A 72,089-nucleotide genomic window follows, 5' to 3' on the forward strand; every position below is an offset into this window, starting at 1 on the left:
TCAGGCACCAGGGTATGTCTTCATCACATTTTAGGCTTCACTTCTATTTATCCTAGCTGCTGGGGTGCTTGCATACAGCACTGCATGTTCAGAGAGTGCATGCTTGAGGTTTTCCAGTCTATCCTAATCCATAATAACAAACATTGTTTAGGTAGTACCTTTAATGATTAATTGTGCAAGATTTCCTTGCAGGCTTTCAAAACTTCAGGCATGATACAAAGCTGGACAAAGCTGATCCAACTCTATATATATCATTCCTGAAGAAAAAACTTGAACATTCCAAAGCTTGCAAGGAAATCGTGTACAGTTACTCATTAATGGTAGGACCTAGACATCTTTTGTTGTTATGTCTTTGGATCCTCTCCATGACTAATACCAGCCCACACACAACAGTCCTATGATGTTAAATAAAGATGATAGCTTGCATCAACTGTATTTTGGAAATTCATCTTGATGACTTAAGAGCATGAAATGTACATTGCTTGCCTTGCTTGTAATTTTTTGTAATGAAGATCTGCACTTGGGTTGGGGTATGTTTAATGTGATCCTAAACTAAAAAAATAACTTAGTACATATCAATAATGGGGAAGTAATAGAAGTTGTTACACAGATTTTTTTTTTCATTTTGTTACTTATTGTGCAAAAAAAAAACCACAAAAAAACCCCCCCCAAAAAAACCACATCTCTGAGCTGCTGATCTTGTGATTGATGACAAGCAAGATGCATTCTGGAAGATTAACCTCAGTAGAGGCTGCAGGTTGCCCCACCCAGTTTCTGCTTCTGAATATAGCAATATTTTTTAATAAATCTTTACTGAATAAGGTGAACATATCAATGCTGGTATTGATTCTACAAAGAATTCTAAATTCAGTTTTGGTAAGAAATCGAATATACTGTATTTTGAAACATATCACTAACTTACCTGACTGGCAATCAAAAATGAGCCCTAAAGGTGTGTACACATGCAGAATCACTGTCACCCCCGTGGATTGGGACTCGTCCCTTTGGTGACAGTATGAAGGCTAAGTGCAAGGGCAGAGTCTCCAGCCTACAGTCTACCTGCACATTTGGTTGTGATGGAGTGGGGAGGAGGGGCGATGGTCTGGCATTTAATGGAACACACATGGTAAGTATAACAACAATGGGCTTGGCCTGTGCTAAGCTAAGTTGATCTGGCATTCTCAGAGCTATGTAATGGGGCAGCCATACCTACACTAGACCGACTGGCTAACTTGATCGAGAACCACCTGTCATGTGTACGAAGCTTTAGATAAAAATATGTATGTGTGCTGCAGTCCACTCTTAGTAGGTAGGTTTACTTTAAATGACTAAATTAGTTTCATTAAGTGAAATGATTTCAATTAATCTTATCTCTAGAAATTAGAATGACGTACTCGTGAAACAAGCTTGTGAAAAATTCAGCTAATTCGCTGATTGGTAACTGAAATATACAAAGCAGGGATTATTTGCGTCTTTGCAGCACGGCTGCAAAAATACGTGCTATATCAGGCTTAAAAATATCAGTAAGTGATTTGCTATGTCTAATTATATAATGGGTTCTTTGTATAGCATCTGTGTCTTGACAGATCTGTCTTAAACTTCACAGACATCTGTGCTGGTGCTGGTAGGAATTTGTATGTGTCTCTAGACCAAAGGAAAACATGCTTCTCAGATGAAAGAAAGAAAGGATTTATTGACTGAGCCAAAAAGCATATAGATCATCATCAGCAATTGTACAATGGTGGCTTAGTGTGTTTCTAGATATGTATCGACAGTGAGATGTGCGCTCCTTGATGTATGATGGGAAATGAGAAGTATAAGCAGTTCTGTTCAGAATGAATGTTTTAGCAGTGAAGTGGAATCTTCTTCTCTGGCACATGTCTGTGAATTTTTTGTTTCATTACAAATAATGTCATAGCAGTTATAGCCACAAATCCAACTTCATGTGCAGGCTGGTTTTACAGAGGTGCAGGTTTTGTGTAAACATTATAGTAAAGCAGAGCACTGATCTCTTAAAGTGTACCAGAGATCTGTAAAACTAAACATTTGATACTTACCCAGGGCTTCCTCCCACCCCATAAACAAGGTATTGGGGCTGATTGCGGCTTAACGGCAGACTGTAGGAGGACGGCTTGGGACTTAGACGTGTTCATGTGGCAGGAGGAGGCCCCGAGTATCAAATCTTTAGTTTTCAAGATCTCTGGTTTACTTTAAAGCAAACATAAAGCGTATATAAACTTATGAGATAATGGGCCTGATGCTATTCAAGGTGATAAGTAGCTTGCAAGATGCGTGCTACTTATCAACCTTGCCATTGCGCGAGGATTACCGGCAAATCCTATTGCCAGTTTCACTTCATCCTATTGCGATGGCCGATCGTCAGGGAGCATTACTCAGGTAAAAGTATGAGCGATGCTCCCATGTTACAGGCAATGGGGAATGAGGTTTTACCCTAAGGTGCTGTCCATCAGCACCACGGCCTCGCTCCACACTCATGCGCACACCCGCCGACATCTTCCGCCGCTGCATCTGGAGGTCTCCTTTAATAAGGAGACCCCCAGAGCTTCCCACCAGGCTGCCGCTCATCTCTGAAGCTCCCCAGTAGCTGCTCAGGTACTGTGAATCAATTTCTGTCCCGCAGCTGAACACCCTCCACATCTTGCTGCAAGTCCCCGACATGTAATTACAGTGTATGAGTCACAGTAATTACTCTCTCTATCCTATAGTCCCGGCAAAGCATCTTTGAATCTGCCGCCGGGGCTCCCCTTTGATTCACTGTCTGAGCCATTTTCATTGGCCCAGACAGTGAACAAATTATAGAATTTTAAAGTATAGATGACTCCATGTATAATAGGAATGCCTGTCTCAATAAAATGTCCTCAAGCTTCAGGTGGTTGTGCAGATTTCCATCCAAGTTAATTTGCGAATTCCATTAAAGGTGATGGGTTGACTTTAAAGGTTAATAGCACAGCCCTATACATGTTTGAAACACCAAATTTGCTAGATATAACAAATAAGTGGCAATGAGGGGCTGGGGGTGGGACATTAGTTTTAAAAGACCTTGTGGTTTTTCAGAAAATTGCAGTTAAAATGACAGCAGGAAGTTACAGCAGACAATATTTTTTTCAACGCCCGTCAGAGGTGTAAAGTTTGGGGTGCTAATCTGCTTTCGTAATATGTTGTGTGCCATACAGAGGACAAACTGGATCTAGTCTTCTGACAGCCTCTGCCTAAAACTGTGTTTGCCTGAACAAGATAACAGGAGGACATGGCATGGCACGGCACGGCACGGCACTTATACAGAAGGTCAGCTGCATAGCGTACTGGTAAGGCTGTTGCCTTTGATGTGGGATTTGAGCCTTTGACCTGGGTTTGAATCCTGGCTCAAGCTAGTATTTACAAACAGCAAGGATTCTTTGGGCAAGGCTCCCTAATGATCTTGGTCACCATGAGAAAAGGGCAATAGAGATGTCCTGTGTCTTGTCTTGTGTGTCTAATTTTTGCTAAACATTGCAATTTGTTACCCTGCGTGAATACTGCAAAATGGCTAAATGAAATGAAGCTGTGGCTTGCTATGCATCTTGGGAGCAAATTACTTACTCAGCAGACACACATTCTGTGGTTCCCACAATTTTTTGCAGCGTGTCACCCCCAAGTTTTGCTCGCAAACAATTCAGGGAGAAAGTGACCACATGGTAAATCATTGGGCCTGCCTTGCGGACAATTTGGTAAGTGAGAAAGGCCCGATTTGCTGCAAGATTGGACCCTTCACTCATCCCTAATGAAAAAGGATGACTATACTAATAATAACCAATATCCCCTTTTTTTTGGCTATCCCACTTTACCTTTGACCCTACACCGTATTTCACACCTTTAGTAGGCTTTCTCCTGAATCTAACATGGGCTGATTTTTGAATTGTGTCAAAAAGTCAAATTTCGCAAAAGTATGATTTTTTTAGACAAAATTTAATTTCAAATAATTTAACCTGAAGCAGCAGATTTACTGTTATTTTGTTGAGTTTTAATGCTCTTCACTTGCTGTAACCTCATAGTGTCTATATATCACCATATTTCCCCTGTTTCTCTGTATATCCTAACACAGTAGCGGCGTGCATTGATTGACACAGCCTAATGAGCCCCATTCACCTTACTAACACCACCTAGCATGGTAAATACTGTCATAAAAACATGAGATCAGGTTATTGAATGCCCGAACACTACAAAGATTAAGTAATTTACATTTTCTCCACATTTGACTTATGCATGCATGCATTACCAAGAGACAGATAAAACAAAGCCTTAAAGGACACTTGAAGTGAGAGGTATCTGGTGACTGACATATTTAATCAATTTTAAAAATGCAAATTGCCTGGCTGTTTTGTTGATCCTCTATAATTATTATGTTTGGCCATTGACCCTAAACAAGCATGCAGACCAGATGTTCCTGACAAAAATCTGACAAGATTAGCTGCATGCTTGTTTCAGATGTCTGAGTCAGACATTACTGATGTCTGAATGATCAGCAGGGCTGCTAGGCAACTGGTATTGTTTGAAAGGAAACAAATATGGTAGCCTCCATATACTTCTCGCTTCATGTTTCCTTTAATTTCTCACTAATTTTATCCATTTTATTAGCTGGGATTATTTCAAAATAGGATACATGAGGCTGGGTAAGCACCTGTATGGTTAAAGTATAAAATGTCCTCCTAGTGAAGAAAGCAGTAAAGACTACATGCTGGAGTGTCTTCTAATTAATTGTATTAACAATTATGATTGCTGATGAATGGCTGTAAAGATCTTACTTCCTCAACCAATGTGATTGACTTTCTAGGATAGGAAGAAATGTCAATGTCATTCCCTCCTGAGATAAAATGGACAACCGATTCTCAGGGAGATTTGTTTTTGCTTCCTGTAGATGAAAACAGCTAGAGCTGTGACAGGATGAGCTTGACAGACGTATGAAACTAGTTATCATCGGCTTGTGAGCTTTGTATACAGAAATGTAAGACGTAACTATAAGGGTTTACTATGCCTGATCCCTGGCTTTGGGCAGGCTGAGGTCTTCTTAAACTTGGAGATATAAGAGAAGAGATTAACATTTGGAAATTCAGTGATCTTAAAAACTTTAATTCCTTTACCAAGTTATATGTAGTACTGTATCTGTTTTATGTACTGTATCTGTTATATGTACTGTATCTGCAACTGTCAACATGTGATTCTTGTCGTATCCTCTCACCCCATTGAACAACTACTGAAAATCGAAGAACTGTCAAGAATTATATCCCAAATATAAACACTGATAATAGAGGAAAATGTATTTCTTTATTGTATAATTTAAAGAATAGATAAATAAAGGTTGACATCAATTGGCAAACACTCAGACTCAGTCACCGCAAAAAAAAAAAAAACAGTCTTTATATCACCCTGTTGGGACAATGTCATATGTTTAGGGCCGCCCCCGGCTCCTGGGCAGGAAGTACGTCACTAGGATTCCCATCAGTCCACGAATGCGCACCGCTTTGCACCGCACTCTCATCGTGCATACTTGCTGTGTCGCCCATTGACTTGGATTGCTGCATAATCCGTGCAGAAGGCATGGATCATGCAATAATGCGCTGCAGAATTTGCGTCAACATTACAGCAATTTGGAAACTTATGGAGCACCGCATCATGTGAACTGCGCAATTATCCATAGACTTGCATGGCTATTGTGGCAGGGGAGTGGTGCGGAAGAGTAATGCCTGGCGACGCAGCGTGCAAGTGTGCAATGGACCTCACTGAAAAGCGAGAGATACAGGTATTGTATAGAGCACGTAGCATGTAGACCTTCATCAGGACCAAGGTCCTGAGAATGCGCACCATAGAGAAGGAGTGCGTAGGAGGATGAAGACAGATCCTGGAGAAATGAGTTCTTTACCTCTCTGCTGTGCACATCCTGCATAAGGACCCACCCATTGCTATGCCCCTTTGCCCCGGGATGTAACTCCGCTCCATCTGCCCTCTCCATGCAGGTGCACTCTCCCAACCACTGCTGTCACATGCACTCAAATCGGACAGAGCATGTTCTATAGCTTCAACCCAGATGGGTCCGAACACGTCAAGGTGGCAGCAGAAGGAAAGCAACTGAGGAGCTACTTACATTATGCAGAAGTAGAAGAAATGCCAGGTATGCCTATATTTTTAGGGGTGGTTTAGTTCAAGTGGGCTTTTAATATGAACATTTTTGCTTTAAACAACACTCCCTGTCACAACTTAGGGTCCAGGTGATTGAGGGAATACCAATTCCACGAAGGGGGGGGGACAGACATAAACTTTTAGCTGTAAGGGAGAACTATTGGATTAATAAACTGGATACTCTTGCGCCTAAGGGTCTTAATAGAGACTACGACCTGGCTACACTTATTTAAAATTTACATGTTTTACTGTATTGATGAATCATGGTTTCACTGGGGTTACGGTCCTTCTCTTGCAGATTATGGTTGGTGTGGTGTGGGTGGCTGGAGCCTGGCAGATTTTGTGGTCTTTATTTGATTATATTATATACTATTTGTGTTTGGGCATGTTGCCCTGCCCTGGCTCTCTTGGCTCTCGCTTCCCACTTCCTCACCATGACCATAGGGGTGGCAATCTCAGGTGGCGCGGACGTACAGGCATACCCATGTGTGCATATAGGGGTTGGTTTTACAGAGCGGCTGGTAGGCGGTCACGGGGCGTTTTTATCGCCTCGGTGACCACACCAGGCCTCTGTTTCCTACGTTTTAGATGCGGACTTTCATCGGCGTATTTTTGATTGGTCGGTGAGTGATCACGTGGTGCTCTACACCACGTGGGGTGCTAGGTATGGAGTCCTCAAGCGGACGCTTTCGGCGGCGACAGGATTGGCGGCTGCATTTATTCATATGCACGCCATTGGCCCTTTTTTGTAGCAGGTGGGTTGTGATAGTGCGTACATACGCTCCACCCTTGTACCTGCTTTATAGGCGGACGCCGTCGGCGGGGACATGATTGGTTCCCACATGAGTGACTCCTTCTTCCCCGCCCTGCCTGCACATTGGGTTTGCGTGGGTCTGCGCGTCTGGGGATTGGATACCGTCTTGTGGACTACATAAGCGGACGTTGTAGGCTCTTCTTTGATTGGCTGTTAACGCCTGCATTGAGATTCCGTACAGGGACGCGATGATCCGTATTTACATGCTTTCCCTAGTGTTTTACACAAAAGGGGAGCGTTGGGTGAGTGTCCTTTGATGCTATCATATGTATTTATTATGCTGCGAGATCATGACTATATAATTCCAGTGTATATGGCCATATTGTTGTTATCTATCATGCGATTGTTGTTTTTTTCTTACTGATGAATATGTATATATGCTAATGAGTAGTTCTCTATGTGGTCCTCTTGGGGGCCTTATAAATAGGTCGTAAGCAATCTTATTGTCAGTGTGGGCCTGCCATGATTTGAGAAAGGACTGGAAGTGGCCCGAAACGCCTGTGCGTCATCTGAGGCATACCCACATGTGGCTTTTAAAGTGATGTAACATTTTTAACTGAAGATTGTTCAATAAAACCGCTTTTAGATGGTGCTAATCTGACGGAGTATATCCTCTTGAAGATGAAAGACATAAAATAAACAAATTTCATGCAGTGGTAAAACTGCTCCTGTTTCAATCCCTGTACCTGAAAAAGAGCTTAGCGGTTTGACATGGAAAATCCTGGCAAAATTAACAAATATGTCCTGCTAGACCAGCCTTTCTCAACCTTTCTACCCTGGAGGAACCCTGCAAATAACTTTTGGATCTCAAGGAACCCCTGCAAACAATTTTTTTTTATCTCGAGGAACCCCTGCATTTATTTTTCAGGAGACGTGGTCTTTAAAAGTATGTGTGGCTGTTTATTTCACTACCCCCTATTACACTGTCACTCATTATACTGTCTCCTGACCCCCCCAATTTAGTGCTTCTTGTTACAATACCACCTATTATAATGTGCTCTTTATACTTCCTCCACAATGGGGGAAAATGCCAAGGAACCCCTGCAGAGTACTCAAGGAACCCTGGGGTTCCAGGGAACCCTGGTTGAGAAAGCTAGACTAATCTAATTTTATCTTCTTGCATGTGGCAGACAGAGTCAATTTAATAAAGTGAATAGTTTAAGCTTAAAATGCAATAACCCACAACAGCATTATTTGAGCATGTCCACTTTTATGAGTTATAGTGTTTGCTAAGTACCCCCTGTGCCGTGTATTATCATCACAAGTAGCGTCTTAGGATGACAGACTTATTTGCTAAAGGACCACTCCAGCAAAAACATAATCAGTTAAAATCTGACAGAACCGACTGGACTTGTCCATCTCCTCATGTCTAAGGACTTTCTTTGTTTGCAAAAGCATTTCCTAAATGGCAATTTAACTACCAAAATAGTAAGATACCAGCTAGCCTCCCTACTCACTGGCACACTATTTTGTCAGTTATACTTAGCAACTGCCATTCAGGAAATGCTTTTGAAAACAAAGAAAACCCTGAGAATCCCCCATGAGGAGATGGACTAGTTGGTTCTGACATATTTTATCTGCTTACTTATTTCGCTGGAGTCGTCCTTCAAGAGTACTCCATAATCCCGCATGACAGCTTTCCAAACCTTCACTTATACATCGATTATATAAAAATTGCTAATATTTATTTATTTTTAAACTCAAAACTTACTATATTGAATTGGCAGTGACAGCGGGTTCAAGTAGCCTCAGAGCCCAGCATAAGTACCCCCCTGGGGTAAGCGTACCATAGGTTGAGATTAGTTATACTTGAACTAATTTTTTTCTGATCTGACTTCAGTAAAGTGGTTGGTTGTTATGTACAAAGGATAAACTACAGGTACTGCACATAACTTATTAGAGGCTTGGGAGAAATCTTGCAAGTATATTGCTTATGTGGCAGGGCCTCTGAGAAACAGGTGGAGTTATGGGAAGTAATTATTTCAGGGTGAAGCAACAGAGACTCCACACACTACTAAACTGAGACTACAGTCAGTGGACTGTAAAACTTGCTCATATTTTGTACACAGACTGCATGAATTATTGTTTTTTACCAAGCTCTACTTTATCCTATGCTGATAGAGAGAAAGCAGCAGCCTTGCCATTTAAATAAGAAAATGATTGATAGTCAGGAATGTGCATGCAGTCTCCTATTTGCCTTTTAAATCATGCTATTCTAGCACAGTCTGGGTTTGTCTGCTTTTGTGTTTGCACTGTGGTTTATTGAAATGTCCTACCTCCCCGGATCTAAAGGGTTTTAAGCTTCTGTTTATTCAAAGTGTACATAACACTGTGTTAGTGTGGGCACCTGACTAGACTATTCCAGCCCTGATAATTATCTGCCATCACCACAGGGATCAACTGCTCTGATTTCAGGGAGAAATACAAGCCTGTCTGTGGCAAAAGAGCAGGAAGACTGGTTTATTCCTGTGCACTAATTAACAAGGGATTTGGGAAAAACAGTGGTACTGTTCCTGATCGTGGCTGACAATCTTAAATAGGATTTAAATCATAATTAAATAGCCTAATATATTAAAACGTTCTTCTGGTGCGCCAAGAGTTAAAAAAAATGTGACCTGTAAGTCTTGTGGTTTTTTATGCCACACAATCCCAGCCAGAAGTTTCTCATTTATCAAGCTCTAACCTGGGCAAAGCAAACAGCCTCTGTTTGTAATGTTGAGTACTTTTTATGGCTGGTGAGATTTCCGTTCATAAACATGTAACATATTATGCATATGTACACATCCAGTCATGAAAAAAAAAAACTGCTGCACGAACTTAAAGAGCACCTGTACCGACACATAGCAGAACATAAAAGATTAGGCAGAATCCATTTTTATGTTAATTATTTGGGTTTCAGCATCAGAAATTATTCTAAATGTGTATTTCTGTATATCGGTATGTAGCCCCACCCTCCCAGTGATGTTTGGCTTAGGATATGATGTCACGCAGCCTTCTGTCCCAGAGCACTCTGGGAGATCAGGTGACATTACTGCTCACTACACAGATGGGGGGGAAAATCCCACAATGTTTCACATTGTCAGCGCTAAATTTCAAAATGTAAATGTGGGTGAGGTGAGACTTTACAATGGGCAAACATTCACTAAAGTATTTATTATTAAATACTGAAAAAAATAGGCAAGTGTTCTGATTCTGCAATCCAACAAGACTATTACAGCAGAGAAGCAGAAGAGGAATATTGGTGTTGGAATGTAATAAAATACCTTAAAAACCAGGCACTGATGATTTATTCCATTCAAAATATTTTTAGATGGTGTTTTTTTCAAGCTATTAACTCATGTTGCATGCTGTTAATTAGTTAAAGGGAAAATCCGCGCTGGAAATATAAAACAAACTGCAATTACCTGGGGCTTCTTCCAGCTCCTGGCAGTCGATCTGTGCCCTCATAGCAGCTCCTGCATCTCCCGGTGTCCAGCGGTGAAGAAGAAGAGTATCTTCCTGTGATACAATGACAGCAGCCATGTTGTTTATAAACATTACACAGCGGCAGGCTTATCTGTATCTTGAGCACTCAGCCTGTAAAAAAAAAAACTAATCCCCCCTCCTCCCTCCTCCCCTCTGCCTCTGAAATCAATGGTTAGTAACACTTTGCTCTCCTCCTGCCCAGACTGAGCTCCCATGAGCCCTTGCTACTGCCAAGGCTCTCTGAAAACCTGTGGGCGTGGCTTTTTTAGTTTATAGGGAATTAGAGTATTAAAACAAAAAAGTATTTGGCTTGAGGAATGCCCTATAAACAATAGGAAAAGAACACAAATATGCAATGAATAAAAGTTCACCTCGGATCCACTTTAAGAGGTCAGAAAATGACTCATTTTATTTACTCACATCTGTGAAAGTGGATGTTTGCCTGCCTCCTTATCAAGATGATTGCCTGAGCTTCTTGGTTTGGCTGACTAGATTAGATGTTCAGCCCTGCTGGACTGGCTGTCTGATTTTGCTGACTGGCCTTGTTGGACTGACTGGCTTTCTGACTTTACTGACTGGCCCTGCTGGACTGGCTGTCTGACTTTGCTGACTGGCCTTGCTGGACTGACTGCCTGACTTTGCTGACTGGCCTTGCTGGACTGACTGTCTGACTTTGCTGACTGGCCCTGCTGGACTGGCTGGTTCCCTGACTTTGCTGACTGGCCGTGCTGGACTGGCTGTCTGACTTTGCTGACTGGCCCTGCTGGACTGGCTGTCTGACATTGCTGACTGGCATTGCTAGGCTGGCTGTTTGGCATTGCCTTTTAGTTAGTACCTTCCTGATACTGGTCTATTGGCTTGACTGATTGACTGATTTACCATTGCTGTTCTGGTACTGGCCTGATGGTGACTGCTGGTACTATTATGGTTTTACTGGTTTGGTGCTAGTGTTCCTGAGCTGGCCTGCTGCTAGCTACATTTACTAGCTACGCCCAGGGCTGGTAACCCGCACTCTGAATTAGGCTGGTGACTCTTGTACAGTCAAATATACTGATCAAGAAGAGTAATAAAGATAAAGGAAATATGACCAAAGCTGCTGATTGTGAGGATTTCAGTGGGTCTGGGGAGGATGCCTATGAGAGCAGATTTTTGCAGTTCTACAGCTACAGCTGTGTTTATTATTGCTTTAGCTGTGTTTGTCAGGCAACTTAAGACTCTGGAGTGAAGAAGTCTAGGAGGGAATCAGGAAATTGAACGATTTGGAAGCCACCATAGGTGCAAATGCAAAAATTCCGCTAAAAAAAGCAGAAAAACCCTAGATAGCCTGTAGGTTGACATTTTTCTTTTATGACTTTATTGCAGCTAGTGGTTGGTAAGACTATGTTTGTTTAGATCAAAATAGACTATCTTGCATTAGGGTTAAAAATGTGCAAGTTTCCATGCTCTAATACTGGAAATCAATATCTATTTTTATGTATATGATTACTGACATGTAATCTCCAAAGTAGATATTTGTGGCCCTTGTTAAAAATAATGCATGCCCAATCCTGCATAGTTCAGCACTCTGTTTCTTTGTCTGCTTGAAAGAACTGCTGTTTCAATAGAATGATGCATAATGGAAATCATTTCTAAATACCAGATGATTTTGTAAATTACAGAAACTAGCTAAAGCTTCAAATGCATGACTGAATTGCTCTTCACCTACAAAGTAGTTAGCGACATCCTGTTAAAGCTTTGTGCACTTTATGGGTGTAGTAATAGCCTTAGCATCCTTAGCGGCTTTCATGAAGTCCTAGGGAAAGTCCATAAGGCACCCCTTTTTCCAGTCATGTTTTTTTTTTTTAAAAGCTGTGTAGTGGAGATACTTAACCAATCCCAAAGCATCCCAGCTTTAAACTCTCAAGTATACTTTGATGAGGTGATACCAAATCACACAGGACAAAGAACACTGAGTTCAGTGAGAGAAGTTTATTTTTTTACATCTAATGGAATGTTCCCAGGTACCCTTCCAAATGAATAAGGGCTCATTTCCACTATAGCGAATTTGCATGCGTTTTTCGCATGAAAATTCGCATAGCAATACAAGTGAATGGGACTGTTTCCACTTGTCAGGATTCCTTTGCGTTTTTCTGTGCAGAAAAAATTTGCATGGCAGAGCCATCAGAATTCGCATACCGCATACCGCTATGCGAATTGCATACAATGTATTTAATAGGAAATTCGCATGAGGTTTGGGCATGTGAATTTTCATGCGAATTCGCATGAAAATTCGTATAGACCCGCATGCGAAATTCGCATCCGCATGCAAATTTTTACCGCGTCGATTCGCACCGCACAAGTGGAAATGCAGCCTGAGACCATACAGAGCCTTCCTTTAACAACCAATTGGAATAAAGACATCGTCACCCCTTTATAGGACAGCATTCACTAAGCATTACCACATTCAGTAATGCTGAAAACAGCTGATTTTACCAATCACCTTCCCAAATTCCAATTCACTAAACCTGTTATCACACAATAAATTAGAATTGCCTACTAGTTAGGTAAATTACCAACTTGTGCCGTAATTGCCTCAAGAAATTGCAATTCACAAAGGCTACAGCAGTCGGTAAAGCGGGCAGAAGTGTTCAGTATTTTTCGCCAGCTCTTACCAGCCGATAACTTAATCTCTCCATGCTCTCTCTGTGAGGTAACTTTGACAGACAGCCTTTAGGGAAAGCCAGGCAGCCAATAGGGAGAGCCACACAGCCCTGCTTCTCACGTTGATTTGATGCGACAGGGTATCGGGTGTGTCTTCATTCTCACAGAGCAGAAAAAGGTGGCATTTTTGGAGGCTTTTCTGCATCCCTTTAGATCTGAAAATATGTATACTGTTATACAGAAGAGCTCTCCTTGGTGGATCCTTGGTGGATGCAACACATCTAAAGGTATGTCAGAGATGCACTGGACAGCAAACCCCGACTCATACACGCAGCTCCCTGCCTCAGCGCTGACCTGCTCCACAGCTGGTAAGTGACACTTACCGAGCAGGGCTTAGTGAATTGAGGCATGTTTGTTCAGTATATTACCGAACTTCTGCCTCATGCGGAAAATCTTTAGTGAATTTTGAAAAAAAAGTGTAAAATACCGAATGCGGTATTTTATCAAACAGGAGGATTTTATGGAACTGCCTTTAGTGAATGCTGCCCATAAAGAGGGAAAGTGGGAGAGTTTTCTTATTCTGTCTCCTGTTTTCACTACAGGGAGAGAGATACAGGGGGAGCGGTTTTAGATTGATAGGGACAGTGAGAATATAGGGGCAGCAGAAGTGAATAGTTTTTTGGTTGTACACACACTACAAAGGCGAAATGAATTGGGTCAATCACTGTCATTGCTGATATGTATCACAGTGTGGATTTCAATTTTTATGGGGGGGGGGTGTTAATATACATAAAAGGTTAATATTATGCACATTTGCACATAACTATGCATCACTACTGTTGCCATTACAGTTAATATTGTGCACGTGTGTTCATAATTGTGCATTACTGTTATCACAAATGTTCAGATAGTTATCCTAAAGGTTAATATTATGCACATTTCCACTTATTTCTATGTTACTACCGTTATTGTATGTAGGTTAATATTATGCTCATTTTTACATAATTGTGCATTACTATTGTTACCATAAAGAATAAAGATTAATACAGTGCACATTTCCACTAAATTTAGTGTCACGCGCACATATTTTTGCAAAAAAAAAAAAAAAAAAGCTGTTAACTGTAGCTTCCAAAACATGTAGTAGTTTTGTGAAAAGTTTCACAAATCTATTTTCAGCAGATTTGCTCATTCCTGGTTATTCAGTCCTTGTAGCTCGGGCCTGTGGTCTGTTTATATAGCATGTCCCTAGTGTATGTAACATGGCTGTTTGGTAACTCAGTCTCTGTAGCATGGCTGTTTGGAAACTTAGTCTCTGTTACATAGCTCTTTGCTCACTCAGTTTATGTAGCATAGCCTTGTTTTCACCCAGTATCTGTTACATGTTCCTGCGGGCACTTAGTCTTTGTAACATATCTCTGTGGCAACTCATTCTCTGTAATTTTGTTCTGTGGTCACTCAGTCTCTATATTACAGCTCTTCATTTACTGGGTCTCTGTAATATAATTTATACTTACCTGGGACTTACTACAGCCCCCTGTAGGCTGAGGCCTACCTCGCTGTTACAAGCCTTAATTAACTGCATAGGCACAGAACGCTCCTGGCTACGGGAGCATGGCTAGGGCCATGCAGCTGCAGTAGTCCTTAATGAGTGGGGTGGACAATGGAGAAATGGAAAGAGGATGGCGAAGGAGCCCATGGCCTACAGGCCCAGGAGGGGTTTATTATATCTTAGGTTTCCTGAAGAAAATTTAACTTTGCTAAATAAAAAAGAGAAATACCTACTGTACCAGTTAATTTCTTCTCACTAACCTACAGCTATCTGTTTACTCCCAGTAAGTCTGAAACTCTCATGCCCTATGGGCATGCAAGAGGCCCAAAGCTTGCGTGCACATTCACCAAAGCCTGCCCACCGCACGAGCGCAGCACTCAGTGGTTGTGGTGTTCATGAGCAGCAGTGTTCATGCCATGCATAATTGCAACTGTCGTTTAGCATTATGGTTGCATTGCTCTAAATCTAGACATTTCATTTTCCAATTGTTGTCCATAATTTATTTTTATAGATATCTTTATACTATAAGTTGAGAAAATTAGCTATTATTTGCATAGATTGTTTGGAACGTCACCGCACTATATTGATGTAGCAAAAATTGTACAAAAACTGTATAAACAGATTACATAGTGTTTGACCGGGATAACAAACTTTAGCTAGCAGACGGGCACCCTAATGATTGTGCTATGACAAGTTTCTCTCACAGACAGCGAGCAGAAAGGATGTTTACAAGCTTAACTAAGAAGTGCATTATTCATACAGGAACAGTCATTATTCATACAGAAGCACATACATAATAACTCCAAGTAGAGACAACACACTATGAAGTAACAGAGAAAAATAACAGGAAATCAAAATATACATATTACAAAGAAAAACTAGAGGGAGGTCATCTGTGGTACCTCTATTTTTAAAGGAAGCTTCCAGATTTCCTCACAACGCCCGGGCCTACAGCTACACTTATGGGCTACTTAACCCACCTCCCAGGCACTAAGGTAGGGATGAGCCCCTTGCCAATAACACTGGACAAGTTGGACAATGGGAGGGGGCTTTTCAGAGGACCCTACATGTAATGGATAGGCTTGGTGTTCAGCATTGGATCATTTATAAGTTCAATTCAAACATCAACCATTCGGGCCAAAGTGAGCTGAGGCGAACATTGCTAATGTTCAGCCGCATGTGTTGAAAGGGAAGAGAGGAAGTAAGACAGAAGTCTCCATAATACCGTGACTCTACCATACTACCACACTGGTCCATAAATCAGGGCCCTGAAAACACAAGGGTATCCCTTCTACATCTTGGTGGTGGCAAGTATTTCATTGTATGTCTGCCTATCACCTGGTCAGATGTAACTGTATAAAAAGCAGGTGGAGGCTGAGCTAGCATTCATGTTGGAATCTTATTTCAAATGGGTGTAGTGGTGCTGCAGACTGCACCGTGTGTTACATTAGATAATGCTAAGAAGAGTAACACTCTCTGCTGTGAGTTTGTGTGTTAAGTGAATGCTAATTCTTCTACCAAAAAAAGTTTGTGTTCAAATATATACAATATTTTAGCATTGCAACTAATGGAGTGTGCTTACCAAACATTCACTCTTCTACCGAAAAAAAAATCAGCGGTTTACAAAATATCTACAATATTTTTTTGCCCATAACATAATATTGTTACTAGTATTATCCCTTAAGTCGACACATACAGGATTTGTGTGCATGTTTAGGCAACATTATTTCTTTTACCAAAAAATACCTGTACTTTGACAATATCCGCAATACTTTTTTGTTAGTAACATTGTGTTGTGAGTACTGCAGACACAGCATAAGTGTGTTTAGCAAACTTTTAATCTTCTACCATTATTTGTAATGTTCACTTCAATGTTATAAAAAGTCTAAAGACTAAAAAAAGTTAAAGGAAAAACATTTTCTAATCTGATTAATATATAGTATATATACCGTAATCTAATTTTGTGCAGGATAGCTCCCTTTATTTCACTAGTGGGGTGAGGGAGGGGGTGGGGGAGGTAACCATGAAAGAGTGTCCACGGAACAAGAGGAGGAGGTAAAGAAGTAGGATGAGGAGGAGGGGGTCAAGGACTGGGTGACAGATTTGGCTGAAACTCTATGTCTTGGTGACACAATTCTTGTCAGGTTCCAATGCAGCTTTGCACCCAGGTGCCAGTAAAGTTATCCAGTGACCTGTAGAGTGCTGCAGTGACAGGAATACATGCTTTGTCACCTGTTCATGCAAGATAGGGACAGCTTTTTTTTCTAAAAAATACTGTCCCCTAGGCATTCTGTATTGGGGGTTAGTGCAGACTTACATACTGTATCATGGTAAGCAGGTGTGTCTACCAAGCTATAGGGGAAAAGCTGCAGAACCCGCAGCTATGCAATACTTAAGGTATGTTGTTGGACTTGCAGCTACTGTGAGATAAGAGCCCAGAAATGCAGAAGATATAGGAATGGTTGGTAACGTTGATGAAGAGGGTGGCTCCACTTGAACCATAATCTTTCTATCTCTGATATTAATTCTCTGGCTCAGTCCTTCATTAATGCTAGAGGTAAAAATTCTAAAACTGTTCCCCTAGACTATCTTGAGTCTCTTATGTTCGAGTCTTTAGAGCATAATATATAATAAAGGCAGGAAATACATGTAAGGGATAAGACTAGACAGAAGGTCATCCCACTGCCACCTTTACTGCTCAGGGGCATGATGCTGTATCTCGCAATAGTAATAACGTGCTATAAACATCATTGAAACTGCTGACCAGAAACGGGAAGAGAGCGCAGAATACAGCGGCCACATTTTTCAATATATTATTGTGTAATTTACTCCCTACATGGAGTCTGTTTCACCCTGCTCCAATTAGCATCCTGTTTGCAGTGTATTATTTTCCGCACTACTCTGATTGTCAAAGGACCTTGAAATATTAAAGATACTCCTAACTGAATGAAGTGTTGCCATTTATCCAATGTCTAAGTTTTCACTGGTTTGGGTAAAACCCCATTTAATGACATGATCAGCATGAGCCTGTGCTGAGAGTGATGTTGCTGTCCCAAAGCTAATTAAGCTTCAGTGTGACTATGCTAATTATCAGGTCCAGAATGAGGTTTCACACCAGGTCTAAATTACACTGATCTCAGCGGGCCACAGCATTTTTTTTTCTTATCTCCTTGCCCTTGATGGACAACCAATAACCTCTTATTTTCTTCCAGCAAATTTCCCCAGATGTGCTGTACTTTCTGAATGTTTGGAAGGGAAAATATGTATTTCTGTACGGCAAATGAAGCAGTTTTTCCATTCCGTTATTTAGCCCATCATCATTTGTTTTGACGCAAGACCACAAACGCTATGTGATATGGTAGTATAATTACAATTTCATTACGCTTCATTAGCAGTAATAAATAAAAGTGTGCTGCTTTTGATTGCAAGAAATAGTAAAGTATAGACTAGAAGAATACAAAACATACGGTAATTGAAAGCACAACACCAAACAATTCTTCTAAAAGTTCTTTTGTGTACTTCAGCATAACATACATAATTTTTATGTTTTATAGCCAATTCAAAAAGTATGCATGCATACAGTAATTTGATGATTGCTGGGTGCAAGGGGAAACAATTCACTGCAGCAGGTGCCTTCTCCCTTGATTCTGTTTGAACTTAAAGAGAAACTCCGACCAAGCATTGAACTTTATGCCAATCAGTAGCTGATACCCCCTTTTACATGAGAAATCTATTCCTTTTCACAAACAGACCATCAGGGGGCACTGTAGGGCTGATATTGTGGTGAAACCCCTCCCACAAAGAAATTCTGAGTACGTACTCTTGGCAGTTTCCTGTCTGTGAACCCTGATGCATTGTGGGAAATAGCTGTTTACAGCTGTTTCCAACTGCCAAAACAGCGAGCAGCAGCTACATCACTTGCCAGCAGTAAAAATGTCACCATGTGATAAATGTCAGAATATAAATCAGGGATTTAAAATATTTTACAATGGGCAAACACTGACTAAATAATTTATACATAATTATTGTAAAAATTAAGCACTTTTTTATTACATTATTTTCACTGGAGTTCCTCTTTAAGGTTAAAAATAAACTCTACATACTGTGGCTTAGTTACAATTAATGAGGCCCCCAGCAAAAAAATTGATTGGTCCCCCCAATGTCCATACCCCTTCCCTTGCCTCTTCTTGATGCCCTTCATGGCCTGGGGGCCCATTTCACAAGGGTCATAAAATAGGCATGGCCATCATGATCTTCACACCTATAGCAAGTATAGCCACAAAAACACCTGATCTGAAGTTAAGTCCCCTGTATCGGAGGAAGGGAAGGTTATTAGTTGGGGTCCCAAAACAGCTCTGGGCCCCCGCTTTCACAGGTGCTGCTCCTGTCTAGTTACACCCCTGTCTACATACCTTAAAATCTATATATATAAAATCGGATTTATGTGTGTGTGTGTGTGTGTGTGTGTGTGTGCGTGGGTGCGTGCGTGCGTGCGTGCGTGCGTGCTTGTGTGTGTGTGTGTGTGTGTGTGTGTGTGTGTGTGTGTGTGTGTGTGTGTGTGTGTGTGTGTGTGTGTGTATGTGCCGCGATCACGAGAAAACACCTTGACAGATTTGAACGAAACTTGGTATACAGATCCCTTACTACCTGGGATGATATGTTCTGGGGGTCTCACATCCCCCCTGCACACGTGGGCGGAGCTACAAACAGCCAATCAGATTTCACCCATTCAAGTAAATGGAAAAAATGTAAAAGGATGCCATTCTCACAGTAATCAAGCCAGAGTCCCCACACTTGGCACAGTTGGTCACTTGGTGACCAAGGTTAAAAATCCAAGAAAAGTGGGCGGAGCATAAAACAGCCAATCAAATTTCAGCCATTCATTTTAAATAGGAAAATGTAAACTGCAGCCATTCTTAGACTGTTATCTGCAGGGTTCTCAAACTTGCCACAGTTGGTCACTGGGTGAATCCGATTAAGATTCAAGAAAGTGGGTGGAGCCTACAACAGCCAATCAAAATTGACCTATTTATTTTCAAGAGGAATATTTAAACTGCTGCCATTCTTACACTGTTAATGGCAGAGGCTTCAAACTTGCTACAGTCTGTCTTTGGGTTACTGGGGTCCAAATTCACTAAAGGGGTGGGGCCACAAACAGCCAATCAGATTTCCTTGGTGGATAAACTGCTTTCATTCACACATTTTTGATGCCAGGAACCTGAAAGCTCACAAACTTGGTCTTTGAGTGACTGGGTGTCCAGGTTACAAAAAGTGGGCGGATCCAAAAACAAATTTAACTAGGAAAATATAAACTGTAGCCATTCTTACACCATTAATGGCAGGGTTCCCAAACTTTGCACAATTGGTCACTGGGTGAATGAGATTAAGAATTTGGAAGGTAGGTGGAGCCTACAACAGCCAATAAAAGTTCACCTTTCGATATTCAAAGGGAATACTTAAGCTGCTACCATTCTTATACTGTTAATAGCAGATGCCTCAAACCTGGTACAGTTGGTCACTGGGTGATTATGGTTCAAAATCAGAAAGAGGGCGGAGCCACAAACAGCCAATCAGATTTGTTTATTTTTCAATGAGAATATACAAAGTATTGATACCAAGGACCCCAAAGCTGAAAAACTTGATAGAGTGACTGTATGTCAAGGTTAGAAAAAGTGTGCGGCGCCAACAACTTAATTTTTTACATGGCAGGGTTCCCAAACTTGACACAATTGGCCACTGGGGGACTGGGATTAATATTCAGAAATGTGGGTGGAGCCTAAAAACAGCCAATCAAAATTTACCTATTGATTTTCAAGGGGGAACATTTACATTGCTACCATTCTTACACTGTTAATGGCAGAGGTTTCAAACCTGATACAGTCAGTTATTGGGTGACTGGGGTCCAAATTCACTAAAGTGGGTGGAGCCAAAAACAGCCAATCAGATTTTTTAGATTGATTTCAGCCATTCTGTTATTGACAGGGTTCTCAAACTTGACACAGTTGGCCACTGGGTGACTGGGACTAATATTCAGGAAAGTGGGTGGAGCCTACAGCAGCCAATCAAAATTCACCTTTTGATTTTCAAGGGGAATATTTACATTGCTGCCGTTCATACACTCTTAATGGCAGAGGCCTCAAATCTGGTACAGTCAGTCACTGGGAGACGGGGGTTTAAATTCTGAAAAGGGAGTGGGCCAAAAACAGCCAATCAGATTTGTTTAATTTCAATGGTAAAATGCAACTTATTGATGCCAAAGACCACAAAGCTCATAAACTTGGTCAGTGAGTGACTGTATGTCAAGGTTAGAAATAGTGGGCAGAGCCAAAAACAACTTTTTACATGGGAAAATATAAATTGCAGCTATTCTTACACTGTTAATGGCAGGGTTCTCAAGCTTGACACAGTTGGTCACTGGGGGACTAGGATTAATATACAGAAAAGTAGGTGGAGCCTACAAGAGCCAATCAAAATTCACCTATTGATTTTCAAGGGGAATATTGAAACTGCTGTCATTCTTAAACTGTTAATGGCAGAGGTCTCAAACCTGCTACAGTTGGTCATCAAGTGTCTGTGGTTCAAATTTACTAAAGGGGTGGAGCCACAAACAGCCAATCAGATTTGCTTTTTTTTGGATAAACTGCTTCTATTCACACAATTTTGTTGCCAGGAACCCAAAAGCTCACAAACTTGGTCATTGAGTAGTGACTGTGTGTCAAGGTTACAAAAAGTGGGTGGAGTCAAAAACAGATTTTTCTGGGAAATTGTAAACTGCAGCCATTCTTACACTGTTAATGGGAGGGTTCTTAAACTTTGTACAGTTGGTCACTCAGTGAATGAGATTATTATTCAGAAAAGTGGGTGGAGCCTACAAAAGTGTATAAAGCTTCACCTATTGCTTTTCAAGGGAATATTTAATTGCTACCATTCTTGCACTGTTAATGGTACAGGCCTCAAACCTGGTACAGTTGGTTATTGGGTGACCGGGGTTCAAATTCAGAAAAGGGGGTGGAGCCACAAACAACCCATCAGATTTTTTCATTTCAATTCAAATTATTCATGCCAAAGACCACAAAGCTCACAAACTTGGTCATTGAGTAATTGTTAGGGTTAGAAAAAGTCGGTGGAGCCGACACCAGCCAAATACATACCCGGGCAAAGCCGGGCAATCAGCTAGTCTTGTATAAAGTAAGATGTTGTTTGACTGCCAGAGCCAACGTTTTCAGGCCTGTGTTGGAGTCTTCAAATTCAGCATAATGTATTCAGAACACCAGAATACTGCCAAACACCACACTTCAGTACCATTTCAGTACCAAATAAGTGGACAGGGCGAGGGGAGTTCACTACTTGTGCTTCAAGGCGCCCTTCACATGACTTTGATACTTTCTCCTCCCAGCTTTGGAAGGAGGAAGTATCGGAGTCACGAGAAACGTGCCATGGAGCGCAAGTAGTAAACTCCCTCTGACCCTACCTGCTTGTTCGGTGCTGAAATGGCACTAAAGTGTGGTGTTTGCCAGTATTTGGATGTTTTCCAAAGTTGTTATGCAGAATTCAAACACCACACTATCTGTGACTGATATAGCTGTTTTGTCTGCCTCAGCACCAATTATAGTGAATAATGCCCTGGCACTATGCTGACTACTCTGGCATTTACATCACCATCAGCAATGCAGCACTTCATTAGACCTACCTCCAAGCAAGATTGAAGAGGAAGGGGGCTTGGAATTCTGTGTTCAAGTTACCATTTACCACCCTGGCGTTCTATTAAATGCATCAGGGTGGCTGCTGCGCAGTATTTTTTGATTTTTTTTTTTTAAAATCATGTAGCTAGTCTAGCGCTAGCTACATGATGCCCCCTAACCTGCGGCATCCCTCCCACAGCTCCAATCGCCGCCAGCGCGTATGCCCATAAGGAAATCCCGTTCTGAACGGGATTTCCTTTAGGGCTTCCCCCGTCACCATGGCGACGAGTGGAATGACGTCGTCGACGTCGTGACGTCACAGGAAGTCCCGATCCACCCCTCAGCGCTGCGGCGAGCGGCGGCAACGTGCTAGCTGCGTGTTTTAAAAAAAAATTTAAGAAAATCAGCCCAGCAGGGCCTGAGCGGTGCCCTCCGGCAGTTATGGACGAGCTGAGCTCGTCCATACCGCCAAGGAGGTTAAGTACTTGAAGCAGAAACTGGAATACATTAACCCACAAATTGGTGCATACAAACTTCACTATGAGTCATAGGCCTTGTGTGATGATTTGCTCAGCTGCCTGTGCAGGCAGGCAGCTTTTGACCATTGTGTAGGTTTGCATGCTGCAGGACTCTGGAAAGAAGAGCTTCTGTCAGTTTTGCAGCTTGTGCTTGCTGAGGAATTTGCATACGTTGTCATGCAAATTGCCGGGCCACATTCATTGGAGGCGTGTACTATAAGTACTATGTGTTTCCCACAATGCTTTGCTGTTCATAAGGAGTCTTCCTGTGAAACACTCTGGAGAGTGTCAGCCATGCTCTTTGTTTGAAGATCAGCTTAGAGTAATTCCTGGAAAACTGCACCAGGCAGGTTTCCTTAGTGCAGTTAGGATTGCTTATCTGTTTGTTTGTTCTGTTGCCATTGTCCTGTCCCAGCGGTGGTCAACAGGAAATGGCTCTGATCTCTGTTCTTGGAGTATAGCTGGTGCAGCGGTTGCTATCAGCTATCTCTTCTGATCTGTCTTTCCTGGGATCGCGCTAGCCACTTTTCGCTAGCGCTGTGGATCCTTCTGTTCTGTCTCCTGGGATCGCGCTATCCACTTTTCGCTAGTGCTGTGGATCCTATCTCTCGCTTGTTTTCGTGTGTCTGTCTTGTCTGCTACGACCGCTTGCTGGAGGCTCAGTGAGGTAACCGTTAAGCAAGTGTTCGCGTCCTCTGTTTCATGTTTGTCTGTCGATGGTTAGTTAGGCGTGCTTGTCTCTATTGTGCTTATCACGTGGAGACTGCGCAAAACCGTGTGCACTGTTGCGAATGAGTGCGGTGTTCGCGGTTAGCTAGCGTTTGTTATTTTCCGTATCTCCTCATTGTATGATTTGCTGTGCCTTTGCTATCCTCGTATTCTGTTCTGATCTGCCTTGTGTCACGTCTGGCGATCGCACCTCTCGCGATTGCATTTCTGTTTCGTATCTGCTGTTGTGTGTGCGCGGTCGCGGGGTGGCGACTAGATTGGCGCACACACATACAACCTGTCCCTTTGCTTGTTCTCATTCGCAATCTCTTCTCTTGCGATTGCGTTCTGCGCTTCGTACAATTCCTGTCTGGCATTTGTGGAGGTACAGAGGATTGGTTCCTCTGCACTCCCCAGCGCCATCTGCCGACAGGAATTTCCCTCTACGGGTGCGTAGCACCTTTTGCTGGGTGCCTGCAATTATACGCTTGTGGAGGATTTCCGCCGTGTCAGCGCACACGTTGTGCGCTGCACACGGAGAAAGTTTCACAATCGTTACAATATGAACAGCCAAACCCAAAACCCCAGTGTAGACGGAAATTCCGATTTGTACGATTTTGTCGAGTTTGGATCCTGTGTCTTTAAGAGCTTTAAAAGGCTAAATTCAGAGACCAAGGCGGAATTTCTTTCTGAATGTGTGAGGTTTTGTCTGAATCCCACCTTTCAGATTTCTGATCCGTCCACGTCGGCTCTTCTGTTTGCCTATGTGCTCTTAAAAGACGATTTGTTCACCTGGGCATATGATGTGCTAAAAATCAATTCTTGGAATGATAATCTATATCAGTTTCTTGCAGTGATATTCTCTCACTGGTTTAAACTGCCTGGCTTACCACATGCTCTGATTGAGTGTGTAGCTGCTGACAGGTCAGCTGATCTTTCCCTTCCATGCAAAACTTTTCAGTATGACAATCAGTTCAATGTGTCTGTTGCCACTTCAGGTTTTAAACAGCAGACATGCAAAGTGGCTAAAAAGAGAAAAACTAAAAAACGCAAGCATCAGAATAAAAAGCTCCCTATTGATGTTTATAATGATGTTGTTCCGTCTCCGGCTTTTTTGCCCCAATCCAAAGCTTATGTGGATCCTGCTATAGGTAGGATCACACACTATATTAAAGCAGTTAAAAAATCTGTTCTTGTTCCTTAACTCCACCCATATGGAGATTATCTGGATACTGGCCTGTTTGAACCCCCATTTGCTTCCTGGGATGTTGGGGCCTTGCTGGAAGAATTCGATTTTGATTGGAAAGCCTTTTGCGATTTTTACATCGCAAAAAGCGAAAATGTCTTGAATGCTTGTCTCGATTCAATGTACCTTCTGATTGATTCCGATGAATGTGACAAGGATGATGTGGATCTGGTGATTTATGTGTGGCAGACGATTTTGGATGAGTTGCACACACACCAACCAATTGATTCCAATAAAGAGACATCGTTGTCGGATGATTGTTCCTGCCTTTCTGGGGTAAAGCATGTGAGCCTTGACTTTGTGCAATCTGAAATGAATGAGTGTGCCGCTGTGGTTGATTCCTGTCCGAATCCTGAAGGATTCGCTCCTGACAGTGTGCAGTTTGAATCTGTGCGATCTGATGCCTGTTTCTCGGATGTTCCTGCAGATTGTGATCGGCATGAGTCTGCCGGTTTCCTCAAGGATGTGTGGGATCCTTTGTCATTTAGTAACAGATCTTTGAGATCTTCCGTCTGTGACCCTGCTATGGGGAAAATTTCTCGACTATGCAGCGTCAAAAGTAAAATTAATATGCTAAATAAAGTTTATCATGTTGATGTCACTATTTCTTCTGCAAATGAGTCTCTGTCTCACCCTGTTCACACCTGTAAGGACCCGTTGCCTGATGACAGTTGTTCCAGTGTTTCGGTCCTAGATGCCTTGCGGAGGTTTGCGCTATGGAAGCGTCAGTTTCATAACCTAAAGTGATTTTTGATTCGCAGGTTTTGCGTCCTGGCTCCTCGGATTTGACATTGTTGGCCGAATCTAAGAGTGAGACAGCGCTTCGGTTTTGCGAATCTGACTCTGAAACATTTTTGCTGGGTCCAGAGAGAGTTTCTCTGAGCCTGCCCTGAACCATGAATAATAATATGATGTTCAATCACACTGACATTTGTGAGTCCCTTTCTTGCTCTGAGGGAAGTGCTGATTCTGCACCCTGTACTCTGGATGAGTCAATGTGGACTTGCTTAGAATCCCATGCAGTGTCCCTAGAGGCTCGTCTGGGTATTGCCACTATACTCACCTGTTTTTCTGCAGTTTTGGAGTTGCAAGCTAGTTTGACTGCTACGCAGAATTCTGGGTGCAGCGAGATTAAAGTTAGGGAGTCAGTGTGTGGTCCAGTGAATATTCCTGTACGTTCCGCTCATGATGATGAAATTTAGTCTCAGTTTATGGTGGAACCTTCCCTGGGACATCTGCCCTGTTCACAAAATAAAGTTCCAGTTTTGCCCTGTAACATGGATAGTACAGAATCCTTCTTAGAAAACTTTGAAAATGATGTTCCTGAGGTCTTGTTTGATGTTCTGGAGGTCTCCGAGTTCCTCCCAAAGGGTGCAGAACTTGTAGGAGATGTCTCCTGCCCCCCAAGTCCTACTGAGGTGTTGCCCTCTTCCGTAGGCATTGCTGCCTTGCTGGCTACCTTTTCAGCTCTGGTGGAGCTTCGGTCGTGTGTAGTCAATGATGATATTGCAGTCACAGAAATTTCTGAATTTGAATCCGAGTCTTCTTTTGAAAGTCCAGTGCTTGAGACCATTGCTCGTGATGATTCTCTGCCCGGTCCTGGTTTTGGTTTCCTCGTGTCGGACTCTGAGGTTGGCAGTTCCCCAACATGTCCTGAGGTTTCTCCTGTGCTGGTGTACCCCAATGTGCTCTGTGACCCAGAAAGCCCAAATGTGCCTCGGTTACCAGCATACTCAGATGCTTCCTCGGTGGAGACAAGTTCTGATTTAGCCTGCCTGCTTGCATGCCCAGAAGTGGTCCCTGAAAGTCTTGATCTTGATGGGTGTCCTCGTAATTCTGAGTCTGGAATTGTCATTGGTTCCATAGGGGTTCTTGATAGTTCTCCATGTGAGCCTGGTGATTGTTCTGCCCTCTTGGGATCTCTGTGGAGCTTCAAAAGGTTCTGGGAGATTCCGGGAGACATTTTGCTTGGTACCCTGGATAAGATTAACGGTGGCTTTTGTGTTGTAAGGGACACTTCGAACAGGTTTTGTGGCAGATTTGGTATTTTCGGACGCTCCTTGGAAGGGGGTGGGTATTGTCTGGAGGGTTTCGGTGGCTTCTTCTCTGGTATCCACAGTCCTGATGGGTGTTACGCTGAGACTTGTAGTGCTGATGGGCATGTTTTGGTGGCTTGGGTTTCCGATGAGGTCGGTTTCGGGTGGACTGACTCTGGAATTGGACTTTGTCGAGCTGTCCCGACCTTCATGAGTCTTCAGTTTGAGTCTGTTGCTAATAGCACTTTTGAGGGTCGTCTGGAATTCGACCCTGGAGGGGGGGGGGGGGGGTACTGTGATGATTTGCTCAGCTGCCTGTGCAGGCAGGCAGCTTTTTGACCATTGTGTAGGTTTGCATGCTGCAGGACTCTGGAAAGAAGAGCTTCTGTCAGTTTTGCAGCTTGTGCTTGCTGAGGAATTTGCATACGTTGTCATGCAAATTGCCTGGCCACATTCATTGGAGGCGTGTACTATAAGTACTATGTGTTTCCCACAATGCTTTGCTGTTCATGCAGGGATGCTCGGATGTGCCTCATCCACGAATTCGGAAATCCGCGTGGTTGCAAAAAAAAATCCGCATTCGGCCCCGCCGCATGCGGATTTTCGTCCGCGTCCACGCAACCACGCGGATTTTTTCCCGTGAATGGCGTAATCACGCGCGGATTCACGCCCGGAGGCGGATTTTCTTTTAACGTTAATAACAAAGCCCCCATACATGCTACAGTCCCCCAAATAGCATGGATTATCGAGGTGATAAGGGGCAACATAACTTCAACATAAAAAATTCCCCCCAAAAAATTTTTTCTAGAGAAAATGGATTTTAAAGTGAAATCAACACTTTAAATGGGGCTATTAATTGGTAATAAGTGGTTTCAAAAAGGGATATACGCGTTAAGCAGTCAAAGAGGTGAAGGCGAGTTCCAATGGCACTTGGCGGCGAAGGTACCGCTGGAGGAGGATGAGTGGCTGACGGCAAAAAGGCTCCAGAGAGGTTTTTGTAATTTTTTTTTTTTTTTGCAGCAATTAGCAATGACATCGCAGCAGAGTTGTCAGTGGACACGGGCAGTGTGAACGCAGAGTGCAGTGGTGGTAGCGACTGAATCAGGAGAAGGACTATGCGGGCGGTCAGTTCAGCAGCACAGAAGGACCACGGCAACATACTGGTGGTAGTAGTAGCAGCACAGCGTCATAGTGCTGGCCAAAAAATTAAATGCACCCGGTGACCCGGGCAGTGTGAACGCAGAGTGTAGTAGCGACTGAGTCAGGAGGACAAAGCGGGCGGTCAGTTCAGCAGCAGCAGCACAGTAGTAGTAGCACAGCGTCATAGTGCTGGCCAAAAAATTAAATGCACCCGGCGACCCGGGCAGTGTGAACGCAGAGTGTAGTAGTGACTGAGTCAGGAGGACAAAGCGGGCGGTCAGTTCAGCAGCAGCAGCAGCAGCAGCACAGTAGTAGTAGCACAGCGTCATAGTGCTGGCCAAAAAATTAAATGCACCCGGCGACCCGGGCAGTGTGAACGCAGAGTGTAGTAGCGACTGAGTCAGGAGGACAAAGCGGGCGGTCAGTTCAGCAGCAGCAGCACAGTAGTAGTAGCACAGCGTCATAGTGCTGGCCAAAAAATTAAATGCACCCGGCGACCCGGGCAGTGTGAACGCAGAGTGTAGTAGCGACTGAGTCAGGAGGACAAAGCGGGCGGTCAGTTCAGCAGCAGCAACACAGTAGTAGTAGCACAGCGTCATAGTGCTGGCCAAAAAATTAAATGCACCCGGCGACCCGGGCAGTGTGAACGCAGAGTGTAGTAGCGACTGAGTCAGGAGGACAAAGCGGGCGGTCAGTTCAACAGCAGCAGCACAGTAGTAGTAGCACAGCGTCATAGTGCTGGCCAAAAAATTAAATGCACCCGGTGACCCGGGCAGTGTGAACGCAGAGTGTAGTAGCGACTGAGTCAGGAGGACAAAGCGGGCGGTCAGTTCAGCAGCAGCAGCACAGTAGAAGTAGCACAGCGTCATAGTGCTGGCCAAAAAATTAAATGCACCCGGCGACCCGGGCAGTGTGAACGCAGAGTGTAGTAGCGACTGAGTCAGGAGGACAAAGCGGGCGGTCAGTTCAGCAGCTCAGAAGGAGGACCATGGCAACTTACTGGTAGTAGTACCATAACACCAAAAAATTAACCAAGGTAGGCACTAGGCAGGTAGTAAATGTCTTTATAAAGGCAGGCATAGTTAACAACAGCACATGCAGCAGCCACTTCATGTCCCCCTGTGTCCGACAATAGGGGCCAGGAACTCACCTTCCACCCAAGCCTGGTTGATTTTCAGGAAGGTGAGTTTGTCCACAGAGGCGTGGGAGAGCCGAGAGCGCTTCTCTGTGACCACGCCACCGGCCGCACTAAAGCATCTCTCTGAGAGGACACTGGAAGGAGGGCAGGATAGGAGTTCCAGGGCGTACTGGGAAAGCTCGCTCCAGATGTCCAGTCTCTTGACCCAGTACTCCAAGGGGTCCACGGGGCTGTCGGTGTCATTGAGCCCGCTGGATGACCCCATATAGTCAGACACCATGGTGGTCAGTCGTTGCTTGTGCTGGTTGGTGGTGGATGCTGTGGCGGGCACCTCTGTTCTGGGCTGCTGCACTGCATACAGGCTCTTGCTTAGGCTCTTCAGGTCTCCGGGGCGCCAGTTGCTGCTGCTGCTGCTGGTGGTTGTTGTTGTGCTGCTAGTGGCAATGGCAGGCACCTCTTGCTGGCTTGGCAGAGCAGTTACAGTGGGGGTGGAATGCTGGGGGAATGCTTCCAGTAGTCTGCGCACAAGGGCCTCCTTCAACTCCCTTGTGCGTTGCTCGGTGGTGGATGGCGTCATTAAGTCTCCCAGCTTCCCCTTCAGACGGGGATCAAGCATCAAGGTAATCCAGATGTCCTCCCTTGAACGCATCTGGATCACCCGGGGATCCCTGCGAAGGCAGCGCAACATGTGCACAGCCATGGGAAACAAGTGGGCCCTGCCAGCAAGATCTTCCTCGTCCTCGCCATTGTCCCATAACGCATGCCTGTCCTCTTCCTGTGCCATGTCGTTGTCCTCCTCAAACCGCCATCCACGTACAACGCCTATTGCACTCTGCTCCTCCTCCTCCTCCTCATTCAGGTTAGGGACCTCCAACTCTTCCACTACCTGCTGTGAGCCCTCCTCTGAGCTGGACTGTGCTGCCATCTGCTCCTTTTCTTCCAACTGCCTCAGGGCTTCATCCCCACGCTCAATTAAATTGTCCATTGCCTGCTCCAGTAGACAAACCAAGGGCACCCACTGGCACACAGAGGCCCGCTCCTCACTGACCATCTTGGTTGCCTCCAGGAAGGGACTCAGCACCAGGCATACTTGCTGCATCAGTGTCCACTGAGTGGCAGTAATCATGGGGACTTGCTGGTTGCTGGGGACACTTGGGTCTAGCATGTAGGCCTTCCATACTGCTGCTGTAAGGTGGACAAGAGTGCAGAGGCAGTGGCTGACATCCGGAAAAAGCGTACCACCGCCCGGGCATCCTGCAGCAGCTCGCTCATCCCCTGGTAGGTGCGCAAGAAGCGCTGCACCACAAGATTGAGCACGTGGGCCAAGCAGGGGATGTGCTGGAGGTTTCCCTGCTGCACTGCTGCCACGAGGTTGGCCCCGTTATCGGCTGCCACATACCCCACTTCCAGGCCTCTGGGGGTCAGCCACCTCCGCTCCTGCTTCCTGAGGGCGGCCAGGACGTTGGTGGCCGTAAGCCTCTCCTTCCCCAGGGTCACCAATTTTAAAAGGGCTTGGCAGTGCCGAGGCTTGGCGCTGCTGCTGCCGAGGCGGGCTTGCTTTCCGGGTGCTGAGGGAGTGTCGTGACAGGACCCTTCTGCATCCCCCCTGATCCCGCGTGGTGGCACCACTAGCTGGGCTGATGCGCTCTTGTCCTCCCTCCCTTCCATCAGTGTCACCCAGTGGGCCGTAAAGGACAGGTAGCGACCTGTCCCAAATCTGCTACTCCACGAGTCCATGGTCACGTGGACCCGCTTGCCCACAGAGTAGTCCAGGGAACGGGCCACGTTTTCCACCGCAAACTTGTGGAGTGCTGGGATCGCGCTCCTGCTGAAATAGTGGCGACTGGGGACTTGCCACTCGGGGATGCCAAATTGGAGCAGCGTCCGCATGGCGCTCCCCTCCTGCACCAGGGAGTAGGGAAGCAGCTGTGATGCCATGGCCCGGGCCAGCAAGCCATTTAGTTTGCGGATCCGCCTGTGGCTTGGAGGCAGAGGCTTGGTCAGACCCTGAAAGGTGTCGCTCAGCAGGGTCTGACGACGATGGGATGCAGGGGAGGCAGAGGAGAGAGACGAACACTGGCTGCCAGCCTCAATGTCTGTGTCCTGAGCAGCCGAGGTGGAAGAGCGCTTGCGTGCTACTACTGCTGCTGCTGTGGGGGATTCACGACCCTGAGGGAGGGAGGATGCTGCTGCACTGGTGGGCCTTCTGCTCTCAGGAACCCCTGCCAGCAGTGCCTGCTTCCTCTTAAAGTCCGCATACTCGCGGCAGTGGCAGCTTCTCAGGTGGCCCTGGAGGGATGAGGTACCCATCTTGCTCAGACTTTTCCCACGGCTCAATCTTTTGCTGCATAACCTGCACACCGCATACCTTTTGTCATCAGTACATTCCTCAAAGCAATCCCACACTGGTGACTTTAATTTACTGCGGCCCCCACTAGCAGAGGGTGCAGCGGAGCAATGTGTGGTAGTAGTTGCCGGGGGTTGCATGGTGCTGGTGCCGGCTGAAGCAGTGTCCTGTCTACTTCCTCCACGCCCACTGCTGCCGATGCCCCTGCCTGACATATGGCGATATCCTTGCCTAGGCCGAGGTGACTCGTCATCCTGCTCTGACCATTCTTCCACGGACTCAGCAGGCTGCACATAGTTAGGGTCCACAACGTCATCATCAGCAGCATCATCATAATCTAGCTCTTCCTCTAACTCCCCCGCCTCCTCTTCTGTCCCTACATCCCCAGACACAGACCCCTCTTCTTCATCACCAGAACTCAACAACGCTTGTGATTGTGGCCCGATCTCAATCTCTGCCACATCAGTCCCCAGTAAGTCCTGTGCTTCTTGCATCAGCAGGTTCCCAGATGCCGGACTGAGGGACAGAACGCTGTCATCCTGGGAGGGCTGCTGACCAGTGGGTGCTGGGGTGGATGTCACAACAAGCGTGGGATGTTGGCTGCTGCTGCTACTGCTTGGAGTGGTGCTCACAGTAGAGGTCTGGGAGGAAGTCATGATGTCCATGAGTACGTCAGGTTCCATTTGCTCAACCACCACACGGGGACCAGAAACTTTAAAATATTTGGACAATGGCATCCACTGACTCGGCCCAGGCTTTGCTGCCCCCTTTTCTGCTGCATCACGACCACGTACAGCTGGGCGTCCTCTCCCTGGACGTGGAGCAGTCCCAGAAGTGGCTGAGGCAATTGAACTCCCTTTCCTCTCACCCCGCGAAACCCTGTCAGACATGTTGCTAGTAATGAATCACTGGATGCAGTGGGCACAGTACAAGGTCACTGAAGGATGCAGTGGGCACAGCACAAGGTCACTGAAGGATGCAGTGGCCACAGTACAAGGTCACTGAAGGATGCAGTGGGCACAGCAGTGGGCACTGGATATACAACTAGGTCACTGAAGGATGCAGTGGCCACAGTACAAGGTCACTGAAGGATGCAGTGGGCACAGCAGTGGGCACTGGATATACAACTAGGTCACTGAAGGATGCAGTGGGCACAGTACAAGGTCACTGAAGGATGCAGTGGGCACAGTACAAGGTCACTGAAGGATGCAGTGGGCACAGTACAAGGTCACTGAAGGATGCAGTGGGCACAGCAGTGGGCACTGGATATACAACTAGGTCACTGAAGGATGCAGTGGCCACAGTACAAGGTCACTGAAGGATGCAGTGGGCACAGCAGTGGGCACTGGATATACAACTAGGTCACTGAAGGATGCAGTGGCCACAGTACAAGGTCACTGAAGGATGCAGTGGGCACAGTACAAGGTCACTGAAGGATGCAGTGGCCACAGTACAAGGTCACTGAAGGATGCAGTGGGCACAGTACAAGGTCACTGAAGGATGCAGTGGCCACAGTACAAGGTCACTGAAGGATGCAGTGGGCACAGCAGTGGGCACTGGATATACAACTAGGTCACTGAAGGATGCAGTGGCCACAGTACAAGGTCACTGAAGGATGCAGTGGGCACAGCAGTGGGCACTGGATATACAACTAGGTCACTGAAGGATGCAGTGGCCACAGTACAAGGTCACTGAAGGATGCAGTGGGCACAGCAGTGGGCACTGGATATACAACTAGGTCACTGAAGGATGCAGTGGCCACAGTACAAGGTCACTGAAGGATGCAGTGGGCACAGCAGTGGGCACTGGATATACAACTAGGTCACTGAAGGATGCAGTGGGCACACAAGGATGTCACACTGTGTAATGAGATGCTCATATGCCAGCGAGCGAGCGAGCAGTGGGCACTGGGCATGGCACAAGGTCACTGACAGAATGAATGAACAGCGCTGGCAGAGAGTGGCGGCGCCGGCGGTGTGACTGGCTGCCTGCAAATAGTACAAGTGTATAACTGTCACTGGAATATACAAGTGAACACTGCAGCTGCACTAACCTGCCTGCCTGCACTCTACACACAGACAATCCCCACTCCCACTACACTGCAGCACTGAACCTGCCTGCACAGCACTACACACAGTTAAATAATCACTAGACTCCCACACTCCCACTACACTACACTGACTACAACTAACTACAGCAATCACTCACTGACTAGCTAACTGTGTACAGTATAAGAGCAGTGTTAGCAAAAAAAACGCTTTGTTTTTAACGCAATAAATGCACTTGCTCAAACAACAATGGCCTGGAGATAATCCTCTCAGCACCACAGTCTAGTAGCAAGGACAGAGCTTTTCCATCATGGCCGCCGCTTTATATTCAGGAGGGGAGGGCATAGCTCCCCTCCTGTGATTGGTTGCTAGGGCCTGGCTGGGGCACTCTGATTGGCCTGCAATGTGTCACTTCCGCATAGTTTGACGCATTTCCGCAAACCACGACTTCAGCCCCGGGTTTCACGAGCGTGAATGCGGATTTCTGTCCGCATTCACGCGAAGCCGAAGTAGATTTTCGTGGTTGAAAATCTATTCACGGATTTTCGTGTCCGAGGCGGAATGCGTCAAAATGGTCGTGAATCCACGCGTAAGCGTGATCACGACCTGGCGGTGAGCACCACTGATAAGGAGTCTTCCTGTGAAACACTCTGGAGAGTGTCAGCCATGCTCTTTGTTTGAAGATCAGCTTAGAGTAATTCCTGGAAAACTGCACTAGGCAGGTTTCCTTAGTGCAGTTAGGATTGCTTATCTGTTTGTTTGTTCTGTTGCCATTGTCCTGTCCCAGCGGTGGTCGACAGGAAATGGTTCTGATCTCTGTTCTTGGAGTATAGCTGGTGCAGCGGTTGCTACCAGCTATCTCTTCTGATCTGTCTTTCCTGGGATCGCGCTAGCCACTTTTCGCTAGCGCTGGGGATCCTTCTGTTCTGTCTCCTGGGATCGCGCTAGCCACTTTTCGCTAGCGCTGTGGATTCTTCTGTTCTGTCTCCTGGGATCGCACTAGCCACTTTTCGCTAGTGCTGTGGATCCTTCTGTTCTGCTACTCTGTACCTGGATCGCGCTAGCCACTTTCGCTAGTGCTGTGGATCCTATCTCTCGCTTGTCCCTGTTTTTGTGTGTCTGTCTTGTCTGCTACGACTGTTTGCTGGAGGCTCGGTGAGGTAACCGTTAAGTAAGCGTTCGCGTCCTCTGTTTCATGTTTGTCTGTCGATGGTTAGTTAGGCATGCTTGTCTCTATTGTGCTTATCATGTGGAGACCGCGCATAACCGCGTGCACTGTTGCGAATGAGTGCGGTGTTCGCGGTTAGCTAGCGTTTGTTATTTTCCGTATCTCCTCATTGTATGATTTGCTGTGCCTTTGCTATCCTCGTATCCTGTTCTGATCTGCCTTGTGTCACGTCTGGCGATATCACCTCTCGCGATCGCGTTTCTGTTTCGTATCTGCTGTTGTGTGTGCGCGGTCGCGGGGTGGTGACTAGATTGGCGCACACACATACAACCTGTCCCTTTGCTCGTTCTCATTCGCAATCGCTTCTCTTGCGATTGCGTTCTGCGCTTCGTACAATTCCTGTCTGGCATTTGTGGAGGTACAGAGGATTGGTTCCTCTGCACTCCCCAGCGCCATCTGCCAACAGGAATTTCCCTCTACGGGTGCGTAGCACCTTTTGCTGGGTGCCTGCAATTATACGCTTGTGGAGGATTTCCGCCGTGTCAGCGCACGCGTTGTGCGCTGCACACGGAGAAAGTTCCACAATCGTTACACCTTGTGCACATTTTGAGGTGCACATCAGCAGAAATGTATACTTAGTCATCACTCTGAACTAAACATCCTAAAGGTGGCCACTAATGATACAATTTGCCGAACGATTGTTTACAAAAGATTATTTGTATGAATGATCTGAAATGATAATTAAGGACCACTAATGGATAAAAATCTCCTAACCAATCTGATCAGATTGATGGGATCGATCCAAATTTGGATCGGTTTCATTCGTCTGACCAGATTAGTTAGGAGCCTTTTTTTCATTAGTGGTCACAAACAATCATTTCCGATCGTTCATACGAATAATCATTTGTAAACCTTGTATCATTAGTGGCCACCTTTACTCAGGGCCGGCCCGCCCATGAGGCAGGGTGAAACTTTTGCCTCAGCCGGCACTTCTGGGGGGGCGGCACCCGCCCGTCCGTGGGTGGGGGGGCCGCCCGAGCTGGAGGGGATAGCGGGCTGGAAGGGGGTATTGGGCCTAGCGGCGGGGAGGGGGGTCGGACCCCCCCCTCCCTCACCTGGGTCCCCTGTCCTCCGCTCCCCTCCAGCTTTAAACAGTTACGTCGCTGGCTGCAGCTATAAGAGGCAACGGGCGGGCGGGGATCACTCACCTCTTCCTCGTTCCAGCGTGCGCTCCACTGACGTCACTTCCTGCGGCATAGCAGGAAGTGACATCCGTGGAGCGCAGGCTGGAATGAGGAAGAGGTGAGTGATCCCCGCCCGTTGCCTCTTATAGCTGCAGCCAGCGACGTAACTGTTTACAGCTGGAGGGGAGCGGAGGACGGGGGACCCAGGCGAGGGAGGGGGGTCAGACCCCCTCCCCACCGCTAGGCCCAATCCCCCTTCCTGCCCGCTATCCCCTCCAGCTTGGGCGGCCCCTCACACCCATGGCTTTGGGGGGGGGGGGCGGCGATTTCTTGAAAGCTTGCCTCAGGCGGCAAAAAGTCTAGGGCCGGGCCTGCCTTTACTCTTCAACATTCTACTACCAGTAGGGAGAGATGACTGACCATGGGATTGGGAGCAGTTTATTAATGCCTGATTAATATTATGCAAAGCATATGTTCAACAATGCAGCACAGGCCCTGTTGCAATTGCAGACAATATTCTTACGCCAGTGTTAATGTTATTAAATCAGTCCAATAAATGCAGCTATATGCAAGATATTCAAATTGTATGGGTACAACGAAAGCAACATGAAGCAAATTACTTATGTGACATTGGCTATCATTCATAAAGCATTTCCGCAGGCGGAAATGCTGAAAACAGCTGAATTTACCGAGCACATTGCAAATTCTCTATTCGTAAAGGCCCTTTCCGCATGAAAAGCTGACATTACCGAGCAGAGCGATAAATCACCGCCTTGTGCGGTGATTATTGTAAAAAAGGTAACAAAATGTAAATTCATAAATATTACCGCAAGCGGTGTGAGGTCGGGAAGTACTGCTTCCTTGGATGTGGCGAGAACCATGTTAAGTTAATGGAGACACAGACCTCCCAGGCAGCTGCAGTAGAGCTGAACACAGAGAAATGTATCAACTTGGCAGCTTCCTGCGCTTCCGCAAGCCTACCACCTGCCTACCGCCAGCCTAGTTCGGGAATCTTCGCAGTGCTATCGCAACTGTATACATTTTTATGAATAAGCACACAGGAGTCTAAAATACTGACAGCGGTGTTTTCCCGCACTGATTCTCATTACCGACAACACTTTCATGAATGATAGCCATTGTCTGACTCATTAACTGATAATTCTGGGACAGTAGTATAATTTGTAGCTGCATGGTAGCTAAAAAGAAAGTACTCTCATTTTGCACATTCAGTTCCTGCCCATGACACACTATACATGGAGTTTGCATATTATCCTTGGGTTTCCTTGGGTTTTTTCTGGCTGTTCCAGAGTCCTCCCACATTCCAAAAATATACTAGCAGGTTAATTAACTTCCCCTAAACTGTGGAAGGTGTTTTAATCAGTAATGAACCTACTTGCTCAATGTAGTGCTGGCAGTCATTATCAGTAGATACCAGCATAAACAACTCAAGGATCAGAATGGATCCAGATATACAGCAGCGCCGGATCTAGACTTTTTGCCACCTGAATTATTGGGGAGTGAGTGACAGCAGATCTGCTATGACTGATAAGCAACACAAGATGCTGTAACTGCATCAGTAACTACAACCACTTCAGTGTCTTCATCCTGTGTGTCAGAAATAGTTTTCTACATTGAAGACAGATTCGTACATGGAAAAAAAGGTTCCCGGTAAAAAGGCTGCCGGATATAGCAGCTATTAGAATATTGGTAAAATTACAAATACTGTATTCTAATAGTTATAGTTGAAAAAATAAAGTGTTTGGTGCTAGAGTTGAGCCGAAATTTTCGTAATTTCGCATTACTATAATTACGCATGCGAAATTTGCGATTACGATGCAAAATTACGGTAGCGTAATTGCCATTAAAATCATAATTGAAAATACCGTAAGCGTAATTTTCAACGCGTAATTTCGCGTTTCGTTCATGCCGTAATTTCGCATTAAACGCTACCGTAATTTCGCGTTAAACCGTAACGCTCCGTATAATGTAAAAAAGCCGCCGACTTTAAGGGTTAATAGCAAAGCCCCCTTAAATGCCAAGAGCCTCAAATTTGGAGAATATATTAAGGAGATCAGAAGGAAAAAGAGGAAAAAATTTTTTTTCAAAAAGACCTTATAGTTTTTGAGAAAATCGATGTTAAAGTTTCAAAGGAAAAATGTAAACATTTAAAAACCCGCCGACTTTAACGGTTAATAGCAAAGCCTGCTTAAAGTTTAGGAACACCAAATTCCCAGGGTATATTAAGGGGATCAGTGGGAATAAGAGGCAAAAAAATTTTTTCAAAAAGACCTTATAGTTTTTGAGAAAATCGATTTTTAAGTTTCAAGGGCGAAAATGTCTTTTAAATGCGGAAAATGTCAGTTTTTTTTGCACAGGTAACAATAGTGTATTATTTTCATAGATTCCCCCAAGTGGGAAGAGTTTTACTTACTTCGTTCTGAGTGTGGGAAATATAAAAAAAAAACGACGTGGGGTCCCCCCTCCCAGACCTCTTTAACCCCTTGTCCCCCATGCAGGCTGGGATAGCCAGAATGCGGAGCACCGGCCGCGTGGGGCTCCGCACCCTGACTATACCAGCCCGCATGGTCCATGGATTGGGGGGTCTCTGAAGGGGAGGGGCAGCCAAGCTTTCCCCTCCCCCTCCGAGCCCTTGTCCAATCCAAGGACAAGGGGCTCTTCTCCACCTCCGATGGGCGGTGGAGGTGGAGGCCGCGATTTCCTGGGGGGGGGGGTTCATGGTGGAATCTGGGAGTCCCCTTTAAAAAGGGGTCCCCCAGATGCCCACCCCCCCCTCCCAGGAGAAATGAGTATAGAGGTACTTGTACCCCTTACCCATTTCCTTTAAGAGTTAAAAGTAAATAGACACACAAACACTTAGAAAAAGTATTTTAATTGAACAAAAAACATAACCACGAAAAAAGTCCTTTAATATTCTTAATTAACCATTAATACTTACCTGTCCCTTTAAATAAATGATCCCTCGAAAAGACCTCGTAAATGTTCTATCAGTAACTTACAATGTAACAAAGTTATTACAATGTAACAACTTTGTTACATTGTAACTACGCCGCACCCGACGTCACTCGCCGCTCAGCCGCCGCATACGCGTCTGCGCTGCACGGACCCGACAGAGCTCTGAGCTATATAGCTCAGAGCTCTGAGAAGCATCTTTGAATTTGGGCTCCAAGGAGCCCCATTGATCCTTAGCAGACCAATGGGGTTCCTTCTGATTTGAAGGAACCCCATTGGTCTGCTAAGGACCAATGGGGCTCCTTGGAGCCCAAATTCAAAGATGCTTAGAGAGCTCTGAGCTATATAGCTCAGAGCTCTGTCGGGTCTGTGCAGCGCAGACGCGTATGCTGCGGCTGAGCGGCGAGTGACGTCGGGTGTGGCGTAGTTACAATGTAACAAAGTTGTTACATTGTAATAACTTTGTTACATTGTAAGTTACTGATAGAACATTTACGAGGCTATTTCGAGGGATCATTTATTTAAAGGGACAGGTAAGTATTAATGGTTAATTAAGAATATTAAAGGACTTTTTTCGTGGTTATGTTTTTTGTTCAATTAAAATACTTTTTCTAAGTGTTTGTGTGTTTATTTACTTTTAACTCTTAAAGGAAATGGGTAAGGGGTACAAGTACCTCTATACTCATTTCTCCTGGGAGGGGGGGTGGGCATCTGGGGGACCCCTTTTTAAAGGGGACTCCCAGATTCCACCATGAACCCCCCCCCCCCCCCCTAGGAAATCGCGGCCTCCACCTCCACCGCCCATCGGAGGTGGAGAAGAGCCCCTTGTCCTTGGATTGGACAAGGGCTCAGAGGGGGAGGGGAAAGCTTGGCTGCCCCTCCCCTTCAGAGACGCCCCAATCCATGGACCATGCGGGCTGGTATAGTCAGGGTGCGGAGCCCCACGCGGCCGGTGCTCCGCATTCTGGCTATCCCAGCCTGCATGGAGGACAAGGGGTTAAAGAGGTCTGGGAGGGGGGACCCCACGTCGTTTTTTTTTTTATATTTCCCACACTCAGAACGAAGTAAGTAAAACTCTTCCCACTTGGGGGAATCTATGAAAATAATACACTATTGTTACCTGTGCCAAAAAAAACTGACATTTTCTTCATTTAAAAGACATTTTTGCCCTTGAAACTTAAAAATCGATTTTCTCAAAAACTATAAGGTCTTTTTGAAAAAAAAGTTTCCTCTTATTCCCACTGATCCCCTTAATATACCCTGGGAATTTGGTGTTCCTAAACTTTAAGCAGGCTTTGCTATTAACCGTTAAAGTCGGCGGGTTTTTAAATGTATACATTTTTACTTTGAAACTTTAACATCGATTTTCTCAAAAACTATAAGGTCTTTTTGAAAAAAAAAAATTTTCCTTTTATTCCTTCTGATCTCCTTAATATATTTTCCAAATTTGAGGCTCTTAGCATTTAAGGGGGCTTTGCTATTAACCCTTAAAGTCGGCGGCTTTTTTATATTATACGGAGCGTTACGGTTTAACGCGAAATTACGGTCGCGTTTAATGCGAAATTACGGCATGAACAAATACCCATTGTAATGCGAAAATTACACGAAAATTACGCTTACGCGAAATCCTTCTTCATTACGATTATGTACTTACGGCCATAATCGTAATTACACTAATTACGCGAAATTTCGCGAAATCGTAATTACGTCATTACGCTCATCTCTATTTGGTGCTGAAAACTGTATTTAATGCAAAAAAGTCAATGTTAGAGGGTATACTTTGGAGGATGAACCCAGACCTCCTAAACCGTGAATCGAGGGGACCGCATGACCCAAAACAGCCTATCTAGATGGACCAGCCCCAGTCACACCCAAAGCACATGAACACCTGCTGCCCAGCCTTTAGTCTTAACTGATAATCCAGTATTGGCAAGATGCTGTGTGACAGTGTGTGAAAATATGGCCAAGGTGACAGGCACAGATCTCACCGCTCCTTCCTGGATACATCAAGTCTTAAACCTCCAGGAATGTGGCATGTCTGTCGATGCTGGGGTCCTGCTAGCTGATCATGTGTTGTGCAGCCGCACAAACAAGCTGGTGCTGTGTCACACTTGGGTCCTGAGGTCCACCCAGTTCTGCCTCTTCCCCGCTAAAAAGTTATAGCTTCTAATAGAATATCAATCAAATAACCAATATTCTAGTAGCTATAGCCCCTATTACAATATCTGTAAAATACAAGACAAGACAAGACAAATAACATTTATATTGCGCTTTTCTCCTTGCGGACTCAAAGCGCCAGAGCAGAGCAGCAGCCACTAGGGCGCGCTCTATTGGCAGTAGCAGTGTAAGGGAGACTTGTCAAAGGTCTCCTACTGAATTAGTGCTGGCTTACTGAACAGGCAGAGCCGAGATTCGAACCCTGGTCTCCTGTGTCAGAGGCAGAGCCCTTAACCATTACACCATCAAAATACCCATCTACCCTTTGAATTGGGTAGATCCAGAGTTATCTTGGCTAGTATACAACCATGAAGAAAGTGTTATGTATAAACTTACGCTAAGTGACCGGGAGGGTATGGCCCTTTAATGTTGGGTGTACTATATGCGGAGCAGCTCCCGATACTGGATGGCACCAGTTACTATAGATAAAATACAAAAGGGGAGGGAAGCGATCCAATAGTGCATTAACTTTAATATATAAGAAACAACAAGATGTACACTTACAATGTGTTTGTGTGTAAAACGCTCATTAAGCAGGCCGCCAGCGAGTCCTCCCGAGCTGCCTGAAGCCTGGCCAGGGCTCGCAGTCTGATGGAGAGTGTTGGGGAGACGCCTCACCATCAGATGCTGGGCGCACTGAGCTGCCTGACGTCACTACGCATTTCGACATTGTCCATGCCTTCTTCCGGAGACGTTATGGCCAGACAGCTGTTAGATATAGAAATTGTTGACAGGCCTGTTGCCAGGGGGGGGGGGACGGTTCTGACTGCTAAAGTTAGCTTAAAAAGAAGTAGAAAAACATGTCAAATATTTATTTATTACCATGTTTTTCTGCTTCTTTTTAAGCTTATATCCCCTCTGGTCAATAGGGGAATTAATTCTCATCAATTCTTTCTATAAATTTGATGTTTTTAATCAGGCTTATACGCCACAAATAAAGCTAGTTTTAGCAGTCAGAAGTGTACATCTTGTTGTTTCTTATATATCTATAAAGTAAATGCACTATTGGAGCGCTCCCCTCCCCTTTTGTATCTTGGCATACAACCATGTCTGCTTTCATCACCCCAATCTTCGATAAATAATTTCATGCTTTGCACGAAGGTTGTGTGACAAATGTGAAACAATGTTGAACTGCTCCTTACCCTGCCTATCGTAAACCTTACTGTATGAGCCTTAACCTATTGACCTGCCACATAAAACTGTGACAGTGCTTTGTCCTTGCAATACATCCCTCAGAATTACTTTCCAGCCTACATTATCTCCACTTTCTGGACACAGTAAAGTCCTCCAGTCATTTCTGATCCATCCATCAGATAATATCCCCCTTTTGTTTCTTTTTTTTGTCTGAGTTACTGCGTTAATTTTCTGCTTTTCCATTCTCTTCTGATCCTGCTAATTATGCCTTAAATTCTTATACCTCTATGCATTTTCATTTGAGTTTAATAATGAGGATTTTAATTATAATTTTAATGCTTTGGTTCTGCTGTTCTATTTTATATTAAATTGCAGATTCTTTTATTACTCTTGGCTGATGAAAACTCATTAACTCTTTGAGTGCCACACCTCTTGCAAATAGAGTAGTCTTAAGGCCAAGTTTAGACAGGAATCATGAGCTAGATTTATTACTGGTTAATGCCGACAGCCAAGAGTTAAAAGAGGCTTTTTTTTAAGCTTTGTCTCATCTTGGTGACTAGGGAAACAGTACTGTCTAATTCTTGTTTTAGTAAGATAAGCTTCCCTTTATGTCAAATAGCAGACACACACACACACACACACACACACACACACATACGCATACACACACACAAACAAACACACGCGCACACACCACAACATTGAAACCACTGACAAGCAACACACACACACCACAACATTAAAACCACTGACAAGAGAAATTAATAACACTGATTATCTCTTATAGTGGCCCCTGTCAGGGGGTGGGATATATTATGTAGAAAGATCTTGAAGGTGTTGTTTTGAATGCAGGAGAAATTGGAAATATAAGGATCTCAGTGACTTTGATAACGGGACAGTTATGTTGGCTAAGCAACTGGGTCAGCCCATCTCCCAAATAGCAGGTCTTGTGATGTGTTCCCAGTATGCAGCGCTTAGTGCCTACCAAAACTGGTCAAAGGAAGCCGGTAAATGTACAATTATGAATGCTCATCGATGCACAAAAGATAACAAAAGCTAGCCCATATAATCTGATCTCACAGAATAGCTTCTGTTGCACAAGCTGCAGTAAAACATAACGGGTGTTTGATGCAAAGTTGTCAGAACATGCATTGCACTACAGCTAGCTGTATAACAAGTGATATCGCCGCCCGGAGACTTGGGCGCAGGATACAGCCGATATATGGCTTACTATGCTCCTGCACAAGTCCCAGTGGCGTTAATTACTATTACCCCTCTAGGTCCATGTCGATAGTGGGGAATGATGTAATTCAGATTCCAGCTATTGCTGGCGGCCGAATTACAGTGTTTTAAAAGTAATTTCAGCTCTGTCTTCTGACGGTGCCGAAGTTACTCTCTGTGCACTGCTTTAGCCATAAATCCTATTATGGACTATGGTGGCGCATGGCTGTGCCCAAATCTGCTATGCTCTAAACGATGTGTTTGGTATAAGGTGCTGCATGGAGACAAGCCAATCAAGTTGATCCAAAATTCATGGAATGTGCTGAAAAGACAAGCCTTAAGGTGAGTAAACACCTTTGACTGATGTCGTTCTTCAGGGATCAAGACCCAATCCGATTGGGCGACGTCCATGGGCCGGCCTGTACAGATGCATGCCAGCTGTGTAGATGACAATGTTGCTATGCAAAGGGGGTGGCAGGGGGATGACAAAGTGGCATGCACGTGTAAGTATATAAGTCATGAGGTGGGCAGGGGAGCAGCTTGTACAAAGGAGTTGTCCATTGCTAGGCCAAGCTGATACACCGAGCGGATTGCTTGTGGAGCAGCAGTCAGCGGCTGTTGTACACACTTCTGACTATCAGCTGAGGAGGACATTATAGGCCACCTCAGCCAACTTTACATTCATGTCTACAGGGCTTAAAACAAGGAGATCCTGCTTTGTAACTTAGGTATTGGATTTTCAAATCAGACACAGCACCCGTGCTGTTGGGAAGCCACAGCTGAATTGCTATAGCCATCCTGTGCATGGCTACAGGGATTTAGATGCAGTCTGTGAATAACTGTAGCAGACACTATTTTTTGTTTTGTTTTGTTGGCTGGCCCTCCAGTGACATTGCAGGGTTGAGGCTGTACGGACTTGTCACTAGCCTGCACACCTTCTATTACTATGCAGAGGGAAGAAGGGCCAACAAAGCGGCATGAGAGATGCATCATGTAGCAGGTGTGGTGAGTAGAGAGAATAATGCTCTCAGCCAACACTCAGCCAAGTCAATTCGCTGGGCTGATCGACCGAGTGGTCGTGGGCATAACGGGCCATTGTGCACATACTGGGTTCTCGGCAGAGGCAGTCATTATTGGCGACCATGGACGAGTTTAATCCATCGTGTGTACACATCTTTGATCAGGGTGAGGAAAGATTTTACAATGGGTCTAAATATTTTTTGTAAGTAATACTGTATGATATATTTATAAATTTATATTCAATAAAGTTCTTCTTTAAGTGGCAAGAAAAAAAATTAATTGCCTCTGCTAGTAGACTACAACCTAAACAAAAAAAGGCAGTCCATATATAATTGTGTGCTTCTAAGGAGACAGCATGACAGCTTGCAGAAGATCCTCACTACAGGAAAGAATGGCTGTCAGAATCTCTGTGGTCTCCAAACTGAGATTTCTGTCCTGTACAGAGTGATATAGCCTGAAGTTGCTACTTAGCATACAAACAGGGAGCTCTTTCCAGGGCTCAGACTGACAAGGTTACTGAGTTTTGTAGGGACAATATATATTTACACTACAGAAAGAGAGTGTTTGAATGACATGACACCTGATGAAAGATTCATTTGAAAAGGTCCCTTCCATCGATCATGGACATGCATCAATCATAAGATGGGAATGTCCTCATAGTGACACACTCAGTGAACAGCCATTTTCTTATAACGTCTTCTAATTCATTGGTTAAATGAGGCTTTCAGTTCTGATAGCAACATTACATGCACTGCACACTATGCCCAACCAAAGTAACCTTTCTTTTGTGACACACAATCCAAATTTGACAACACCACAAGCCTGTCATTTTGTGTTGATGAGAGAACATTTGTTCTGTAGTACAGAAAACACGAAAGGCTTTTGACAGCCATGTCTTAAGCATAAACCAAGTACTTCTTCCAATAAAATAACCATCAGCGCTGAGTATCTCTCCGCACTGACTGTACAGATGTTTAGGAAAAATAAAAGGAATAGCCCAATCTCGTGCTTATATGAGCAGAGAGCTTTGGAAAATGAATGAATAAACAATAGCCTCCAACCGTGTTAGTAGAGAATTGTGGGTATAGATTTTCAGAGATGTACGTATAAGTCTCAGTCCAAATCTATCATTACTGATCCATGCCGAGACTGGCACTTCAAAAAAAAAAAAAAAAAAACTTAGCTCATTTTATTCACATAGCTCAGCTTTTATATAACACTACGTCTATTGACTTATGCTTTAGTAGAAATCAAGATTAATTTTCCCTCAAGGAAAGCTTTGTTTCGAACGAATAGGATCAATAACCTGCTTGTTCTTTTCAACAATGGTCAATCTGAACTTCTTCTGTAATGGAATTTTAAAAATAGACATTTGCCTGATCCATCTGTAGCTTGAACTGTGATATTTAACCACATCCTGGACAGCTAGGGCACTGTTTGCACGTATATTAAAGGACAATTACACACCAAGATATTTGTAAATAGCAATGGATAAAATGTGTCTCTGGTAGATAACGCCCTTAACCAGTGATGTAGTCGGAACAAAAATTCTCCCACTCTTGACTCCTTAGCTTATGATTCCACCGACTCCGACTAATCTAATTTGCATAAACAGTAAGAATCATGTTGATTGAAAGTATGTAACATAAAAGCTTAGGGATTTTAAAGCTATATTAAGATTGGGAACAAAAAACAACTGGCCAATGAAGCTGACACTTTACCCTCTTGGCCATCCCAGCCGCGTGCATCAAATAGAGGCGCATGAAAATGTGTGTGCCCAGAAATTCTGATAGTAAAATATTGGTATTTAATTACCAATATTTTACTCTAAAGTGTAAAATATCAGTATTAAATACTGATATTTTACTATAGCTAAATCTAACCCTTCTCTCACACAGAACCCCCCCCCCCCCCCCCACCCCCCAACGCCTAACCCTTTAAACCCCCCTACCTGCACAAACTACCTACCTGACGCCTAACCCTTAACTCCAATAATTTGAGAACTGAGTGAGAAAGGGAGAAGGTGCCCTAAAAAAAGGGGGGCTCCTACCAACAGGGCACTTTTTAATACCCAGGAGTTTGACTAAACCCTAGTCATCTGCCACATCTGTGGTCTGTGTGTTTAATGAGTCAAGAGTTTTATTAACTTGGGTGCCATATTCAGGTTTTACAGTGTTGAGGTTCCACCAAGTGACAAGAACAGTTGTCTCACACAGCTTCCTCTTCCACTATTGTATCTGCATCCTTTTTCCTCTACCTCACTTTCTTTTAACACCACACAGGGACTCTATACAGCCTCTACTCAGAAGGGGGCTAACAATAATTGTCTTCCTTTCAGTCCACCCCCCTTTTCTCCCCTCCCCCCAACATTCACCCTCCCCGGATCAAAATTGCCTCTGCTTCGAGGGTGGAAAATCCTGACAGCCCCACTTGACCCAGCAGCAATGACAAGAATATCCGGCTCACACAGATTCCTCTTCCACCACTGCACCTGCTCCGATTAAAGCAAATCATGGCAAAGCTTCATTCTCCCTTTTCCAATCCAACACACTTTACTCTTCCTCTGCTGCCCTACCGATAGAAACATACTTTATAAAGGTTAAACAAAAAGAGCTAAAGCCCTATTTGTTTGGTAAACCCCTCCAAGCACCTACTGCCTCTACTCTGAGCTTTGCATGATTTTTAAGGCAGTCCTGCCTTTGCTCTAATTGTTTAGGAAACCCGTCCAGGGTTGCTTACCTCTACTATGATGGTTGCATCTGCTTAGTTCTTATTTGGAAGCCCACTTCGAAGACTTCAAGAGCCTTCTACTTCTAATGTGAGACCTGGCTATATTTTTTTTTGTTAGGAAACCTCTTAAAAGGACCATTGTGCCATAAAAACAACCCTCTTGCCCAAAGCCATTCTTGAAATGGCGTTGAAAGCTGTAGACCAATGACAGCCTATTATCTTTGTGGAACTGACAGCAGCTGAAGCTCGTATTAGAAGGGAAAGGCTTTTTCATTTGGGGACATAAAAAAAATGATAATGCAAGCAAAGTTTTTATAAAATGTGCAGCAGATGTAAGCATGATTAAGGGATTCCTCAAAGCTGTAAATTGAAGGATTGAAGTTATTCTTATGTTGCTCTAAAAGCAGCATAAAATGAATGAATAAGCTAACATTTGTAAAGTACTTTTCTCCTCTAGACTAAAAGCCCATGGGAAGCTAAGGAAAGATGCAGCCACTTAAGAGTGTAGTCACTAAGCTACCTTAATCATGTATTTGTACTATGTCTATGTCTATCACAGTCATAAATTGAAGACATACCATACTCTGAGGTCAGTTTCTTAATGGAGAAGTCAATTTGTGAAGCAGAGTGTTGGAGTGTGAAAGGAAACTGGAGTGCCTGGAGAAAAATCACACAAAAATATAAACTCCACTGATAATATCCAGGGCAGGAATTAAACAGGATTAAATAATCCAGGGCAGGACTCCGGTGCTGTGTGGCAAGATTGCTAGTTACAATGCCCATCCCTACCACTGGACATATTTTTCTTTATTTTTATAAATAGCAAAGTGTGGCAGCGTTCTATACCATTTTTTAGTATATGGCTCCTGTTTTTATTCTCCAGAAAACTATCCTTCAAAAATATTTCCTCGTTGAATTGTGGTGTTTGAATTTGGGGCCTATTGACAGCCAAATTTGTTGACTATTTCTGAGACTGAACAGGCCATTACAGCTGAACAGGCAATGAAATTAACTGAAGCCAGTTCAAATAATACATGGAATCACTATAAGTGCTAAAATACCATCTTTGTGTATGTGTATACAAGTCAGGAAAACTCCAGTGCCTAGGTAAAGTAGGGGAACTTCACTTTAGGCGAGCAGTCTCTTCCCCTTAAAATTAAAAATTTTTTATTACTAGTAACTATTCATTGGGACAATAAGCCTTTTCATTCCCTGGCTTTTATTGATTCCGGGGATGCTGGTAACTTCATTGATACTCTCCTTGCCGCTAATTTGGGTATTCTTGCCGTGTCTTTGCAGAACAAACTCTATGTCACCGCCATTGACGACACTCCTTTGAATACTAAACAAGCCATCTCTATTACTCCTGAAGTCTCTCTGCAGGTTGGGGCTATGCATTTTGAAAAGATTCAGTTTTATATACTCAGGATGCCCTCTAGTCCTTTGGTTCTAGGTCTGGTTCACAACCCTCGGATAGATTGGTGCTCAGGACAACTTACCAGTTGGTCATGGTCACCTCATTGCCAGGGAATATGTTTGAGGAGTGTTCCACTCCTACGTTTGGGGGTAGAATCTGTCAACATACCACAACCTTACCAAGGCTTCTCTGATGTCTTTTCTCCTCATTCAGCTGATAAATTACCTTCACATGGACCATACGACTGTCCCATTGACTTACTGCCTGGCACCATGCCCCCGCGAGGTCATATTTACAACCTTACTGGTCCTGAAAAACTGGCCATGAAGGAATACATCCAGGAGAATCTCGAGAAAGGGTTTATTCCACCTTCCACATCTCCAGCAGGAGCAGGGTTTTTCTTTGTAGAGAAAAAAGATGGGGGATTAAGTCCTTGTATTGATTACAGGGGGCTTAATAAAATTACCATTAAAAATCGGTACCCTTTACCTTTGATTGATGATCTTTTTTCTCAGGTTTCAGGAGCCAGAATTTTCTCTAAATTGAATATGCCAGGGAGATGAATGGAAGACAGCTTTTAACACCCAGGACGGACATTATGAGTACCTTTGCAATGCTCCCGCTGTCTTACAGGACTTCATTAAAGATCTTTTTAGGGATGTGTTGGGTAAATTTGTGGTAATTTACCTAGATGACATTTTAATTTATTCTAACACCTTGTTAGAACATGGCAACCATGTTAAATTTGTGTTACAAAAATTGAGAGAAAATTCTTTGTTTGCTAAATTGGAAAAATGTCTTTTTGAGGTCACACAAGTACCCATTTTAGGGTACATAAATTCTGACACAGGACTTTCAATGGACCAGAAGAAACTTTCAGCAGTTCTAGACTGGCCACAACCCAAGGGTCTCAAGGCTATTCAGCGGTTTGTGGGTTTCGCCAGTTACTACCGTAAATTTATCAGAAACATTTCCACCTCAGTTGCTCCTATAACTAACTTGACAAAAAAAGACGCAGATCCTGTCAACTGGTCCTCACAGGCCTGCAAGGCTTTTTTCGATCTTTAATCAGCTTTTTGTTCCACTCCTATCCTTAACCATCCAGACGTTGGTTTGCCCTTCTTTGTCGAGGTGGATGCCTCTGAGGTCAAAGTAGGAGCAGTTCTCTCTTAATTCTCTGGCTGTCCCGAGCGCTTACACCTCTGTGTGTTCTTCTCTAAAAAAATGTCTTCAGCAGAACACAATTATGACATAGGCAACAGGGAACTTTCACTGTAAAAATGGCCTTTGAGGAGTGGAGGCATTGGTTGGAGGGGGTGGTTCACCCTGTTACAGTTTATACCGACCATAAAAATTTAGAATATATCGAGGGGGCTAAAAGGCTCAATCCTATGCAGGCACGCTGGGCAATGTTTTTTTCCCGTTTCAATTTTGTTATCACATACAAGCCGGGTTCCAAGAATGTGAAGGCTGATGCCTTGTCCAGAAATTTCCAACCTAAAATCTCTCATCATGTTACTCCTGAAATGATTCTACCCTCGCATTGTGTTCTTACAGCTGTCCACACTCAAGAATTTCCTGATTTATACAATTGTCTGCAGTCTTTTCAACAAGAAAGTCCTCCTGGAAAACCTCCTAATGTAGACTATGTTCCCTTACATCCCTTACATCTTCATCTTCAAATGCTCCAACTGTTTCATGAGTCTAAGCTGGCAGGGAGAACATCCTGGGGAGACCAAGACGTTGGAACTCTTGTCTCGTCATGTGTGGTGGCCCTCACTAAAAAAAGACTGTAAGGCTTTCATGGCAGCCTGCACCACCTGTGCCAGAAAAAAGGTCTCCCGGTTCACTCCCCGAGGTCCACTTATGCCCCTACCTATTCCATCTACACCATGGTCTCATTTGTCAATGGATTTTGTGATTGATTTGCCTTCCTCTGGGGGTTAAAGGGTAATCTGGGTTATTGTTGACCGCTTCAGTAAAATGGCACATTTTGTACCTCTCTCTAGTCTGCCCTCTGCTAAAGAATTGGCCAAATTATTTGTTTGCCCATGTATTCCGTTTACATGGAATTCCAGAGAACATAGTATCAGATCGAGGGGTTCAGTTTGTTTCTCGTTTTTGGCGTGCCTTCAGTACCCTTTTGGGGATCACCTTGTCCTTCTCTTCCAGTTTCCACCCGGAGACCAATGGACAAACTGAAAAAAACAATCAATCATTGGAACAGTACCTCCATTGCTTTGTCTCAGATTGTCAGGAATCATGGCTTTACTTTTTGCCCTTTGCCGAATTCGCCTTCAACAATCTCCCCAATTCTTCAACAAAGCTGTCTCCTTTCTAGAATGTTACTGGCCAGAAACCCCGATTTACTTTTTTTCCATCCTCATCTTCTTTTTTTCTGGCCCTGGAGGAATGGAGTTCTCACGTACAGCAAATCTGGCTTCATGTTCAGCAGAATTTACAGAACGCTGTCTCTCGTCAAAAATTCTACGCTGATGCTCGGCGTTTACCTGAGTTCAGATTTACTCCTGGAGATCTTGTTTGGCTTTCCAGCCGTAACATTCCTTTGCGCCAACCTTCTGCTAAGTTGGGGCCGAGGTTTATTGGTCCTTATCCTATTCAGGAAAAAATTAATGATGTAGTATATCGAGTGACCTTGCCTCAGTCCATCAAAGGAGTCGATTTGTTTCTTGTCTCTCTCTTGTAAACATTATTTCATCCTCAGTTTCTCCACCTCCTGTCGAGGTGGAGGAAGAGCCTGAGTATGAAGTAGAGAGAATTCTCGACTCTCGAAAGATCCACAATTCCTTACAGTACTTAGTGGATTGGAAAGGATATAGCCCTGAGGAGAGATGCTGGGTCCCCGCACGTCAGGTTCATGCTGACCAGTAGGTGCACAAATTTCATCTTGAATACCCTGATAGACCTGGTGGAGAGTGTTCGGAGACTACTCGGGGGGGGGGGGGGTAATGTAACAATCTTACCTTCCTGCAGCAAGTCCCGCGGCGTCTCTAGCGGTACTCACTCGCGTAGTAGGACTCCCGCTCTGCCGTCCTCCAGTGGCACTCCAGCACCCCTGCAGCGGTGGATCAACATGCACACGTGCGCAGTATGTCCAGACAGACACACGCGGGGCAGAGCAGCCTTTATAGGCTAAGGAGGCGTGTCTGATGGAGTGTCAGCTGAGATGTCATCAGATGACACAGGAGGAGCTGTTAATTCTGGGGGCGGGCTTTTTCTCTGCCTCTTGGGTATTTAAGGCCAGGGAATTAATTTGCTCATCGGCCTTGATACTAATCAGTTCGCTGGTTCTCGGTCCTTATCTTAGTGAGATAGTTGTTGAGTGCTACATTTCATATATTGCGCACACCGCGATATATATGTACTCTAGTCAGTCTAGTATTGTGTAATATATATATATATTGTAATTATTCTGATTGTTTCTGTGTATGACCCGGCGTGCCCTCCACTTTGATTAAAGTGAGTCTGAAGCGAGAATAAATCTCACTTCAGACCTCATAGATAGCAGGGGCATGCGTGCCCCTGCTAAAACGCCGCTATCCCACGGCTTAACGGGGGTCCCTTCACCCCTAAATCCCCTCGGTGCAGCAGGGGAGCGCTTCCTGGTTGGAGCAGGGCTAACCGCCACAGCCCTGCCCCACGCGCGTCTGTCAGCGCGTATCTCCGCCTCTCCCTCGCCCCTCTCAGTCTTCCTTCACTGAGAGGGGTGGGGGAGAGGCGGCGATGCGCCGCTGATAGACACGACTGGAAGCAGGGCTGCAGCCGTTAGCCCTGCCTCCAGGAACGACCAATTCCACGACTAACGTTTGCGGGGTGGTTTGGGGGTGAAGGGACCCCCGTTTAGCGGCGCAATAGCGGCGGTTTAGCAGGGGCACACATGCCCCTGCTAACTATGAGCTCTGAAGCGAGATTTATTCTCGCTTCAGAGTCTCTTTAAAGTCTCATCCCTCTGTACTACAGTCATCTGATACCCGATATAGACCTCGGCTAGCCTAATGACTCTATCTCATCCTTAATTGTACCTCAGCCATCTGATCTTATGTGTATGACTTCGGCCTGTTTATCGACTTAGTACTTGTCTCAGCCCTTTTGTACTTTAGCCTTCTGAATACCTGTGTATGATCCAAGCCTGTTATTTGACCTAGCTCTGCATTAGTCCTTCTGTACTGCATATTTCTGACCTCCTGTGTATGACCTTAGTTCACGATCTGACCTTGATTATTGTATATTCCATGTGCACCTCAAACCCATCATCACACCAAATCAACAGACCTTGTGCTAAAACACTTTGCAAAATTGCTTTACTTAAAGAGGATATATTCTATATGTTATAATCCAAGACTTAGTTCATTTTCATCAACCACGTGGCTTGTGACTCAATCAAAGTTTTATTTATAAAGATTTAAGTAGATTAATTTGATTGAATATTTTCTTACTATATTTAAATTAAATAACTCACAATCCAGATTTATTCATCTTAATGTACATAATATAAAAAAACGTTATTAAGCCATTCCTAGTGAGACCATCATTGTTTTTGTTACTGTGATGTTATATATACTATGCCTTTTAACCACTTGAGGACCCACCCTTTACCCCCCCTTAAGGACCAGCGCTGATTTTTGTGATCTGTGCTGGGTGGGCTCTGCAGCCCCCAGCACAGATCAGCTGGCATGCAGAGCGATCAGATCGCCCCCCCTTTTTTCCCCCCTATGGGGATGATGTCAAGAATGTCAAATTTGATCTTACAGCTCAACAGGAAGAGGTCATTCAAAACCTTTTTCCTTAATATTACTACTATTTTGATTGTTCTCCTCGTGTCTGCCTTAGTTTCCTCTGGGCTCTCCAGTTTCTGCCCACATCCCAAAAGCTTACAGATAAGTTAATTTGTTTCCCCCTAAATTGGCCCTAGACTGCGATACATGCACTACATGATACATACATAGACATATAACTATGGTATGGATTAGTGTTGGGCGAACATCTAGATGTTCGGGTTCGGGCCGAACAGGCCGAACATGGCCGCGATGTTCGGGTGTTCGACCCGAACTCCGAACATAATGGAAGTCAATGGGGACCCGAACTTTTGTGGTTTGTAAAGCCTCCTTACATGCTACATACCCCAAATTTACAGGGTATGTGCACCTTGGGAGTGGGTACAAGAGGAAAAAAAAATTAGCAAAAAGAGCTTATAGTTTTTGAGAAAATCGATTTTAAAGTTTCAAAGGGAAAACTGTCTTTTAAATGCGGGAAATGTCTGTTTTCTTTGCACAGGTAACATGTTTTTTGTCGGCATGCAGTCATAAATGTAATACATATAAGAGGTTCCAGGAAAAGGGACCGGTAACGCTAACCCAGCAGCAGCACACGTGATGGAACAGGAGGAGGCGCAGGAGGAGAAGGCCACGCTTTGTGAGACACAACAACCCCGGCCTTGCATGAGGGCAAGAAGCGTGCGGATAGCATGCTTTGTACCGCCATGCAGTCATAAATGTAATAAAGATAAGAGGTTCCATAAACAAGGACCGGCAACGCTAACCCAGCAGCAGCAGCAGCAGCACACGTGATGGAACAGGAGGAGGCGCAGGAGGAGAAGGCCACGCTTTGTGAGACACAACAACCCAGGCCTTGCATGAGGACAAGAAGCGTGCGGATAGCATGCTTTGTACCGCCATGCAGTCATAAATGTAATAAAGATAAGAGGTTCCATAAACAGGGACCGGCAACGCTAACCCAGCAGCAGCAGCAGCAGCACACGTGATGGAACAGGAGGAGGCGCAGGAGGAGAAGGCCACGCTTTGTGAGACACAACAACCCAGGCCTTGCATGAGGACAAAAAGCGTGCGGATAGCATGCTTTTTACCGCCATGCATGCAGTCATAAATGTAATAAAGATAAGAGGTTCTATAAACAGGGACCGGCAACGCTAACCCAGCAGCAGCAGCACACGTGATGGAACAGGAGGAGGCGCAGGAGGAGAAGGCCACGCTTTGTGAGACACAACAACCCAGGCCTTGCATGAGGACAAGAAGCGTGCGGATAGCATGCTTTGTACCGCCATGCAGTCATAAATGTAATACAGATGAGAGGTTCAATAAACAGGGACCGGAAACGCTAAACCATCCCAGATGTTCATTGGTCATGTTACTTGGTTTGGGTCTTGGAGTGTTGCGTAGTCGTTTCCAATCCAGGATTGATTCATTTTAATTTGAGTCAGACGGTCTGCATTTTCTGTGGAGAGGCGGATACGCCGATCTGTGACGATGCCTCCGGCAGCACTGAAACAGCGTTCCGACATAACACTGGCTGCCGGGCAAGCCAGCACCTCTATTGCGTACATTGCCAGTTCGTGCCAGGTGTCTAGCTTCATGCCCGGTTTCAGGTCCAGCGGTGCCAGCCACAAATCTGTCTGTTCCTTTATTCCCCTCCAAATTTCCTCCCCTGTGTTCTGCTTATCCCCAAGGCAGATCAGCTTCAGCAACGCTTGCTGACGCATGCCAACAGCTGTGCTGCACTGCTTCCACGATCCTACTGCTGCTGGTGCTGGGTTAGCGTTTCCGGATGAGGTACAGCTTTGAGATGCGTTGGAGGAGAAGGAGTCAGAGAGGTAGGTGCTGCTGTTGTTATCCAGTGGGAGGGACGGCGGTGCAGCTGTTTGCGGCGTGGGCAACACCCGCGCCGTAGCAGGTGAGGAATCGCTGCCAGGCTCCACAAGGTTCACCCAGTGCGCGGTAAGGGAGATGTATCGACCCTGGCCGAACGCACTCGTCCAGGTGTCAGTGGTGAGGTGAACCTTGCAGGCAACGGCATTCTTCAAGCTTCGGGTTATTTAGCTGACCACGTGCTCATGCAACTCAGGCACTGCAGAGCGCGCAAAGTGGTAGCGGCTGGGAACCACGTAACGTGGGATGGCCACTGACATCATGCCCTTGAAGCTGTTTGTCTCCACCACTCGATATGGCAGCATTTCGCAGGCCAGAACCTTGGCTATGCTGGCTGGCTGTTACTGCCACGGCCCGGGGGTCATTTGCTGGCAATTTCCTCTTGCGCTCAAACATCTCAGAGACAGACAACTCAACCGTAGGGCTGCACACCGAAGGGCTGTTGGTTGTTGTGTTTGATGAACACTGGGAGACCTCAAGAGCACTAGTCCGGAAAGTGACAGTGTCAGCATCGTCTGATGTTTGTGAATGTTGTGAACCACGCAATGGCTGGACTACTGCTGCTGCTGAGGCGGGTCTGGTGGTGAGTCTGGTGAACCCAAGGGAGGCAGTGTTGCTGGTGGTACCCTGTCCTGCCGCGTTTGCCCACAGTGTGGGATGTTTGGATAGAATGTGGCGGCTCATGCTGGTGGTGGAGAGGTTGTTAATACTTTTCCCCCTGCTCAGGCGGGTCTTGCACACCTTGCAAATCGCCATGGTAACATCCTCAGTGCAGTCTTCAAAGAAAGCCCAGACTTTGGAGCACCTGCCTTGCTGGCGATTTCTGTTTGCGCCTCTTTTGCCTCTCACTTGAACCATGCTTGCGGTGCCTGAAATTGCGCGCCGCCTACCTTGTGGCACAAGGCGAACTCGTGCAGCAGTGGGTTCCTCAACAGACTCATCTGTGCTGCTGCTACGACAGCGATGTTCTCGTTCACAAACAAAATCTGGGTCTATGTCCACATTGTCCATACCCTCCTCTTCCATCTCCTCAAACTCGTCATATGTCATTGTGGGGGGCCGCCGCCGTGGAGTAGAGCTCCCCAGAACAACCTCTGCGCAGCTCACTCCAACGTCGTCTGGTTATCTGGCAGTTGTGTGCGTGGTGTCGCTGCCGGTTGTGTCAGCTTTGTGCCCACTGGCTCCTTGTAACTGGCTGAGGACTCGGACCTCGTGCGTGATGTGCTGGTGCTGCTTAACCCACTGCTGGACGCTTGAGAGGTCATCCAAGTAATTATCTGGTCCTGTTCTTTTGGATCTGTGAGGGTTGTTGTCCTGGACAACATGGGCGGTATTGAGTGGGTTTTCTTGGGTGCTCCCCTGTGGCCTGTACGTGAACCGTCAGGGGAAACACCTCTTCCCTTGCCCCTCCCTCTTTCACCGGATTTCTTCCTCATTTCACTTATCCTTAAAGTACACGCTGACTGGCAGCAGTACAGTGGCAGTACAGAAATGCTATACAGTGGTGGGTGAGCGGTGTACCACTTTTGTCAGCAGCGACACAGAGCACAATGCTATACAGTGGCGGGTGAGCGGTGTACTACTGTTCCCAGCAGACACAGAGTGGAAGTAAACACAATGCTATATAGTGTGGCTGAGCCGTGTACACAGAGTGGCATTAAACACAATGCTATATAGTCTGCTATATAGTCACCCCGAACAGGGTGATGTTCTGCAGAACCCGAACAGTGGCAAACACTGTTCGCCCAACACTACTGGGAGGGAACGCAGATTTTAGTACCTAAACACACGATACAACATGTTTTCCGGGGTCAGACTCTGAGGCACATACAGATGGTCCCGATCATCATCCTCATCATACAACTCTTCTCCTGAGTCTGAACCACCCACCACCTCTGCCACCCCAACATCCCCAGACACAGACCCCTCATCGTCCTCAACATTAACTTGGGATGCTGGCCTGAGCCAGACCTCCTCCTCCACATCAGGCCCCATCATCTCCTCAATGGCAGCCCTCATTAATCGCTCTGGCGCCGGACCGATGGACACAACGTTCTCCTCCGGGGAGGGCTGCTGCTGACCACTGGCTGCTGGGGTGGATGTTATAGCTTGCGTGGGGCGTTGGCTGTTGCTGTTGTTGGGAGTGCTGCTCACAGCGGAGGTCTCTGGGGAACTCATGTTGAGCTCATATAGTGGTTGACGGTGAGTGGAGTATTACTGATCCCAGCAATATACACACTGACTTGCAGAGTACGCAATGCTATATAGTGTGGCTGAGCGGTGTACACAGAGTGGCAGTAAACACAATGCCATATAGTCTGGCTGAGCGAGCGGTGTACTACTGTTCCCAGCAGAATCAGAGTGGCAGTAAACAATGGTATATAGTCTGGCTGAGCGGTGTACACAGAGTGTCAGTAAACAATGGTATATAGTCTGGCTGAGCGGTGTACACAGAGTGTCAGTAAACAATGGTATATAGTCTGGCTGAGCGGTGTACACAGAGTGTCAGTAAACAATGGTATATAGTCTGGCTGAGCGGTGTACACAGAGTGTCAGTAAACAATGGTATATAGTCTGGCTGAGCGGTGTACACAGAGTGTCAGTAAACAATGCAATATAGTCTGGCTGAGAGGTGTACACAGAGTGTCAGTAAACAATGGTATATAGTCTGGCTGAGCGGTGTACACAGAGTGTCAGTAAACAATGGTATATAGTCTGGCTGAGCGGTGTACACAGAGTGTCAGTAAACAATGGTATATAGTCTGGCTGAGCGGTGTACACAGAGTGTCAGTAAACAATGGTATATAGTCTGGCTGAGCGGTGTACACAGAGTGTCAGTAAACAATGGTATATAGTCTGGCTGAGCGGTGTACACAGAGTGTCAGTAAACAATGGTATATAGTCTGGCTGAGCGGTGTACACAGAGTGTCAGTAAACAATGGTATATAGTCTGGCTGAGCGGTGTACACAGAGTGTCAGTAAACAATGGTATATAGTCTGGCTGAGCGGTGTACACAGAGTGTCAGTAAACAATGCAATATAGTCTGGCTGAGAGGTGTACACAGAGTGTCAGTAAACAATGGTATATAGTCTGGCTGAGCGGTGTACACAGAGTGTCAGAAAACACAATGCTATATATAGCGTGGCTGAGCGAGGTGCACAGTGGCAGTACACACAATGCTATATTAGTCAGGCTAAGCCGTGTACACAGAGTGTCAGAAAACACAATGCTATATATAGCGTGGCTGAGCGAGGTGCACAGTGGCAGTACACACAATGCTATATATAGCGTGGCTGAGCGAGGTGCACAGTGGCAGTACACACAATGCTATATATAGCGTGGCTGAGCGAGGTGCACAGTGGCAGTACACACAATGCTATATATAGCGTGGCTGAGCGAGGTGCACAGTGGCAGTACACACAATGCTATATATAGCGTGGCTGAGCGAGGTGCACAGTGGCAGTACACACAATGCTATATTAGTCAGGCTAGCCTAAGCCGTGTACACAGAGTGTCAGAAAACACAATGCTATATATATAGCGTGGCTGAGCGAGGTGCACAGTGGCAGTACACACAATGCTATATATAGCGTGGCTGAGCGAGGTGCACAGTGGCAGTACACACAATGCTATATATAGCGTGGCTGAGCGAGGTGCACAGTGGCAGTACACACAATGCTATATTAGTCAGGCTAGCCTAAGCCGTGTACACAGAGTGTCAGAAAACACAATGCTATATATATAGCGTGGCTGAGCGAGGTGCACAGTGGCAGTACACACAATGCTATATATAGCGTGGCTGAACGAGGTGCACAGTGGCAGTACACACAATGCTATATATAGCGTGGCTGAGCGAGGTGCACAGTGGCAGTACACACAATGCTATATATAGCGTGGCTGAGCGAGGTGCACAGTGGCAGTACACACAATGCTATATATAGCGTGGCTGAGCGAGGTGCACAGTGGCAGTACACACAATGCTATATATAGCGTGGCTGAGCGAGGTGCACAGTGGCAGTACACACAATGCTATATTAGTCAGACTAGCCTAAGCCGTGTACACAGAGTGTCAGAAAACACAATGCTATATATATAGCGTGGCTGAGCGAGGTACACAGTGGCAGTAAACAATGCTATATATAGTGTGGCTGAGCGAGCGGTGTACTACTGTTCCCAGCAGCGACACACAATGACTGGGGGGGACCCTGGCTAGCGTGGCTGGAGAGCGAACTACCCTGCCTGCCTACCCAAAGCTAAACCCACAGACAAATGGCGGAGATATGACGTGGTTCGGGTATTTATTTACCCGAACCACGTGACTGTTCGGCCAATCAGAGCGCGTTCGGGCCCGAACCACGTGACCCGTTCGGCCAATCACAGCGCTAGCCGAACGTTCGGGGAACGTTCGGCCATGCGCTCTTAGTTCGGCCATGTGGCCGAACGGTTTGGCCGAACACCGTCAGGTGTTCGGCCGAACTCGAACATCACCCGAACAGGGTGATGTTCTGCAGAACCCGAACAGTGGCGAACACTGTTCGCCCAACACTAGTATGGATGAGATTGTGAGCCCTCTGAGGGACAATTAAAGTGAACCTGAAGCATTTTACAGTTGTGTTCAAAATTATTCAACCAAATGCTGTAAGGGGTTTTAGGGAATTTAGCGTACATTTGTAATTGTGTTCAGAATGAAATCTTACAAGGATTTTTTATAGAACCAAATGCAACTAAAATGACATGAATTGTTTTTGTAATACAATATTAAATGTTTTTTTGTGATTTCTTCATTGACCATTATTCAACCCCTTAAAGACTACCACTCTTAAAGGGAAGGTTCAGGGAGGGTGGGGAAAAAATAAAAATCAATTTCCACTTACCTGGGGCTTCCTCCAGCCCGTGGCAGGCAGGAGGTGCCCTCGCCGCCGCTCCGCAGGCTCCCGGTGGTCTCCGGTGGCCGACCCGACCTGGCCAGGCCGGCTGCCAGGTCGGGCTCTTCTGCGCTCCAAGTCCTGGTACTTCTGCGTCCCACGCCGGCGCGCTGACGTCATCGGACGTCCGCCGGGCTGTACTGCGCATGCGCAGAACTACTGCGCATGCGCAGTACAGCCCGGCGGACGTCCGATGACGTCAGAGCGCCGGCGTGGGACGCAGAAGTACCAGGACTTGGAGCGCAGAAGAGCCCGACCTGGCAGCCGGCCTGGCCAGGTCGGGTCGGCCACCGGAGACCACCGGGAGCCTGCGGAGCGGCGGCGAGGGCACCTCCTGCCTGCCACGGGCTGGAGGAAGCCCCAGGTAAGTGGAAATTGATTTTTATTTTTTCCCCACCCTCCCTGAACCTTCCCTTTAAAGAGACTCCGTAACAAAAATTGCATCCTGTTTTTTATCATACTACAAGTTCCAAAAGCTATTCTGATGTGTTCTGGCTTACTGCAGCACTTTCTGCTATCACAGTCGCTGTAATAAATCAATGTATCTTTCCCCTGTCAGACTTGTCAGCCTGTGTCTGGAAGGCTGCCAAGTTCTTCAGTGTTATGGTTCTGCTATGATCTCCCCCTTCCAGGCCCCTCTCTGCACACTGCCTGTGTATTATTTAGATTAGGGCAGCTTCTCTCTTCTCTTTTACAAGCTGGATAAATCGTCCTCTGAGCTGGCTGGGCTTTCACATACTGAGGAATTAGACAAGGGCAAAGCTGTTTGCAGGAAGAAAAGAGCAGCCTGACACTTCAGTGCATGAGAGCTGAAGGGGGAAAGAAACACACAAATGATCTCTTGAGATTCAAAAGGAAGGGTGTATACAGCCTGCTTGTGTATGGATGTATTTTCTATGTGTGGACATACTGTACATCAACCTACTTCCTGTTTTGGTGGCCATTTTGTTTGTTTATAAACAAACTTTTTAAAACTGTTTTTAACCACTTTTAATGCGGCGGGGAGCGGCGAAATTGTGAACGAGGGTAATAGGAGATGTCACCTAACACACTGGTATGTTTACTTTTGTGCGATTTTAACAATACAGATTCTCTTTAAGAACAGAGGTTCATTCAAGTGTTTTCGTTCAGGTATTGAAAACGCCTGTGGATGTTAACAAGTAGCAATCAAGCATAATAAGCACAAATTAGGCAGATTTAAAATTACTGTGATACTCAGCTCCTTCTATACAATACAATACAATAACATTTCTATAGCGCTTTTCTCCCATAGGACTCAAAGCGCTTAGGCTCTCTCAGATTCAGTAATTAGTAGGATGAAGTATTCACACAACAAAAGTTATATTTCTGCAAATGCCAAACTGAACAGGTGGGTTTTCAGTCTGGATTTAAACACGTCCAGGGATGGAGCTGTCCTGATCTGTTGAGGTAAGGAGTTCCAAAACGTAGGGGCAGCATGACAGAAGGCTCTGGGACCAAAAGTTTCCAAGTGGACTCTGGGTATGACTAGATTATTAGAACCTGTTGATCTGAGAATGCGGGGATTGCTACGCAGCTGCAACATATCTTTCATGTATCCAGGGCCTAAATTATTCAGGGATTTAAATGTCAGTAGGCCGATCTTGAATAGGACCCTCCATTCTATAGGTAGCCAGTGAAGGGAGTGCAGGACTGGCATTATGTGGCAGTGACGGGGTTGGTTGGTTAGCAGTCTGGCAGCAGTATTCTGTATCAGCTGTAGTCGGTACAAGACCTTTTTTGGAAGGCCAGTGTAGAGAGCATTGCAGTAGTCCAGTCGGGATGTGATGAAGGCGTGGACTAAAGTTGGCAGATCTTCTGGGGGTATGAGGTGCTTGATTTTTGCAATGTTCTTCAGGTGAAAATAGGATGATTTCACCACAGCAGAGATTTGAGTTCTGAAGTTTAAATCCCAATCAATTAGAACTCCCAGGCTACGCACATGATCAGAGCTGCGCAGATCCGTGCCTCCTATTCCCAGTGGTGAAGACTGCAAGTTAAGTTGTTTTGTTATCATGCTCTGTCCTCCTATCAGAAGGACTTCAGTTTTGTCTGCATTTAGTTTCAGCCAGTTGTCATTCATCCATTGCTGTAGTTCACGTAAGCAGGCGTTTATAGTTAGAGTTGGGTCTGTCACACCAGGCTTGAAGGAAAGATATAGTTGAGTGTCGTCTGCATAGCAGTGGAATGTCAGGCCATGTTTTTGGATTAGTTTTCCCAGCGGTAACATGTAAATCGTGAAAAGCAGGGGAGAGAGGATTGAGCCCTGGGGCACCCCATACCTAAGTGATACAGGGGTGGACAGGAAGGGCCCCATAGACACTTTGTGGGTTCTGCCACTCAAGAAGGATTGGAACCACTGAAGAACTATGCCATCAATGCCGCAGTATTCCTGTAGCCTGTTTATCAAGATGTCATGGTCAACTGTATCAAAGGCTGCAGAAAGGTCTAGCAGTATGAGGATGGAGCACTCTCCTCTGTCTCTTGCCATGAGCAGGTGGTTGCATATTTGGATGAGGGCCGTTTCAGTGCTGTGGTGTTTCCTGAAGCCAGACTGGAATGGGTCATAACTGTTGTTTTGTAGGATTTTGGCTTCTAACTGGAGGTAAACAGCTTTTTCAATTAGCTTGCCCAGAAAGGGAAGGTTAGAGACAGGTCTGTAGCTGGTCATTGCATCTGGGTCCAGGGAGGGTTTTTTGAGGAGAGGCCTGATGATTGCTTCCTTCAGTAAAGCAGGAAATATCCCTGATTTTAAGGAACAGTTAACAATTTTTAGGAATACCGGTACGAACAGGTCGGGGCAGTTCAACATGAACTGTGTTGGGCCAGGATCTAGGTCACAGGTAGTTAGGCGGACGTGAAGGAGGATGCTTGATGTGACTTCTTCATCAATTTCTTTGAAGTTTGACCAAGGTGTTACATTGTCTCTGCTAATGGTCTTCGACGCTATATTAGGCTCAGATGCTGTAAGTTGGATGGCGGACCTTATAGCGGAGACTTTGTCTGTGAAGAAATGGGCAAATTGGTCACAGAGGTCCTTTGAAGACTCGATGTTAAGTTTTTGACATGCCGGGTTGCAGAGTTTTTCCACTGTGTGGAACAGTTGGGCTGGTTTGTTAACTGCATTTGCAATCTCTTGTGATAGAAAGGATGATTTTTTTCCCGTGATTACCTTTTGGTAGCTCTTCAAGTGGAGGATTAAGGCATGTTTGTCTTCTGGGGACTGAGATTTGTGCCACAGTCTCTCAAGTTTTCGGCCTTGTCTTTTCAGCTCTTTTATAGCGTTATCAAACCACTGTGCATGATGGTGTGGAGTAAGATATTTGGTGCGCAGAGGAGCAATGGTCTCAAAGGTGGAGGACACACATTTGTTGTATTTAAACACCAGAGTATCAGGGTCCAAGCTGGAGTCAGTCAATTCATCAAAGCTAAGGTTATCTCGGATATGTTGAGGTGTTAGCCCTTTTAATCGGCGATATTTTATTTGATTCTTGACCTGGTGTTTGACAGCTGGTATTGAGAGGGAGAAGTGGATAGTGTGATGGTCTGACCAGGCAACAGGATTAATTTCCACATTGGCTATTGACAGCCCAGTATGGAATATAAGGTCCAGAGTGTGGCCTTTCCTGTGAGTAGCAGAGCTGATTGATTGGAGGAAGCCCAGTTCATGTAAGGCACGAGGTAGCTCTATTCCAAGTTTTGAAGAGGAGTCATCCACCCATGTATTGAAATCTCCAAGAACAATCCATCTGGGGTGTTCCAGTGTTAGGTTGCATAGGAGGTCTACAAGTTCCTTAAGGAAGTCTGAGTGTTTTTCTGGTGGGCGGTAGATCAGCAATATGTTAATGTTTTTCTCAGCTGAAAGTTGCACCCCCAAGCATTCAAACGAGTTGGTAGGACCTACAGTAAGTGGTCTGATTTTCAAAGCTGATCTAAAGCAAAGTGCAACCCCTCCTCCCCTGCGTTCTTTCCTGTTGCAGTATATCACGGAATAGTTTGTTGGCACGGCAGCCTCCAGGGTGGGGCCAACTGGTTCAGAAAGCCAGGTTTCAGTCAGGCAGGCCAGATCAGAAGACTCTATTAGATCATGTATGATTGCTGTTTTGTTGTTTATCGATCTGACATTACAGAGGACAGCCTTGATGGGGCTACCCTGGGAGCTAGGGTCTGAGATTGATGACTCCAAGACAGAACAGTCTCCAGATGTGTGGCTGTCATCTCTGCTGGATTGTGCTGGAGCTATTAGGGTTGTTGGCTGGGTGTACTCTGCAGATTTTGTCACAGAGTTATTTTGGTTCTGCGGTGAAGAATATCTTTTCCCACGTCCTCTCGAGCCTCTCTTTGTCTTTCTGAAGATTCCAACAGACTTCAGTAGAATTATTGTGGATTTGTCAATTGGATAGATATTTCTTGGTTGGTATACAGCTAGAAGTCTCTCTGCTGAATATTGATGTTTACACATTAGGATGGACAAGAGACAGCTCAGGGCTCCTGCTGAGATAGGTCCTATTTAGAGTCAAGGTGTGAAGTTTGTCAGCTGTGTCTGGTATCCTGCAGAGATCAAAGGGCCTGTATAGACTGAATTGTCCTTACACAGAGATGTATGGATGGACAGCATGAATTTGAAAACACAGTTCTTTGTTTAGGAATTTGAAGATATAATGTATAATATATGTAGAAAAATATAGTCTATTGAGCATAGATGCTGTAGATAATCGATGAAAGTTACTCACAGGATGGGAGAGGGCGGGCACAAAGAGGCAGAAAGTCTTTAAGGTCTCAGGTCAATTCCAAGGAAGGTGTGCAGTGTTCAGCCGTGTGTGATACCAAGGAAGATCCAATCCAGCTTAAATCTTTGCCATCCCAAGTAATCCAGGTGTTCTGAAAGGTTATAGGTGTTGCTGGAGAAGTGCTACATTAGAATCCACTGAAATTTCGGTCCAGTCTTTTCATTAAGAGGTTTAAAGTAGCAGAAATGAGAGTAGACATTAGACATTTACTGGTGTGTTTACAAACATGGTGAAGTCAAGAGGATGGTCCAGGAAGACAAGAGAAGAGGATTTATCTTCACAGGAAGGGCAATGGCTATAAGAAGATTGCAAAGATGTGAAACTTACCAAGAGACACCATAGGAAGCATCCTTCACAAATTCAAGGCAAAGGGCACTGTTGAAATGCTACCTGGTCGTGGCAGAAAGAAGATGCTGACTTTGACTGCTGTGTGCTACCTGAAGCGCGAAGTGGAGAAAAGTCCTCGTGTGACTGCTGAGGGACTGAACAAAGATTTGTCAGATGTGGGTACTGAAGTTTCAGCTCAGACAATAAGGCGCACACTGCGTAATGAAGGCCTCCATGCCAGAACTCCCAGGCGCACCCCCTTGCTGTCTCCATAGAATAAGAAGAGTCGAATGCAGTATGCAAAAAGTCATGTGGACAAACCACAAAAGTTTTGGGATAGTGTTCTGTGGACAGATGAAACAAAATTAGAACTACGGTATTTGGGCCCATGGATCAATGCTATGTTTGGAGGAGGAAGAACAAGGCCTATGAAGAAAAGAACACCTTGCCTACTGTGAAGCATGGCGGGGGTCAATCATGCTTTGGGGCTGTTTTGCTCCTGCAGGTACAGGGAAGCTTCAGCGTGTGCAAGGTACCATGAATTCTCTTCAGTACCAGGAGATATTGGATGAAAATGTGATGCAGTATGTCACAAATCTGAGGCTTGGGAGACGTTGGACCTTTCAACAGGACAATGATCCCAAGCATACCTCCAAGTCCACTAGAGCATGGTTGCAGATTAAAGGCTGGAAAATGTTGGAGTTGCCATCGCAGTCACCAGACTTAAATCCGATTGAGAACCTCTGGTGGAACTTAGAGAAAGTAGTTGCAGCGCGCAAGCCTAAGAATGTCACTGAACTGGAGGCTTTTGCCCATGAAGAATGAGCTAAGATACCCATATATCGCTACAAGACACTTGTGTCAAGCTATGCTTCACATTTAAAAGCTGTTAAAACTGGAAAAGGATGTTGTACTAAGTACTAAGAATGAATGTCACTTGGGGGTTGACAAGACCATATACTTTTTACATCGCTGTGGAAGATGTCAGCACTATATAAATACTAAATATTAATAATAAAAAGTAATTATTATTATTATTTATGCATAAGCACTTTTTTAACAATACATACAAAATACTTCCATTTCAAAAAATCTAAGAATTTTAACATTACTAGTGCAATTTTTGCTAAGCTACTTTCCTTACTTGACCTTAATTCTGTTTTATAAGGCTGCATTCATTTTAAAATGCTATGAATGAACACTAAGTAGCAAATAAAGCTGATCAACGCTTCACTTCCGTGAATGCCATTTTAGTACCTTAATATTTCCTCCTTTATAATTTTCTAACCTTTTATAGTACATCTGATTGGCGTCTCACATATTGTAAATCAATATCCCAGAGGTATGAGCAAAGCCATGCACAATATATTTGATCAGTTTAAGTTCATGCCCTCTTCATACATTTCAATCATTTCTTCTATGCCATGTCTCAGCTCACTGCTCAACCAGGATTAATCTTTTCTAAAGCCTGGAAAATACTTCAATGGAAGCACAGCATGTTTACCCATAGACAGATATCAATTTTAACTAATGAACACACTAATCTAGTGCAAGTACATTTATCGGAACAAAATGCACTATTAGGAGGGCATAATGTACAGACTTATTTGCATATATTAATAAACATTTTTATCAATGTGTAATTATCTTAATGTGCTTTAAAATTATATGTTGTATATGGGGATAGTTGCCTAAATGACTGCATAATATTCTATGTATAGACAGTCACATGTTATTACTTGAACAATCTCAAGCAACCATTATGCTAGCATTAGCTGTTTATTAATGGAATAGGTTGGTCAGGTTAAACATTTTCCTGTTTAATGTTGTGTATTATCCATACTAATTAATAGCTGAGGTAGTCCGTTTGTCTGCTAATGCAGATTTTTCCTTTTCTCCAGCATTAATGTTTACATAAATAAAGATATAAAATAATATATACAGTATATATACTGTTACACTGAAATATGCAAGATACATATTTTTGCTTTTCTTTTTTTTTTTAAAAGACCTCTTCAAATTTGCAGTTGAAATTAAGCATCCTCAACACCGGTAGACAGTAAAGTGAAAATGTACTTTTACTGTTTTGTGTGATGATTTAAATGCTTTTAAAATTATTTAAATGCAATGCAAGTATCTTGTATTATTTGTTTTATACTGTATATTAACATAAAGTCAGTAGGCTGTGGTGTAGCAATAGGAGGTGCAGAGGTAGCGACCGCATCGGGGCCCTTGGGCCAGAGGGGCCCACCCTTAATCACAGTATTAGCTCTTTATTGGTCCTGTGCTTACATAGTTACATAGTTATTTTGGTTGAAAAAAGACATACGTCCATCGAGTTTAACCAGTACAAAGTACAACACCAGCCTGCTCCCTCACATATCCCTGTTGATCCAGAGGAAGGCGAAAAAACCCTTACAAGACATGGTCCAATTAGCCCCAAAAGGAAAAAAATTCCTTCCCGACTCCAGATGGCAAGCAGATAAAATCCCTGGATCAACATCATTAGGCATTACCTAGTAATTGTAGCCATGGATGTCTTTCAACGCAAGTAAAGCATCTAAGCCCCCCTTTAAATGCAGGTATAGAGTTTGCCATAACGACTTCCAGTGGCAATGCATTCCACATCTTAATCACTTTACTTATATGGGACTTCGTCCAGCCCCCCATGTGTACGTGGCTCCGCCTGATCATTGTGCTTTTGACCCCTGGAGCGTTATGTGCATGCGGATTCTGGAAAGAATGCATGTGCAGAACGCTCCCACTGATGGAAGCGTGATTGAGAAGGGTGTGCAAACGGAGCCGCACATGCTCAGATGGTACAACTTGCGTTTGGGTTGCACATCTTATGGTGCTGCCAGTGGGAGAACAGAGGGGACCAAAAGGACACCAAAGGACCTCACCGACTGTGGGGTTTAAGCACAATTCAGGTGTGCTTTACAAACACAGATCCCCACTCATCAATTAGGCAGCATGTTCCCTAAAAAAATAATTCTGCTGAGTGAGCACTGAGCACCAATGATCTTAATTAGGCAGCGCTTCCTCCCCAAACACAATTAGGTTCCTCAAACAGGTAGTTGTGCAGCATGTCCCCCATTAACAAAACCCAATTTTGCAACATGTCCAAATGACATGGTTAGACAATGTGTCCACAACCACAACATTAAAACACACACACACACACAATTGCTCCAAATCATTATTAGTCAGAAATAATCTCCAAAGACATAACTAGCTAGAGATACCACTAAAATCATATTTAGGCAGAAATCTCCCAAGATCATATCTAAAAAGAAATCCAGCCAAAACTGACACTTGCAGATTTGAATGGTTAACTCTTTTAGGCAGAAAAGGAATATGCACTAGTTATTCGTATGCTTGGCACTCTGCATACACATCTCTGTCTAATTATGTCACATGTCAGCTTTGGTTGCTTGGCCGTCCTGCTGATCTCTTTGGCTGCAGTAATGTCTAAATCACCCACCTGAACAAGCATACAAGGTAATTGTTGTCAGATTTTTGTCATAAACACCTGATCTGCATGCTTGTTCAGGGGCTATGGCTAAAAGTATTAGCGGCAGAGGATCAGCAAGACTGCCAGGCAATTGGCACTGTTTAAAAAGAAATAAATATGACAGCCTCCATATACTGTACCTCTCACTTTAGGTTCCCTTTATTTCTTAAATTGTTAAAAAGAGGATAATTAATATAGACCTAGGCCCTTTAAATAATTCCTGAAATACTTTTAGAGAGATAAGATTTATTGTTGTTATTGTTACATATTAAAGTGTATCAATACATCTATCTGTGTAACTCTTCATCTATCTAAAATACACAATTCATTTGTGACAGTTTGCTTAAATCCCTTTAGAAATGAGATGTACAGTAAAGGTAAGTAATGCCCCAAAGTTGATAACAATAAATAGCTATAAGGAAAGACAAATAGCAAAGAACATAGCTTCTCTCAGGGTTGCTTACTGTCACAGGCTTCTAAACAGTCAAGCTGACAACAGCCATGCTGTGACCCCTATTTTCTGGTGCTGGTTGACAGGAGGCAAAAGTCAAAGTGGTGATGGATGAAACAAGTGCATCATGTGACTGAAGATCAATAGAGGTGTGCAGTGATGGAACACTACAGAGAGACCCCAAACAGGTTAAGGGACAACAGGGTCTTCATGGTCAGGGTCAGAAGGAGAAAAGGTAACTGTACAAATATATAATAAGGTACATACATATACAATGATCATAAAGCAACTATGCAGTAGTTATGCCACTGTTAATTACTTACATTCAGAAAGTACTAGATTAAAAACTTTTTACATAGCACACTGTGATTTAAAATACAGTTTGACCAGACATTTATGATAGTTGTGAGAATAGCTTTAAGGGAAATATATAGTGATTTCTTCATTAGTGTTGTACTTATGTTAAATCAATTTAAATTTAGGAAAATATTTAATATCACAAATGGAAATTTAATATATGTTTTAGAGTTCTATGTAACAGTTTGACTGGCAAACTCTGTAAGTGCTGCAAAGGCTAAAGGCAAAATAGTTCTATTAACAAAAACAGTTATTCATGGTCAAGTCCAGTGACTTTGCTTTTGTAGGGATTATTTTCTACCATATTTCTACCATAGTAAAATTTTGACGGGCAAGCTAAAACAAAAATATAACTGTACATTTTTATTTACATAATAAATAAAGTACATATGTTCATTTGACCTTAACCACTTTCCTGCCACAGGTTATTTGCCCTTTAAGAATAGCATATTTCACAACTTACGCTCCTCCCATTCATTCGCCAATAACTTTTTCGCTACTTATCACACCAAAATTAGCTTTTTTGTTGTTGTTATAAATTAGGCTTTTTTGGGGAGATACTTTTTGCTTAGAATTATTTAATTTTATATGCATTTTAAAGGTAATAAAAGAAAAAAATAAAACAATCATAATTTCTTAGTTTTTAGGCATTATAGTTTTTAAATAAAATGTGTTTCTGTTGATAAAACCCATATGTTTTATTTGGCCATTTGTGCCGGTTCTTATAACATTTAAATTATGTTCCTAATTAATGTATGGTGACAATATTTTATTTGGAAATAAAGGTGTATTTTTTCCGTCCTGTGTATCTTTATATTATATCAATAATTACAAGCCATAATTTGCAAAAATACTAGTGATCTACCCTTATAACATACATATTAAAAAAGCTGAGCCCCTAAAGTAACTAACTATTTCTGATTTTCTTTTTTAAATGCTTGAACTTTTTTAACAAGTGTTTTATATTGGTAACTATAGTAGAGGGGGAAATAAGGGGTTAAAACTAATAGGGGATTCATTTTTCAAAATTACTTTTAACATATGTAGGTGTTTTTTTATTTTTTGGCCACCAGATGTCCCCATATCATGTGTACTGTGTACTGTGTAATAGTACACAGGAAGTAGTGTAAAACTGTGTGTATTTCACTTTCATTTTGTGAATGACCACCAGCATCTCATTGATGCCGGTGATCATACACTATGGCACTCTGATCGGCTTGGGGAACACATATTTTCGCACAGATGAGAATATGCGTGAAAAAATATGGCCATGTATGGCAAAATGCATTTTTACCACTGGGCATAAGAAAGCACAAAAAAATTAAAAAATTTTTACAAAAAATGTTTATCTTGAAAACATGTGTGTGCAGTCACTGCTTCTTATTTGAAATATATAATAAACTTGTAAGGAGTGGAAAATTATCCTAACATCCAATTCTCATCATGCAAATGAGAATTGCTCACTGCCAATCCGATTGGCATATAGGAACTTGATTAATGCAACTGGTAGCTTTGATTGATTGGGAGCTAGTGACTGTCATTCGCTAGTAGAAATTCTACTTCCTGATTCAGTGGAGATTTTCACATTAAAAGAATGTTTTGCCCATTCTTTCTATAGAACAAAGAGATTTTTCTGCCTCAAAGGCAAACCCTTCCTCCAGGCACCTTTCATGAATAGTAACACCTGCTATGTCTTTGTGTTTTTATCACCTACACTGTATTGCAGGCAGCCTATTCTATTATGTGCTATAAGATAAACATTTTCATTCCATATTCAGAGCAGCATTTTAGCAATCTAAGACAGGCTGTAAGTGTCCAGACACAAAGTATCCATTCCATCAGTAAAGTGGAGAGCACTCTTCTTTATTCTTTATCCTATTTAGGGCTAAACTACCCCCCTGAGACTACACTTACATGTAAAAAAGCTGAAAATACAAGAAAACAGGTAGCCTGAGATTACATTTGACAGGTCATTTTCTAATCACGTCATTTTAAAACATAGCTTTTTCTTAATGGATGTCTGAAAAGTATGTAGTAAATATATATCTTTCTAGTCTTCATCATCAAATTGATGCTTACTGAAGCTCACGGAAAGATGTGTTGACTCACATTCATGGCAGGAAGCAGTTCGTTCTGGTTACTTTTTCTGGAGTTTTTGTGTCCTTTACAACTGTATAATTTGTGGAAGTAGCATTTTTGCCTGTTACAACGCTGAATCATTTTGATGCCTGTATGCAGATCTGTTTACCTTATGCTCAGCCTATTCATATGTGCCAGCATAATGTTCTTCACTACTGTCAGATTTTCTTCCCAGATTAATATCTCACACATCATTAAAGAATAAAGATGAATTCTGGGTAAAAAAAAACAATCATTCACTTCCACAGAAATGTGCTATAAATAATGCTTATTTGACAATGTTCCCCCACAAAAACACACATAATTTGGTGTGTTCCC

Source organism: Hyperolius riggenbachi, chromosome 1 (assembly GCF_040937935.1).
Source record: "Hyperolius riggenbachi isolate aHypRig1 chromosome 1, aHypRig1.pri, whole genome shotgun sequence".
In the NCBI taxonomy this organism is placed as follows: Eukaryota; Metazoa; Chordata; class Amphibia; order Anura; family Hyperoliidae; genus Hyperolius; species Hyperolius riggenbachi.